General features: G+C 44.6%; 1 pseudogene; it reads left to right on the forward strand.

Annotated features, from left to right (window-relative positions):
- Nucleotides 1-23,993: 23,993 nt before the first annotated feature.
- LOC121568681 lies at nt 23,994-60,118 on the forward strand (annotated as a pseudogene).
- The last annotated feature ends 830 nt before the right edge of the window (nt 60,119-60,948 follow it).

Consider the following 60,948-nt stretch of genomic DNA (forward strand, 5'->3'; position numbering starts at 1 on the left):
GATTTTCGCACCCTGGGGCCGGGGTGTTCTGGAAGGAACGTCAGGAGTCGTTCCTAGAGGAGGGGGTCCTGTCAGCTTCCTGCCTCCTGTTTGTCTCCGGGCCTCTAGAGGTCATCTGTGTTCCCCCTCTGCCTTAGTTCTTCCTCATGTGTCCTAATTAGCTTGATCCAGGTCACCTGTGCCTTGTTTCCCCTTGTGTATTTTAGCTGTGTGTTTTCCCCTTGTTTCTCACTTGGTTATTGCGTCCTGACTATGTGTCTCCTGCTTTGTCCCACCGTGTCAGTCCTAGTAAGTTGTTCTAAGTTATCTTTAGTTTGTTTTTCTCCCCTCGTGGAGTTGTTTTGTTTTGCCTCCTGTTTTGGAACATTAAATCTACTTGCCTGGAGTATTGCCTTGGGTGTTTCATTTGGGTCCTACAACACCTCCTCTGTGGCTAAGGGGTAGTACCCCCAGCTCTCCACATCTGAGACCGGAGTTTCTAGCCCGGCTTGTGACAGAATAACCAAGACCAATCATGGACCCAGAAACACTCAGTTCCCCGGACCTGTTGGCGGTGATCACTCGACATGAGGCTTCTTTCCAGCGCCATGAAGCCGTTTCTCAGCCGACAAGAGGAGCTGATGGCTAGTCATTCTCAACTCCTGGCCGAAATGATGAGTTCCCTCCGCCAGCTCTTTGAACGCCTCCCGGGTCCTCTCCCTTCCCCAGGTCACCCCCCAGTGACGACAGGTCGTCTCGGTTGGCGGAGCCCCGACTACCACCTCCCAAGCCCTTTTCTGGGGATCCAAGCTCTTGCCAGGGTTTCCTCACCCAATGCTCCCTCACCTTCGAGCTCCAACCCTCAAGTTTTCCCACAGACCGTTCCAAGATTGCCTACATCATTACCCTTCTTTCAGACAAGGCGCTCGCCTGGGCTTCTGCGGTGTGGCAGTCCCAGGAGGCCTGTTGTGACTCCCACGCTGCATTTGTAGAAGAGTTCAAGCGGGTGTTCGATCATCCTGTCAGTGGGCGGGAGGCTTCCAAGCGCCTACTGTCTCTCCGTCAGGGGCCCCAAGCACGGCAGATTTTGCCATTGATTTCCGGACCATAGCAGCAAGGAGCGGATGGAATGATGAAGCGCTGAGGGTCTGCTTTCAGGGAGGGTTATCTGAGCCCCTTCAAGATGAGTTAGCCACCCGAGAACCAGCTGGTGATCTCGAGTCCCTCATAGCCTTGGCCATCCGCCTAGACAATCGTCTAAGAGAGCGGAGAACGGCTCGCCGTCAGGTGTCTCATTCCCAAGTTCCTCTGAGCAGCTCTGTTTCTCCTGTTTGGACTCCGTCATTCAGAGCTTCCCCGGCTCCTGAACTGCTCCAGGATTCCCCGGAGAGCATGCAGTTAGGCCGTTCCAGGCTTTCGCCCAACGAAAGGGAACGTCGCATGAGGGAACGTCGGTGCCTCTACTGCGGGGTTGCCGGCCACTTCCGCTCCGCTTGCCCCGAGCTTTCGGGAAACGCCTGTCCCCGCCCAGCTACAGGAGGGCTGTGATGGGGAGAGTTAGAGCGCCTCCTACTAACGCTGTCCTGGCTATTCCAGCCACTCTGTCCTGGGGGGGCCACCAGCATCGGGTCCAGGCTATGATCGATTCCGGTGCCGCAGGTGATTTCCTGGATGTAACCTTGGCTAAGGAACTTAAGATCCCTACCCAACTACTTCCTCAACCCCAGGCAGTTACAGCCTTAGATGGCAGACCTCTGGAACCAGGAAAGGTTACCGAGGCGACTCAGTCCCTGCGACTTACCATCTCTCAACACCAGCAGGAGGAGACCTTCTATCTCATTGACTCTCCCGAGTATCCTATTATCCTGGGTCACCCTTGGCTATGCAGACATAATCCCCAGATCGACTGGCCTACGGGCACCATTCTAAGCTGGGGTCCCGCCTGCCAACTCACCTGCATGCTACAGAGTCCCTCAGCCCCTAGTACCCAGTTTCAAGAGTCTGTTGACGTCTCCCGAGTCCCCAGTGTTTACCATCGGTTCAAGGCAGTGTTCAGCAAGGCCCGGGCTACTTCCTTACCGCCTCATCGCACGTATGACTGTGCCATTGATCTACTCCCTGGGTGCTGCCCTCCTAGAGGTCGGATCTTTTCCTTGTCCTCCCCCGAGCACGCAGCTATGGACACCTACATTAAGGAGTCCTTGGCAGCCGGCCTCATCTATGCCTCTACTTCCCGGCTGGGGGCGGGCTTTTTTTGTTGAAAAGAAAGACGGGGGTCTTAGGCCTTGTATTGATTACCGGGGACTCAACAAGATCACGGTTCGGAATCGATACCCCCTTCCTCTCATGGCCACTGCTTTTGAGCTGCTTCAAGGGGCTTCCATTTTTACTAAGCTGGATCTCCGCAATGCTTACCATCTCGTGCGGATCCGGCAAGGAGACGAATGGAAGACGGCGTTTCAACACGCCCACGGGGCACTATGAATATCGGGTGATGCCGTTCGGGCTCACCAATGCCCCCGCAGTATTCCAAGCCCTGATTAATGATGTTCTCCGGGATATGCTTAATCTGTTCGTCTTCGTGTACCTGGACGATATCCTCATCTTCTCGAGGTCACTGAAGGAGCATGAGGGGCATGTTAGCAGGGTTCTCCAGAGGCTCCTTGACAATCACCTCTACGTTAAGCCTGAGAAGTGTGAATTTCATGTTTCTCAGACTCAGTTTCTCGGGTTTATTGTCACTCCCGGGCACCTAGAGATGGATCCCAAGAAGGTCAAGGCGGTCCACGATTGGCCCACACCTGCCACGGTCAAGGAGGTTCAACGGTTCATTGGCTTTTCTAACTTCTATCGGAAGTTCATTAAGAATTTCAGCTCGGTGGTAGCCCCTTGACGACGCTTACCAAGGGAGGAGGGACCAAGATTCACTGGGGTCCGGAAGCAGCAGGGGCCTTCGAGGATCTCAAGCGCCGCTTCACGTCTGCTCCGATTCTGGTGACCCCTGACCCAGAGAGACCTTTCGTGGTGGAGGTGGACGCCTCAGAGGTGGGGGGTGGGAGCCGTCCTGTCACAGAGGGGTGCGGATGGGAGATTACACCCTTGTGCCTTCATGTCTCGCCGCCTGTCTGAGGCCGAGCGCAACTACCACGTGGGGGATCTAGAGTTGCTTGCGGTAAAACTGGCATTGGAAGAGTGGCGCCATTGGCTTGAGGGGGCTCAGCACCCTTTCCAGGTTCTCACAGACCACAAGAACCTGGAATATCTCCAACAGGCTAAGCGGATGAACCCTCGGCAAGCACGATGGTCCCTTTTCTTTAATCGATTCCAGTTCCTCCTGACTTACCGACCTGGCACCAAGAACGTCAAGCCGGATGCTCTGTCTCGAGTCTATTCTCCCGAGTTACAAGAGAAGCCCTTGGCATCGATTATTCCGAGGTCTAGGATCGTCGCACCTCTTCAGTGGGAACTAGAAAGAGGGGTACGAGAAGCTCTTGTCCAGGAGCCCGATCCAGGCGGTGGTCCTGCCGGTCGCCTGTACGTTCCTCTCTCTGTTCGGGGCCGCGCCTTGCAGTGGGGTCATGAGTCGCCCTTGACATGCCATCCAGGCAGTGCTCGCACACTGGAGTTCCTCCGACGGCGGTTTTGGTGGCCGTCCATCAAGAAGGACGTGCAGGTCTATGTTGAGGCCTGCCCTGTGTGCAACCAGGGAAAGTCGACACGCCAGCGACCCCAGGGACTGCTCCATCCCTTACCTGTTCCTCGAAGGCCATGGTCACACCTTTCTCTGGACTTTGTTACGGGACTTCCTCTATCCCAGGGCAACACCGTCATCCTAGTGGTGGTAGACCGGTTCTCTAAGGCTGCCCGGTTTATTCCCCTGCCCAAGCTGCCCTCGGCTAAGGAGACTGCTGAGCTCCTCATGAACCATGTCTTCCGGATATTTGGTATTCCCCTGGACGTGGTCTCTGACCGAGGTCCCCAATTCTCGTCCCGGTTTTGGGGGGCCTTCTGCAGGCTTGTTGGGGCCACAGCCAGCCTATCGTCGGGGTTCCATCCAGAGTCTAATGGCCAAACGGAACGGATTAATCAGGATCTGGAGACCACCCTGCGGTGTATGGCGGCCAGTAATCCCACGTCTTGGGCCACCTATATCATTTGGGCTGAATATGCCCACAACACCCTCCAGTCCTCAGCCACCGGATTGTCCCCCTTCGAATGCCAGTTCGGTTACAACCCTCCATTGTTTCCAGAGGAGGAGGCGCAAGTTGGTGTTCCCTCGGCCCAGCGCTTTGTCCAACGCTGTAGGCGGACCTGGAAGAAGGCCAGGCGTGCCCTCCTTCGGACCTCCCAGAGATACCAAAGTCAGGCTAATCGCCACCGCCGGACGGCCCCTAGTTTCCGAGCTGGTCAGAGAGTTTGGTTGGCCACTAAGAACCTGCCCCTCCGGGTCGAATCCAGGAAGCTTTCCCAGAGATACATCGGGCCTTTCCGCATTGCTAGAAAGGTTAACCCTGTGTCGTATCGTTTGGTTCTCCCTCGCTCCCTTAGAGTTAACCCCACTTTCCATGTTTCACTCCTTAAACCTGTCTTGTCTTCTCCCTTTGCCCCCCCACGCAGACCCCCGCCACCTCCCAGGATCATTGACGGCCAGCCAGCCTACACAGTCCGCCGGATACTGGACTCCCGGAGGGTCCAGAACTCTCTGCAGTATCTGGTGGACTGGGAGGGCTACGGGCCGGAGGAGCGCTCCTGGGTTCCAGCCAGGGACATCCTGGACCCAGGTTTGATCCGAGATTTTCGCACCCTGGGGCCGGGGTGTTCTGGAAGGAACGTCAGGAGTCGTTCCTAGAGGAGGGGGTCCTGTCAGCTTCCTGCCTCCTGTTTGTCTCCGGGCCTCTAGAGGTCATCTGTGTTCCCCTCTGCCTTAGTTCTTCCTCATGTGTCCTAATTAGCTTGATCCAGGTCACCTGTGCCTTGTTTCCCCTTGTGTATTTTAGCTGTGTGTTTTCCCCTTGTTTCTCACTTGGTTATTGCGTCCTGACTATGTGTCTCCTGCTTTGTCCCACCGTGTCAGTCCTAGTAAGTTGTTCTAAGTTATCTTTAGTTTGTTTTTCTCCCCTCGTGGAGTTGTTTTGTTTTGCCTCCTGTTTTGGAACATTAAATCTACTTGCCTGGAGTATTGCCTTGGGTGTTTCATTTGGGTCCTACAACACCTCCTCTGTGGCTAAGGGGTAGTACCCCCAGCTCTCCACATCTGAGACCGGAGTTTCTAGCCCGGCTTGTGACAACTCCGGGGACGACGAACGGCGAAGCCTGCCCGAGCAAGGAGGAGGAGCAGCCTCGGCTGATTCCGTGAACACACACACACACAGAAATCAGTACCATGGACAGCCACATGATATTTAGCAACATTGATTGGACTAAATTGTTTTTGATATCTTTAAGTTTGTTTTCAGTGTATTGAACTAAGCATACATAGCCTTGTTGATTTGATGATGTTTAAATGTTTAAGTTAAAATGGTGCTGGAATAGCGGAGGCAGTGCTCCTGTTGTCTTTGTGCTGACTTGCGGTAACTCTGTGTTTCTAAATCAGTAGTTGTTTAGTAAACTGTCTAAAATATGTACTTGCTTGACCATGCTGCAGGTCATATAACTGTTTGTTACATGCAATACTTGCTTTGTGGGCTTCACCGGACAGATGTTGCTCTCCGGTTTTGTGATGAAACAAACGTATGTGTAGTTGAATTTATTCCGCAACTGTGTGAATGTTGTCTTTTTGTTGTCACGGCCTTATTGTATATCACGGTAGCGTATGAACAAATGGGTTATAGAGCAAACAACCCAATCATAACATCATAGGTTGTAATATGGCTTTTTTACTTGCTTGGCTTAGTTTCCTCAGTGATTTTACCCACGCACTGCTACTGTCTTTATATCACATATAGTATCACTACATGCAATTATCTTATTTTCTGAGTATTACTAACAGTTAATTTCATATTTGGACCAACTTCTCTGGGACCGTTACAAGCATCAAATGATCCTAGACAGATGGGATTCTTATAGATGGAAGAAACTACTTAATGTTGACAACCTGTATATGAAATAACACATATGGAATCATGTAGTAACCAAAAAAGTGTTAAACTAATCAAAATGTATGTTATATTTGAGATTCTTCAAATAGCCACCCTTTGCCTTGATGACAGCTTTGCACACTCTTGGCATTCTCTCAACCAGCTTCACCTGGAATGCTTTTCCAACAGTCTTGAAGGAGTTCCCACATATGCTGAGCACTTGTTGGCTGCTTTTTCTTCACTCTGCGGTCTGACGCATCCCAAACCATCTCAATTGGGTTGAGATCGGGGGATTGTGGAGGCCAGGTCATCTGATGCAGCACTCCATCACTCTCCTTCTTGGTAAAATAGCCCTTACACAGCCTGGAAGTATGTTGGGTCATTGTCCTGTTGAAAAACAAATGATAGTCCCACTAAGCCCAAACCAGATGGGATGGCGTATTGCTGCAGAATGCTGTGGTAGCCATGCTGGTTAAGTGTGCCTTGAATTCTAAATAAATCACAGACCGTGTCACCAGCAAAGCACCCCCAAACCATAACACCTCCTCCTCCATGCTTTACAGTGGGAACTACACATGCGACGATCATCCGTTCACCACACCGCGTCTCACAAAGACCAAAAATCTCCAATTTGGACTCCAGACCAAAGGACACATTTCCACCGGTCCATTGTTCATGTTTCTTGGCCTAAACAGGTCTCTTCTTCTTATTGGTGTCCTTTAGTAGTGGTTTCTTTGCAGCAATTTGACCATGATGGCCTGATTCACACAGTCCCCTCTGAACAGTTGATGTTGAGATGTGTCTGTGACTGGAACTCTGAAGCATTTATTTGGGCTGCAATTTCTGAGGCTGGTAACTCTAATAAACGTATCCTCTGCAGCAGAGGTAACTCTGGGTCTTCCATTCCTGTGGCGGTCTTTATTAGAGCCAGTTTCATCATAGCGCTTGATGGTTTTTGCGACTGCATTTGAAGAAACTTTCAAAGTTCTTGACATTTTCCGTATTGACTGACGTACCTCTTTGCTTATTTGAGCTGTTCTTGCCATAATATGGACTTGGTCTTTTACCAAATAGGGCTATCTTCTGTATACCCCCCCATACCTTGTCACAACACAAATGATTGGCTCAAACGCATTAAGAAGGAAAGAAATTCCACAAATTAATTTTTAAGAAGGCACACCTGTTAATTGAAATGCATTCCAGGTGACTACCTCATGAAGCTGGTTGAGAGAATGCCAAGAGTGTGCAAAGCTGTCATCAAGGCAAAGGGGTGGCTATTTGAAGAATCTCAAATATGAAATATATTTTGTTTTGTTTAACACTTTTTGGTTACTACATGATTCAATCTGTGTTATTTCATAGTTTTGACGTCTTCACTATTATTCTACAATGTAAAAAAAATTAAAAATAAAGAAAAACCCTTGAGGTGTGTCCAAACTTTTGACTGGTAGTGTATGTATTTAAACAAGCAGCAATGAGCTGTATAGTTCAGTTCAGATGTGTTGATCGTTTAGTCCACCAGGTGGCAAACTATGCATAGTTTACGAGAGTATAGTAAGGTAGGCAGAGTACTGCAGTTATGTATTTGAAGTGCAGAGCTAGGATTTAAACCCAGTCCCAATTTAATTTCTCATCATTTTAAAGTTAATGAGATAAATGCACATAGGATTATCAATTAAGGACATGCATACACCAAGCAGAGTATAGTGCTGCTATTAATTGAGGACAGTAATATATAGTAGTTACCATTCTGCCTGATTTAAAAAAAGATGTGGTTTAAACTATCATTTGAAGAAAAATGCTAAGTGCTTGATAGTTTTTAATAAAACTTGATCTTGAACGTATTGCTATTGACACTTGATAATAAAGATTGTATTTTCAAATGGATGTTTAAAAGTTACAATTGTCCAGTCATCAATGTTGTGAAATGTCTGAAATGGTTGTGGCTAGTACATGCCAGGAATTGCAGACACCCACTCAAACGTTATGGGTAAAGAATGATTTTATTAGGATCCCCATTAGCCAAAGCCAATGACGACAGCTAGTCTTACTGGGGTCCGACACATAACGAAAAAGACATTACAGACCAAATAAAACAATTTACAGACATTTACATGTAGTGTGTGAGTGTGTATCTATCAGTTACACATAGTGCCTTCAGAAAGTATTCACACACCCCTTGACTTATTCCACATTGTTGTGTTACAGCCTGAATTCAAAATTGATGCACACAATACCCCATAATGACAAAGTGAATTTTTGCTGATTTATTCAAAGTCAAATACAGAAATATCAACATTACATAAGTATTCACACCACTGAGACAAAACTTTGTAGAAGCACCTTTGGTGGTGATTACAGCTTTGAGTCGTCTTGGATAGGTGTGTATCAGCTTTGCATCTGGATTTGTGGATTTTCTCCAATTCAGATTTTCTCAAGCTCTGTTAAGTTAGATTGGGAGTGGCGGTGAACAGCAATCTTCTCAGGAGTGGCTTCCGTCTGGCCACCCTCCCATAAAGCCCAGATTGGTGAAGTACTGTAGAGACTCGTCCTTCTGGCAGGTTCTCCCATCTCAGCCAAGGAACTATGTAGTTCCGTCACAATGGTCATTGTCTTCTTGGTCACCTCCCTGACCAAGGTCCTTCTCGTCCATTTGCTCAGTTTGGTTGGACAGCTAGCTCTAGGAAGAGTCTGGGTAGTTCCATATTTTTTCCATTTCCCAATGATGGGACCACTGTGCTCTTGGAAACTTTCAACACTCTAGAAATTGTTGTATTCCTTTCCTCTGATATATGCCTCATCACAATTCTATCTCGAAGCTCTACGAACAGTTCCTTAAAATTCATGTTATAGTTTCTGCTCTGACATGCACTATCAACTATGGGACCTTATATAGACAGGTGTGTTTCTTTCTAAACCATGTCCAAACAATTTAATTGGCCACAGGTGGACTCCAATCAAGTTGTAGCGACATCCCAAGGATGATCAAAGGAAATTGGATGCACCCGAGCTCAATTTGGAGTGGCATAGCAAAGGGGTGTGAATACTTATGTAAATTAGATATTTATTTATTTAATTTTCAATAAATGTGCAAAAATGTCTAAAAACATGTTTTCTCTTTGTCATTATGGGGTGTTGTGTGTAGATGGGTGAAAATCAATTTAATCAATTTTGAATTCAGGCTGTAACACATCAAAATGTGGAATAAGTCAATGTCAGTACATGCACACAACAAGTAGGTCACATGGGGGAGAGGCGTTGTGCCATGAAGTGTTGCTTTATTCGTTTTTTGAAACCAGGTATGCTGTTCACTTGCGCTATATGAGATGGAATGGAGTTCCATGCAATCATGGCTGTCTAATACTGTAAGTTTCCTTGATTTTTTTCTGAACCTGGGGACTGTGAAAAGACCACTGGTGGCATGTCTGGTGGGGTAAATGTGTGTGTCAGTGCTGTGTGTAAGTTGACTGTGCAAACAATTAGAAAACGTATAAAAATCCAATTTAGTTATTTTTCTATTTAAAAAGTGTGATTTTGAGAGCGAAAACCTGAAAAAAGAGGGGGAAACAGAAACCTGGAAAAACTAAACAGAGAACTGAATTTCTGAATAAATAAAAAACCGACATCACCGAAAACATTTCATAGATTTTATAGGGCCCTACACTGGTTATCAGGGAAAAAATTGGCTAGATAGATAACTTGAGTCCTCTTACATGCCGTACTAAAGTTAAAAGGAATGGGATTGGTGTATACATGGGCGAGAGAGAGTTTCCTTCTACCATATGTTTTGCACCAGTCTCTGCACTATTCTTTTTAAATCCAAGTCACATTGAGACTGACTTCTAAGTCCATTTAGTGGCATAATGAATGGAGCAATGTAACATTTTCTTGTGTGTTGTAACTTGGGGGTTACCCCTATAGCCCTCAGGTTTTTTTTATTTAAACCTAACCTGATCTATGACCTGACGCATCACCTTATGTATAACTGCCCTACAGTGGCAAGAAGTGACATCCCAAAAAACACACAAATAACTACACAAAACAAATGGCTCCTAGCCTTCTTCTATCCCTAACACTAAAACTGAAACAAAATATAAAAACGAAATACAAATATTTTTATACAACTCAAACTACAATGAACAAAAATATAAACGCAACATATAAAGTATTGGTCCCATGTTTCATGAGCTGAAATAAAAGATCCCAGAAATTATCCACACGCACAAAAGGCTTATTTGTCTCAAATGTTGTGCACACATTTGTTTACATCCCTGTTTGTGAGCATTCTCCTTTGCCAAGATAATCCATTCACCTGACAGGTGTTGCATACACTACATGACCAAAAGTATGTGGACACCGGCTCGTCGAACATCTCATTCCAAAATCATGGACATTAATATGGAGTTGGTCCCCTCTTTGCTGCTATAACAGCCTCCACTCTTCTGGGAAGGCTTTCCACTAGATGTTGGAAAATTGCTGTGGGGACTTGGTTCCATTCAGCCACAAGGTCGGGCACTTATGTTGGGCGATTAGGCCTGGCTCGCAGTCGGCTTTCCAATTCATCCCAAAGGTGTTTGATGGGGTTGAGGTCAGGGCTCTGTGCAGGCCAGTCAAGTTCTTCCACACCGATCTCAATAAACCATTTCTGTATGGACCTCGCTTTGTGCACGGGGGCATTGTCATGCCGAAACAGGAAAGGGCTTTCCCCAAACTGTTGCCACAAAGTTGGAAACACAGAATCATCTAGAATGTCATTGTATGCTGTAGCATTAAGATTTCCCTTCACTGGAACTAAGGGGCCTAGCCCGAACCATGAAAAACAGCCCAAGACCATTATTCCTCCTCCACCAAATTTTACAATTGGCACTATGCATTCGGGCAGGTAGCGTTCTCCTGGCATCCGCAAATTAATATTTGTCCATCAGACTGCCAGATGGTGAAGCGTGATTCATCACTACAAAGAGCGCGTTTCTACTGCTCCAGAGTCCAATGGCGACGAGCTTTACACCACTCCAGCCGGCGCTTGGCATTGCACATGGTGATCTTAGTCTTGTGTGAGGCTGCTCGGCAATGGAAACCCCATTTCATTAAGCTCCCGAAGAAACAGTTATTGTGCTTGTGTTTTTTTACATGCTACACGCTACAGCACTCGGCGGTCCCGTTCTGTGAGCTTGTATGGCCTACCACTTAGCGGCTGAGCCGTTGTTGCTCCTAGATGTTTCAGTTTCACAATAACAGCACTTACAGCTGACCGGGGCAGCTCTAACAGGGCAGAAATTTGACAAACTGACTTGTAGGAAAGGTGGCAAAAAAATTATAAATGTATGCACTCACTAACTCTATGTCGCTCTGGATAAGAGCGTCTGCTAAATGACTAAAATGTAAAAAATGTGGCATCCTATGACGGTGCCACGTTGAAAGTCACTGAGCTCTTTAGTAAGGCCATTCTACTGCCAATGTTTGTTTATGGAGATTGCATGGATCTGTGCTCGATTTTATACACCTGTCAGCAATGGGTGTGGCTGAAATAGCCGAATCCACTAATTTGAAGGGGTGTTCACATACTTTTGTATATACAGTGCATTCAGAAAGTATTCAGTCCCCTTCCCTTTTTCCACATTTTGTTACGTTACATCCTTATTCTAAAATGGATTTAATTAATTAATTTCCTCATCAATCTACACACAATACCCCATAATGACAAAGCAAAAACTGATTTTTAGAAATTTGTGCAAATGTATTACAAATAAAAAACTGAAATAACTTATTTACATAAGTATTCAGACCCTTTGCTATGAGACTCGAAATTGAGCTCAGATGCATCCTGTTTCCATTGATCATCCTTGAGATGTTTCTACAACTTGATTGGAGTCCACCTGTGAACAATTCAATTGATTGGCTATGATTTGGAAAGGCACACACCTGTCTATATAAGGTCCCACAGTTGACAGTGCATGTCAGAGCAAAATCAAAGGAATTTTCGGTAGAGCTCCGAGACAGGATTGTGTCGAGGCACAGATCTGGGGAAGGGTACCAAAACATTTCTGCAGCATTGAAGGTCCCCAAGAACACAGTGGCCTCCATCATTCTTAAATGGAAGAAGTTTGGAACCACCAAGACTCTTCCTAGAGCTGGCCGCCCGGCCAAAGAGAAGGGCCTTGGTCAGGAAGGTGACTAAGAACCCGATGGTCACTCTGACAGAGCCCTAGAGTTCCTCTGTGGAGATGGGAGAACCTTCCAGAAGGACAACCTTGCAGCATTCCACCAATCAGGCCTTTATGGTAGAGTGGCCAGACGGAAGCCACTCCTCAGTAAAAGGCACATGACAGCCTGCTTGGAGTTTGCCAAAAGGCACCTAAAGACTTTCAGACCATGAGAAACAAGATTGTCTGGTCTGATGAAACAAAGATTGAACTCTTTGGCCTGAATGCCAAGCGTTACGTCTGGAGGAAACCTGGCACCATCCCTATGGTGAAGCATGGTGGTGGCAGCATCATGCTGTGGGGATGTTTTTCAGCGGCAGGGACTGCGAGACTAGTCAAGATCAAGGCAAACATGAACGGATTAAAGTACAGAAAGATCCTTGATGAAATCCTGCTACAGAGCGCTCAGGACCTCAGACTGGTTGTGAAGGTTCACCTTCCAACAGGACAACGACCCTAAGCACACAGCCAAGAACACAGGACTGGCTTCGGGACAAGTCTCTGAATGTCCTTGAGTGGCCCAGCCAGAGCCCGGACATCTCTGGAGAGACCTGGAAATAGCTGTGCAGCAATGCTCCCCATCCAGCCTGACAGAGCTTGAGAGGATCTGCAGAGAAGAATGGGAGAAACTCCTCAAATACAGGTGTGCCAAGCTTGTAGCATCATACCCAAGAAGACTCAAGGCTGTAATCGCTGCCAAAGGTGCTTCAACAAAGTACTGAGTAAAGGGTCTGAATACTTATGTAAATGTGATATTTCAGTTTTGTTTAAATATAAATTAGAACACATTTCTAAAAACCTATTTTGGCTTTGTCATTATGGGGTATTGTGTGTAGATTGATGAGGATATTTTTTTTTTTAATCAATTTTAGAATAAGGCTGCAACCTAACAAAATGTGGAAAAAGTCAAGGGGTCTGAATACTTTCCGAAGGCACTGTATACCGTATGTCCATAAGACCTGGCTTTGAAAAGGAAAATAGCAAATACCCCAAAGATTTAAGCTGGTGAATATAATAATAATATGCCATTTAGCAGACGCTTTTATCCAAAGCGACTTACAGTCATGCGTGCATACATTTTTTTTGTGTATGGGTGGTCCCGGGGATCGAACCCACTACCTTGGCGTTACAAGCGCCGTGCTCTACCAGCTGAGCTACAGAGGACCACATGCACACATGCATGTAACAGAGGTGGTTTGATGACCACACTCACATTATGTGTAACCTTTACTGAGACATGAGGAGTTGCATTGGCTCCCTGAGCTAATGCCTAAGCTTTGGGTTAATGCGCTTTTTTGGCACGCAGGAGACCCAGGATAACACATGATCGGTCATGCGCATACAGACACACATGTGACTTTTCATAAGGCATGGACTTTGACCTATCATAAAGTTTGATCTGTTCTCAGTAAGACAGAGACTGTGTTTACACAAGAAGCCCAATTCTGATATTTCTTCCACTAATTGGTCTTTTGACCAATCAGATCAGCTCTGAAAAATATCTGATATGATTGGTCAAAAGACCAATTAGTGGAAAAAGGGTCAAAATTGGGCTGCCTGTGTAAACACAGCCAGAGTCACTTGTACACATTAACATTGGAATTACATTTGTTTTTTCCCAGAGGCAATTGGGAGAGAAAAAGAAGGAATCCAAACAGAGAATCCAGAAGAGACAGAAAGAGATGCAGGAGGTGAGACAGGCTGTGAAATCACTCAAGGTGAGTGTTGTTGACCATTTACATGTATTTACTTGGCAGATAGTCCTCTCTAAAGTAACTTACTTCTCCTAAAGTAAACTACAGTAAAACTGAAGCCAGTAAGGAACCCAGTGCTGGGTCATGTTCCAATCCCACTGAGCCCCACTGTGGAGAACAGGTTGTCTGGGGTTCTGGTGAGAGCTGAGTGAATGGGCTGGTTGATATGAAACCCCTCCTCTCTTTCTGTGTTTCCTAACAGTGCTCTGCACAAGCAGCAGTGGAGGACAGTGAGAGGATCTTTACTGAGCTGATCCACTCCGTTGACAGAAGGCGCTCTGAGGTGAAAGAGCTGATCAGATCCCAGGAGAAGGCTGAAGTGAGTCGGGCTGAAGGACTGCTGAAGCAACTGGACCAGGAGATGGCTGAGCTGAGGAGGAGAGATACTGAGCTGGAGAAGCTCTCAAACACAGAAGGCAACATCCAATTCCTCCAGGTGATATCAATGGCTCTCTGTCCCCAGCATCAGGTGTTCCTGCTGAAAATGAAATCTTTGTATTTCTCAACAATCATCTTTTCTCTGTTTTTCTGATCTGTCTCTGTAGAGTTTCCAGTCTCTCTATGTCCCTCTGTTACCCAACATCACTGTCAACCAACATGTATACTTTGAGGATATAAAGAAATCAATCTCTGGGCTGAAAAGTAAAGTTGAAAAGATCTGTTCTGGAGAAATGGCCAACATCTCTGTAAAGAGTCGGTAACATATCTGTCATTGATATTACTAAACCAATTACTTAAGCCTCTTTCAACTACTGAGCCCCTTGATTTACTTTAATGTTTTTGTCATGATCAGTATTGAAACAGTGATATTTAATTTCCTGTATCTCCATAATGACAAAAGTCCACATTGTTCCACCTTCTGAGCCCCGTTGTCTTCCCTCATTTGGCACAACTCAGTCTGGACTGTCAGTTGGAGGACTAGCATTACATGGGAAGGACACCACCTTTCAGAAGACGAGGCCTGAATCCAAGACCAGAGAGGAGTTCTTGGAATGTGAGTAAAGGACATACTGTACAATGCACTTTAATATACTACACACACACACACACACACACCTAGATGCACACATACATTTCACTTGTTTTTTTGTCTTCATCCTCAGATTCCTGCCAGCTCACATTGGATCCCAACACAGCACATAAAATGCTGTGTCTGTCTGAGGGGAACAGAAAGGTGACACGGAGTAATAACGACCAGCTTTATCCTGACCATCCAGACAGATTTACCACCTATGTCCAGGTGTTGTGTAGAGAGGGTCTGTCTGGAGCCTGCTACTGGGAGGTAGAGTGGAGCGGGGTGGAGGTTTATATAGCTGTCTCATATAAAGGGATCAGCAGGAGAGGACATACTGAGTGGTTTAGAAGCAGTAATCAGGCCTGGTGTTTGGAGTGTGGTGCCTTTGACTGCTCTTTCTGGTACAATAGTAAACGGACTGCCATTCGTGTCCCCCTTTCCACCAGAGTAGGAGTGTACCTGGACCACAGGGAAGGAACTCTGTCTTTCTACAGTGTCTCTGACACAATAACCCTCCTCCACAGAGTCCAGACCCCATTCACTGAACCCCTCTATCCTGGGTTCGGTGTCGATTATGGATCTGTGAATATACTGACACAGACACAGTGATTCACTTTGATGAGAATACAGACATGCTATATCCTCTTAAGACTACAGTGCTCAATTTCGGGCACTAGATTTGCTGGTAATTACTGATAATATGTTTACATTACTTATTTTATTCATTCCACACCGATTTATAAGTCAGAACAAAACAAACTAGACAGTTAAAGAACACTCAGAGGCAGGTACATCAAAGCTGGGACCGAGAGACTGAAAAACAGCTTCTATCTCCAAGTCATCAGACTGTTAAACAGTCATCACTAGCTGGCCTCCGCCCGGTAACCTGCCCTGAACCTTAGACAATGTCACTAGCCGGCTACCACCCGATACTCTACCCTGCACCTTAGAGATTGAACCCTGTTCACTTGAATAATGTTTATTACTGTTTTACCCACTTGATATGTATTTACTGTATTCTAGTCATGGCTCATCCTATATAACTACTGCTGTACACACCTTTTCTATTCACATACTGTCCATACTGTCTATACACACCATTGACATACATACAGTACAGTACAGTGGAGGCTCCTCAGAGGAGGAAGGGGAGGACCATCCTCCTAAGTGAATTTCATAAAAATAAAAATTGTAAAACATTTAAAAAGTTCTTCTTTTTAGATAAAACTATACTAAATATATTAATGTCACCAAATAATTGATTAAAACACCTCAACAGCACTCTGTAAGGTAGCGCCATGGTGACAGCTAGCTTCTGTCCTCCTCTGGGTACATTAACTTTAATAAAAAACCTAGGAGGCTCATGGTACTCACCCCCTTCCATAGACTTACACAGTAATTATGACAACTTCCGGAGGACATCCTCAACCTATCAGAGCTTTTGCAGCATGAACTGACATGTTGTCCACCCAATCAAAGGATCAGAGAATGAATCTAGTACTGAAAGCATAAGCTACAGCTAGCTAGCACTGCAGTGCATACAATGTGGTGAGTACTGTTAGTTGACTTAAAGAGAGAGAAAGACAATAGTTGAACAGTTTTGAACAAATTAATTTATTCAAAAATGAAGGAGAAGCAACAGAGAGATGGCTATATTTCGTCATTTTTTTTCACTTTCACTTTCTTAGCTAGCAAATGCAGCTAGCTAGTTTAGCCTACACCAAAACCCGGTTCAAACATAAGGATGCTATGTTAGCTAGGTGGCTATGACTATCCAACACAACACTGGAACTCTTCCAAGTCAAGGTAAGCATTTGGTTTTCCTAATGTATTGCCACCGGGGCCTGCCGGTGTAACCGCTAAACTGCTTACTGACTGCACACTGTAACGTTACTTTTGATTGTAGCAGGTTTACTAACACGTTAGTTCTATTAGCTATGTTGACTATGAATTTACTTTAGATAGTATGGTAACAACGATGCAGGCTGTGTGTAGAAGTTATGATATGGTTTGGCTTGGAAAGGTTTTTTCGCCTGGTCACATATAACTGATGTGTTGAGCATTGAAGTCCACAAGCGAAGGGAAAAGGTGAAAGGAGCAGAGCGCATAGATGCGAGAAGGAATACAACATGGCTGCTATGAAAGTGATTCCACCGATTCTGTTAAAAAACGTTTCTTAAACTGAAGCAAACGAAACGTGGATAAACGAACCTGAATTTGTCCAATAGAATCTCTCGTTTGTAACTGTTGGACTAATGATTACATCCTAGATGAGCTAGATGCAGGCAAGAGTGTGGAAGGTGGTATTGAATGTGTCACTATCTGTCCATGTGTCACTGTCTGTTGCCTCAAATTTTTATCTCAACCTGTGTGCATCTACGTTGTAAACTTTAATTCATCGGCAAGGTTGTAGCTACCTCATGATGGGTATAGGGAATTTTTGAATATTATGTAGTAGCCTAAACCTATCGATGTTACATTGAACTGGGTGAATGGAATATGAATGACAGTCATCCAATATGCTGTAATAGAAATAAGGCCATGCTCATGAAAAAATTATCGTCCTCCCTCATCTTAAACGGCACAGACCGCCACTGATAGAGTATATATTTATATTTCTCGTTCTGATATTTCTTAATTACTAGTTTTTTTTCTTGTTTTAATGTGGGTATTGTTATTGTATTGCTAGATATTACTACACAGTTGGAGCTAGAAAGATAAACATTTCACTGCACATGCGATAACATCTGCAAATCTGTGTAAGCAACCAATAAACTTTTATTTAATTCAATTTTGTCTAATACACGTGTCTCTGTCTCCATCCAGTGGTTGGCGGCGTCATTACAATATATTTTGTCACCTCTTTTCTACATTTTACATTTACATTTACGTCATTTAGCAGACGCTCTTATCCAGAGCGACTTACAAATTGGTGCATTCACCTTATAGCCAGTGGGATAACCACTTTACAATGTTTATTTATTTATTTCTTTTTAAATTTTGGGGGGGCGGGGGTGTGTTGGGGAAAGGGGGGGGTAGAAAGATTACTTTATCCTATCCCAGGTATTCCTTAAAGAGGTGGGGTTTCAAATGTCTCCGGAAGGTGGTGAGTGACTCCGCTGTCCTGGCGTCGTGAGGGAGCTTGTTCCACCATTGGGGTGCCAGACCAGCGAACAGTTTGACTGGGCTGAGCGGGAACTATGCTTCCGCAGAGGTAGGGGAGCCAGCAGGCCAGAGGTGGATGAACGCAATGCCCTCGTTTGGGTGTAGGGACTGATCAGAGCCTGAAGGTACGGAGGTGCCGTTCCCCTCACAGCTCCGTAGGCAAGCACCATGGTCTTGTAGCAGATGCGAGCTTCAACTGGAAGCCAGTGGAGTGTGCGGAGGAGCGGGGTGACGTGAGAGAACTTGGGAACGTTGAACACCAGACGGGCTGCGGCATTCTGGATGAGATGTAGGGGTTTAATGGCACAGGCAGGGAGCCCAGTCAACAGCGAGTTGCAGTAATCCAGACGGGAGATGACAAGTGCCTGGATTAGGACCTGTGCCGCTTCCTGTGTAAGGCAGGGTCGTACTCTCCGAATGTTGTAGAGCATGAACCTACAGGATCGGGTCACCGCCTTGATGTTAGCGGAGAACGACAGGGTGTTGTCCAGGGTCACGCCAAGGCTCTTCGCACTCTGGGAGGAGGACACAACGGAGTTGTCAACCGTGATGGCGAGATCATGGAACAGGCAGTCCTTCCCCGGGAGGAAGAGCAGCTCCGTCTTGCCAAGGTTCAGCTTGAGGTGGTGATCTGTCATCCATACTGATATGTTTGCCAGACATGCAGAGATGCGATTCGCCACCTGGTTATCAGAAGGGGGAAAGGAGAAGATTAGTTGTGTGTCGTCTGCATAGCAATGATAGGAGAGGCCATGTGAGGATATGACAGAGCCAAGTGACTTGGTGTATAGCGAGAATAGGAGAGGGCCTAGAACTGAGCCCTGGGGGACACCAGTGGTGAGAGCACATGGTGCGGAGACAGCTTCTCGCCACGCCACTTGGTAGGAGCGACCGGTCAGGTAGGACGCAATCCAAGAGTGAGCCGCGCCGGAGATGCCCAGCTCGGAAAGGGTGGAGAGGAGGATCTGATGGTTCACAGTATCAAAGGCAGCAGACAGGTCTAGAAGGACAAGAGCAGAGGAGAGAGAGTTAGCTTTAGCAGTGCGGAGAGCCTCCGTGACACAGAGAAGAGCAGTCTCAGTTGAATGACCAGTCTTGAAACCTGACTGGTTTGGATCAAGAAGGTCATTCTGAGAGAGATAGCAAGAGAGTTGGCTAAAGACGGCACGCTCAATAGTTTTGGAGAGAAAAGAAAGAAGGGATACTGGTCTGTATTTGTTGACATCAGAGGGATCGAGTGTTGGTTTTTTGAGAAGGGGTGTAACTCTCGCTCTCTTGAAGACGGAAGGGACATAGCCAGCGGTCAAGGATGAGTTGATCAGCGAGGTGAGGTAAGGGAGAAGGTCACCGGAGATGGTCTGGAGAAGAGAGGAGGGGATAGGGTCAAGCGGGCAGGTTGTTGGGCGGCCGGCCGTCACAAGTCGTAAGATTTTATCTGGAGAGAGAGGGGAGAAAGAAGTCAAAGCAAAGGGTAGGGCAGTGTGAGCAGGACCAGCAGTGTCATTTGACTTAACAAACGAGGATCGGATGTCGTCAACCTTCTTTTCAAAATGGTTGATGAAGTCATCCACAGAGAGGGAGGAGGGGGGGGGGGAGGATTCAGCAGAGAGGAGAATGTGGGAAAGAGCTTCCTAGGGTTAGAGGCAGATGCTTGGAATTTAGAGTGGTAGAAAGTGGCCTTAGCAGCAGAAACAGATGAAGAAAATGTAGAGAGGAGGGAGTGAAAAGATGCCAGGTCCGCAGGGAGTCTAGTTTTCTTCCATTTCCGCTCAGCTGCCCGGAGCCCTGTTCTGTGAGCTCGCAATGAGTCATCAAGCCACGGAGCTGGAGGGGAAAAATTGAGAATGTCCACTTGGGAGAGATGAGGATTCCTGTGCCACCACCCCGCTGACCAGATGCTCTCGGGGTATGCGAGAACACATGGTCAGACGAGGAGAGAGCAGTAGGAGTAGCAGTGTTTTCAGTGGTAATCCATGTTTCCGTCAGCGCCAAGAAGTCGAGGGACTGGAGGGTAGCATAGGCTGAGATGAACTCTGCCTTGTTGGCAGCAGAACGGCCACCAGGTTAGAGAGGCAGCAGCCACGCGGTGTGAGGCGTTTGTATAGCCTGTGCGGAGAGGAGAGAACAGGGATAGGCAGAGGCATAGTTGACAGGCTGCAGCAAATGGCTACAATAATGCAGAGGAGATCGGAATGAAATGAACTAAACATCTGGGAAAGGAGAGAGCGGGGCCTCCCTCACCACAACTCCCAAATATAACTCTCCCAACTTCCACCTCAGAAACTATAATTGTTGTAAACTACAGCGGTTCAATGTTTTCTAGGAATAGACTAACTTAGTTTATTCAGCTAGCTAACTAGGTACAGTATTATTCCGTGAAAATAGTCTGGGCACCTAGTCATAAGACGCCACAGCCAGCTAGCATGCCGGACTCCAACAACACATTTTAGTACCAATACTCGGCCACAACAAACCACCAGTGTGTCGACACGCAAGCAGATCATTCATGTCCGTGTCTAACGTTGTGGGTTAGTCCCGACAGCTTGAGCGAGTCCGTCGTCAACTTATTCAGCCAGTTAGTTAGCTAGAATAGTTAGCAAACTAGCTAGCCATTGCTTTCAGACAAAGAAGAAACCCCTCCTTTCACGGCACGAACACACAGAGAGAGCCAAACTAACGTTAACTAGTCACCCATGTCCCGAATTCCTTGAACGACTCGGGCTACCAATATGTAAAAAAACAAAAACACAAATGTAGGTTATGACTTACCCCTAGCAGCTACTGTTAGCTAGCCAAGTGCAAAGCTAGCCACTGAATTGACTCAGCCAGTTCGCGTCTGTTCGCTAGGTCGTTCCAGCTATTGTTTACTAGTAGCTATCCAGGTAGTAACAAGCTAGCTAAATTTCAAGCACAGTAGCCACTTGCTACCTAACGTTAACGGTTCAGAGAATGAGGTTAGAAAACAGCTGAATGGTAGGCAATTATTGTATGTAATTATTGTAGGCAGCCAGCTGGCGTAATTACAGGCACTCTCAGGCGTGAAACAACTATACCGTTGCTAATAGCTACTCGCCAGCTAGTCCAGGTGGTGGGTTAGCTAGCTAGCTTCGTGCTACACCGGGCTCAATCGAATACAATACTAACCTACAGTAATTACATACAACAACCCACGATAACTACCTACAATACCTAACTACAATCTAAATACATAGTTTAAGCCTTACTCGACAAAGCCCAAGCTATGTATAAAGCCAAGCTTACCCGACGCCAAGCTTACCCGACGACCTCCTGGCACGTGAGCTCAGCACATCACGTCAAAGGGGCGGTCCTTAGAAAAGCTGCTGTCTTGCTGGACTCGCTCGCGACACAGACATCTCTGGATTCCTATCGAGCAGGAAGTTCTAAATATACTGAACAAAAATATAAAAGCAACATGTAAAGTGTTGGTCCCATGTTTCATGAGCTGAAATAAAGAATCCCAGAAATGTAGCATGTGCAAAAAAGCTTATTTCTCTCATATTTTGTGCACAAATTTGTTTACATCCCTTTTAGTAAGCATTTCTCCTGACAGGTGTGGCATATCAAGAAGCTGATTAAACAGCATAATCATTACACAGGTGCACCTTGTGCTGGAGACAATAAAAGGCCACTCTAAAATGTGTAGTTTGGCACACAACACAATTCCACAATGTCTCAAGTTTTGAGAGAGCGTGCAGTTGGCATGCTGAATGCAGGAATGTCCACCAAAGCTGTTGCCAGACAATTTAAGGTTCATTTCTCTACCATAAACCGGCTCCAATGTCATTGTAAAAAATGTGTCAGTACGCAAACCAGCCTCACAACACCACGTGTAACCACGACAGCCCAGGACCTCCAAAACCGGCTTCTTCACCTGCAGGATTGTCTGACACTAGCCACCCGGACAGTGGATGAAACTGTGGGTTTGCACAACCGAATAATTTCTGCGAGCTTGTCGTACTCACCAGGGTCATGACCTTACTGCAGTTCGGCGTTGTAACCGACTTCAGTGGGAAAATGCTCACCTTCGATGGCCACTGGCGTGACGAGATTTGAGGCCCATTGTTGTGCCATTCATCTGCTGTCATCACCTCATTTTTCAGCATGAAAATGCACGGCCCCATGTCGCACAGATCTGTACACAATTCCTGGAAGCTGAAAATGTCCATGTTCTTCCATGGTCTGCATACTCACCATACATGTCACCCATTGAGCATGTTTGGGATGCTCTGAATCGACGTGTACGACAGCATGTTCCAGTTCCTGCCAATATCCAGCAACTTCGCACAGCCATTGAATTGGAGTGGGACAACATTCCACAGGCCACAATTAACAGCCTGATCAACTGCGAAGGAGATGTGTCGCGCTGAATGAAGCAAATGGTGGTCACACCAGATATTGACTGGTTTTCTGATCCACGCCCCTACCTTTTATTTAAGGTATCTGTGACCAACAGATGCATATCTGTATTCCCAGTCATATGAAATCCATTGATTAGGGCCTAATGAATTAATTTCAGTTGCCTGATTTCCTTTTCTGAACTGTAATTCAGTAAAATCTTTGACATTTTTGCTTGTTATGTTTATCTTTTTGTTCTGTGTAAAAAATATTTTGGAAGCTATAGAAATGCATTTAATAATGATGATAGTGATGTACTGGGCCGTGCAGTACTTTGGTATGCCAAGCAGTTGCCATACCAAACATTGATGCAGCCAGTCTGGTGCAGCTGTATAACTTTCTGAGGATCTGAGGGCCCATGCCACAGGGGAAAGAGGCATTGGCGTGCCCTCTTCACAACTGTGTTGGTGTATTTGGACCATGATAGGTCCTTAGTGATGTGAACACTGAGGAACTTGAAGCTCTCGACCCGCTCCACTACAGCCCTGTCGATGTAAATGGGGGCATGTGCAGCCCTTCATTTCCTGTAGTCAACGATCAGCTCCTTTATCAGCATGGCGGATGTGTTGTTGCCTCACCTCACCACCTGGGGGTGGCCCGTCAGGAAGTCCAGGATCCAGTTGCAGAGGGAATTGTTCAGTCCCAGGGACCTTAGCTTAGTGATGAGCTTCGATGACACTATGGTGTTGAACTCTGAGCTGTAGTCTATGAACAGCATTCTCATTTAGGTGTTCCTTTTGTCCAAGTGGGAAAGGGTAGTGTGCCGTGCAATAGAGATTGCGTCATCTGTGGATCTGTTGGGTCGGTATGCGGATTGGAGTGGGTGTTTAGCTGAATCTCAGGAGTGAGTCAAAGAACTACACTTCCCAGAGTGCACCAGCAGCAGCAAACCGGCTGCTTGTCACCTGATCAATCATTTTCACTGATTTGGAGCACCTGTGAAGGCATGGAGGGGCTCAGTCATTCAGAAGAACAAACTTCAGAGAGAAGACTCCAAGTTCACTCACAGGTTCAGTCCAAAGACGCCAATGGTAAAAGGCTTAAATGGTTAATTCATTTAAGTTATTTAGAATGTTTATTTAAATGTTTAAACTAATTTAAGTTCATTAGAATGTTTAATTAAAATTGTAACTTTTTGTTCTGTCTTTAAAGGTTTACAACCTAATTTACAACCTAATTTACTGGCTAATTTACTGGACAGACCAATCAACTGAAAGCAAACTAAAAATTAAAAAGATTGAGTTGGAAATTTGAATTGTCCCTGTGTCCTTTGGATGGTGAACAAGAGGAGGACTTGACAGTTGTAAACCACGCGGAGCGGCCTGGCCCTGAGGATAAACGGCTTCAGATCCAGAAATAAGCTGTTGACGCAGAGGAAGTCAAGATGGCGGAAGATGTCCTGGGGAAGTCGGTCCAGCAGCTCAAAAAGGAGAGGACCACTGCAAAAAGCAGCTTCACCAGACAAGCCAACTTCATTTCAAGAGGAGCAAGCAGCATGCTTCAAGTGGAGTTAAAGGAGGAATTCGCTAAGCTTTCAGATTGTTTCAGAAAGATGCTCGATGCCAACGATGACTACAGGATTGGACTGGAGGCTGACATGACTGAGGATAAGGAACCAGGTCTTAATGAACAGCAAGAGGCTGACATTGATAGATCTGTAAATGAAGGTGAAACAAAGTGAACTTCTTGTGGCAATCCTGGAAGCAGAAAAAGCCAATGATAAAGCGGCTGATGTACCTGTGGAAAGTGCCAATTTAGAGGGCTATGAAGTGCACCTCGCTCTCTTGGACAAGAGAATAAAAGAGGTCATCTCAGCAATGTCAACATGGGAGCGATGGATCCCTGTAGAATTAAAGGACGAATTAGATGGAAGAGTCAAGGACGTAAGAGCATTCTACTACAGGCTTGAGTTAAGGAGACCTGAATTTGCCACTGCACGGACGATCAATGAGCAAGGCACAGGAGTGAAACTACTACCCCAACCAGCAACATCCACACCAATAGTGAGAATCAAGCCAATCTCTCTACCTATCTTCAATGGAAGCAAGAGAGAATATCACAGATGGAGGAATGACTGGGAAAGGCTACAAAAGCAGGGAGAGCCATCCAGATCAACTGAAGTTAGGAAAATTCAACTCCTGGAGAGTGTGGATGACAAAATCTCAAAAGACCTCAGACTTTCAACCTACACCACTGCCGATGACATGTTCAGAGTCCTGGAGAACAGGTATGGCAAAAAGTCAACAATTATAGTGGAAATCCTGGAAGAGCTAGAGAAGATGCCACATGTGAAAGGGAACCAACCAAGAAAGGTCATTGATCTCATACAGTCAGTGGAGAAGGCTCTAGCAGATCTCACAGAGTTAGGAAACTCTGGAGCCATAAATAACCCACTGGTAATTAGATCCATTGAAAGCAAGTTGACTCACTTCATTAAAAGAGACTGGGTGATGTTCATGGTTGAACCCAGAAACAATGTCACATCAGACAACCACTTTGTCATGCTCTTGAAGTTCCTGAAAGGTCAAGAAGAAATACTAGAGAGACTCGAACAGCTCAGAACTGTGGAGAAGGTGGAAAAATCAGATCGTTTGGACAAGAAGTATGACAGAAAGATTGCCTCAACAAAAACCACAAAGAAAGAAGAGCTTGATGAGGTATGTGGTGTATGTGGTGATAATGGGCACAACAACAAAATCTTCTTCTGTAGAAAGTTCAAAAGACTTAAGCTACCTGAAAAGAAAACTGTATTGAGAAAGCTAGGAGCATGCAGAAAATGTATTGGATGCCATGATGAAGATGGATACTGCAGAGACACTTTCCTATGCAGAAACAAAGACTGTAAAAGGGAAGGTGGTGCCCCAGACCACCATTTTTTCCTCTGCCCAAACGGAGAAGTCAAAAGAGGGGAGGAGAGAAAGAGTGGAAAAGACGGCAAAGGTGAAAGCAAGCTAACGGAGGAACAAGAGGAGATCTTGTCTGAACTTTCCCAGGAAATGGCAGATCGATGCAGAAAGGCTTTCACCAACACCAACAAAACCGCAGTGACACTCGATGCTTCAGGCCAGTCTGAGCTACCACAGAGAAATGGCCTCTCTGAACTTCCTGTCATCATGATGTTGATGCAAGTCACGGCAAACGCAGGGCAGAAGATTGGGACTTTAATTGACCTTGCTTCAGACACAAACTACATTACCCATAAGGCTGCTGAAAGACTGAGGTTAAGACATGAGAAGATAACTTTAGTTGTGCATGGGGTTGGTGGTATGACCATGGAGGTGAATACACAAAGGTATCTCCTCAAAGTCAGAGTCAAGACACCTAAAGGGACAGAGAGAGCTCATGAAATGGTCTGCTACGGCTTGGATGAGATCGCCAGAGTGCATCAAGTAATTGAACCTGAGAAGTTGAAAAGTTCTTCCCAGAAGTCAAACTTACAGAACTTCTCATTAGCCACCGAGAGGGAAGACTCGCTCCCCAGAGGGTAAAAATCATGGGAGACCTCGTCTTGTGGGAGGGTCCATTGGGGAAAACAGTGGGTGGAGCACATCCCAACTTATTTGAAGAAGTGGAGGTTGTATACGTCCAAAACACACTTCGCTCGCTCCATGAGGACAGCAGCTGTCAAATATCAAGAAATCACAAGTCCAACAACTGACACAGCCCAGCTACAGCAGGAGGATGTGACTCAGACCAAATTTACAGCTGCCGGTAACCGTGAGTTCCTTGAGTGGTGTCACTGGGACAGCATCGGAGCTGCATGTGAGCCAAGATGTGGAGGATGCCGATGTGGAAACTGTCCACCAGGAGGAAAAGAAATGACCCTGGCAGAGGAGAGGGAACTGGAGATCATTAAAGAAGGCCTCACCTACAAGAAGGGGGATGCTCACACACCGGCTACACATTGGGATGCAAAGTATCCTTGGACGGTAGATCCAGCCTCTCTCCCGAACAACAAAAGTGCAGTCCAGGCTTGTTTCTTAAGGATGGAAAAGCAACTAAGCAGAGAGCCAGACTGGAAAGTCGCATATGCTACCCAGATCCATGAAATGGTCGAGTGAGGCGCAGCCATAAAACTCACCAACAAAATCATGGACGAGTGGAACGGACCAGTGTGGTACATAAGCCACCTGGTGGCACCAAACCCTCATTCGGTGACAACACCAGTTCGTATTGTATGGAATAGTAGCCAGAAATACAAAGGCGTGGGTATGAATGATCTTCTTCTGAAGGGACCAGACGTTCTCAACCCTATAAGAGCTGTCTTGCTGAGGTTCAGAGAAGGGACGTATGCATCTCTAGGAGACATCAAAAAGATGCACAACTCTGTATGGCTGGAGGAGCGTGAGATGCATCTTCACAGGTTCCTCTGGAGGGACAGCCCAGATGAAGAGAGAAGTGAATATGCAATAACCAGAGTCAACATTGGGGACAGACCTGCTGGTTGCATTGCTCAGTTAGCTATGAGGGAAACAGCACGCCTGCCCAACTTTCTTCACATGGAGGATGAGCGCAGAGTCATTGAAGAGGACAGTTATGTGGATGACCTCTTAACCTCCCAAAATGACCTGAATAAACTCGACAAAATCACAGCAAATGTCGAAGAGATCTTGAAAGCTGGAGGGTTCTTCCTCAAACCATGGGTCCGGTCAGGGCAAAGTGGGAGGCAAGGAATGGAGATGGAGGTTCTAACAAAGACACAAAGTAAAACCTTAATTCTTCCAAATCAAATGAGGGACGAAGACAACAAAGCCTTGGGTATCGGCTACCAAATGGATGAAGACAAGCTCTACATGTTAACCTCAGTTAACTTTTCCAAAAGGAAAAAGAAGATGAGAGTTGGAAAAAATCTTCAAGGAGGAGGTGAGAACTGAGACACCTAACCCACTGACTAGGAGGGCTCTCTTAAGCCAAGTGGCTGGACTGTACGACCCAATTGGCTTAGTTACACCTGCCAAACAGAAGGGAGCAATTCTTGTTAGAAAAGCATTCCAAGAGGGAGGGGATGGGAAACTAACCCAAGAAACCTGGGACCAACCTCTCTCAGAAAGCCTCAGAGAAGAAGCCATCCAGATTTTTGAAGAATATGTGCAGCTTGGAGAGGTGAAATTCCACAGGAGCCTCACACCAGCTGGCTGGGAAGGGAAACCTTGGGGCATTACATTCTCTGATGGAAGTGACAAAACCTATGGAGCTGTGATGTACTTAAGATGGGAGACAAGTCAAGGCACTAAAGTTCGATTTGTTGAATCAAAAGCCAAGCTGACACCCCTGGATCAGAAGGGAGAAGCTGTAAAAGCTGAGATCTGTGGTGCTGTCAGGATCAGGAAGTGTGTGGAAAAGCATGCTCGAATGAAGATCGAGAGATGGATCCATCTACTTGACAGTCAAACGGTCTTGGGAGCCATTCAAAGAGTCAGTTGTGGCTACAAAACCTTCTTTGCAAATAGAGTGGGTGAAATCCAGAAGGCTGGACAAGTGCAAGACTGGTGGTGGATCCGTGGGGATCTAAACATAGCTGACATCATAACAGGAGGGGGTGCTCCTGAAGATTTGAAGAATAATTCCACATGGCAAAATGGACCAGAGTTCCTAAAGTGGCCAGTGGAGGAGTGGCCTATAAAATCAGCTGGAGAGGTTGCAGCTCATGCCAGGGAGAGTGTAAACAAGCTCTAGAGGAAGGCATTCTCAGGTGCATTAACAAGAGCTCAAGCAAGAAGTAATCAGCAGAAAGAAGACCTACAAGGCACTCAAGAAAGTCCAAAGAGTGAAACTCAAGAGGGAATACCTGTGGTAAACCCAACTCTTCTTAGAAGGAATCCCACTGGCTGGGTTAAAGATATTGTGGAAGTAAGAAGATTCAGTAGCCTGTCCAAACTGGTGAGAGTCGTTGCCTGGGTTTGTCTAGCAGCCAAGCAGTGGCTGAAGAGGAAGGGCCGGGCCCCTAACAGGCAAAGAGGGAGGTAAGATCACCCAAGCAAGCTGTGCTGACTGTCAAAGAACATGAAGATGCACTCAAATACCTTTTCCTTGCAGCTCAAGAAGGTACAGATTTTTCAGACACAACTCTAAGCAGACTGACAGTGTACAAAGATGTGAACTCTGGGCTGCTAGTTTGTGGAGGCAGAATTCAGACGTTCAACGAAGATAAGACAGCAGTGCCAGTTTTACCCTTTGAAGCATGGGTGTCTACACTGCTGGCACAAGAATGGTGGCGGGAACCCTTCTCCGGATGAGGAAGAAAGCCTGGGTAATAAAAGGCCGTAGACTTGCCAAAAAAATGGTTGACAGCTGTGTGGTCTGCAGGAAAAACAAGGCAAAACAGTGTCAACAAATCATGGCTGACCTGCCTCTAGAGTGAACAGGCCCAGCTGCACCTTTTGAATTCACCACCATGGACCTGTTCGGCCCTTATGAAGTGAAAGATGAGGTCAAGAAGAGGACTAGACTCAAAGTATGGGGAATAGTCTTCTGCTGCATGGCTTCCCGAGCCATACACACTGAAGTGGTGAGTGACATGTCATCTGAAGGATTCCTGCTAGCTTATCAAAGGTTCACTTCACTGAGAGGACACACCAGGAAACTCTGGTCAGACCCTGGCACTACCTTTGTGGGAGCCAAACCCGCACTTAAAAATTTCCTTAACCAACTAAACAAGTCTGAACTTGAAGACACAGCTGCCAAGCATGGTACAGAATGGTCATGGAAGATCCACCCTGCAGACTCTCCTCATAGGAATGGTGCCGCAGAGGCAGCTGTCAAAGTAGTGAAGCGGGCGTTGAGCAACCTTGGTGGAGATGGTGTTTTCATGTGGGGAGAATTCCAAACTTTTCTCTTCATGGCAGCCAACCTTGCTAATGAGAGACCCATCGATGCAAGAACTCAAAGCAGAGAAGACTGTGTAGAGTACATCACCCCGAATTCTCTGCTTATAGGATGTACCAATCCAAGGGAGACCCTGGAGATTTCCAGTTTGATGGCTACCCTTACAAAAGACTTAAACATATTCAAGCAGAGTTAAGCCATTTCTGGAAGAAGTGGAGCCAATTGGCTGGACCTAATCTGTTCATAAGGAACAAATGGCACACCAAAGAGCAAAATGTTGCTGTTGGAGATGTGGTCTGGTTGGCTGACCAAAACGCCCTAAGAAGACAGTACAAGCTGGCAAGAGTGGTCGGTGTCAATGCTGACAGCAAAGGCATCGTAAGAGATGTGCTTGTGAAGACTTTTCCCAGCTATCCTGTTCACATCACAAAGTCAAACAGCAAAAAAGGGCCCACAAGAGCAAACGGTGAAAGAACGAAGAGGCTTCAAACCAAAATCCCAGCCACAATTCTTCATAGAGATGTCAGATGCCTTGTCATTCAAATCAAATCAAATCAAATAATATTGGTCACATGCACCGAATACAACAGGTGCAGACATTACAGTGAAATGCTTACTTAAAGCCCTTAACCAACAGTGCATTTATATTTTTAAAAGTAAAAATAAAACAACAAAAAAAAGTTTTGAGAAAAAAAGAGCAGAAGTAAAATAAAATAACAGTAGGGAGGCTATATATACAGGGGGGTACCGGTGCAGAGTCAATGTGCGGGGGCACCGGCTAGTTGAGGTAGTTGAAGTAATATGTACATGTGGGTAGAGTTAAAGTGACTATGCATAAATAATTAACAGAGTAGCAGCAGCGTAAAAAGAATGGGGTGGGGGGGGCAGTGCAAATAGTCCAGGTAGCCATGATTAGCTGTTCAGGAGTCTTATGGCTTGGGGGTAGAGGCTGTTGAGAAGTCTTTTGGACCTAGACTTGGCACTCCGGTACCGCTTGCCGTGCGGTAGCAGAGAGAACAGTCTATGACTAGGGTGGCTGGAGTCTTTGACAATTTTGAGGGCCTTCCTCTGACACCGCCTGGTATAGAGGTCCTGGATGGCAGGAAGCTTGGCCCCAGTGATGTACTGGGCCGTACGCACTACCCTCTGTAGTGCCTTGCGGTCGGAGGCCAAGCAGTTGCCATACCAGGCAGTGATGCAACCAGTCAGGATGCTCTCGATGGTGCAGCTGTATAATTTTTTGAGGATCTGAGGACCCATGCCAAATCTTTTCAGTCTCCTGAGGGGGAATAGGCTTTGTCGTGCCCTCTTCACGACTGTCTTGGTGTGTTTGGACCATGATAGTTCGTTGGTGATGTGGACACCAAGGAACTTGAAGCTCTCAACCTGTTCCACTACAGCCCCGTCGATGAGAATGGGGGCATGCTCAGTCCTCTTTTTTTTTCTGTAGTCCACAATCATCTCCTTTGTCTTGGTCACGTTGAGGGAGAGGTTGTTGTCCTGGCACCACACGGCCAGGTCTCTGACCTCCTCCCTAGGCTGTCTCATCGTTGTCGGGTGATCAGGCCTACCACTGTTGTGTCGTCGGCAAACTTAATGATGGTGTTGGAGTCGTGCCTGGCCATGCAGTCATGGGTGAACAGAGAGTACAGGAGGGGACTGAGCACGCACCCCTGAGGGGCCCCCGTGTTGAGAATCAGTGTGGCAGATGTGTTGTTACCTACCCTTACCACCTGGGGGCGGCCCGTCAGGAAGTCCAGGATCCAGTTTCAGAGGGAGGTGTTTAGTCCCAGGATCCTTAGCTTAGTGATGAGCTTAGAGGGCACTATGGTGTTGAATGCTGAGCTGTAGTCAATGAATAGCATTCTCACGTAGGTGTTCCTCTTGTCCAGGTGGGAAAGGGCAGTGTGGAGTGCAATAGAGATTGCATCATCTGTGGATCTGTTGGGGCGGTATGCAAATTGGAGTGGGTCTAGGGTTTCTGGGATAATGCTGTTGATGTGAGCCATGACCAGCCTTTCAAAGCACTTCATGGCTACAGACGTCAGTGCTACGGGTCGGTAGTAATTTAGGCAGTTATCTTAGAGTCCTTGGGCACGGGGACTATGGTGGTCTGCTTGAAACATGTTGGTATTACAGACTCAGTCAGGGACATGTTGAAAATGTTAGTGAAGACACTTGCCAGTTGGTCAGCACATGCTCAGAGTACACGTCCTGGTAATCCGTCTGGCCCTGCGGCCTTGTGAATGTTGACCTGCTTAAAAGTCTTACTCACATCGGCTACGGAGAGCGTGATCACATAGTCATCCGGAACAGCTGGTGCTCTCATGCATGCTTCAGTGTTGCTTGCCTCGAAGCGAGCATAGAAGTGGTTTAGCTCGTCTGGTAGGCTTGTGTCACTGGGCAGCTTGCGGCTGTGCTTCCCTTTGTAGTCTGTAATAGTTTTCAAGCCCTGCCACATCCGACGAGCGTCAGAGCCAGTGTAGTACGATTCAATCTTAGTCCTGTATTGACTCTTTGCCTGTTTGATGGTTCGTCGGAGGGCATAGCGGGATTTCTTATAAGCGTCCGGGTTAGAGTCCCGTTCCTTGAAAGCGGCAGCTCTACCCTTTAGCTCAGTGCGGATGTTTCCTGTAATCCATGGCTTCTGGGTTGGGGTATGTACGTACGGTCACTGTGGGGACGACATCATCGATGCACTTATTGATGAAGCCAGTGACTGATGTGGTGTACTCCTCAATGCTGTCTGAAGAATCCCGGAACATGTTCCAGTCTGTGCTAGCAAAACAGTCCTGTAGCTTAGCATCTGCGTCATCTGACCACTTTTTTATTAACCGAGTCACTGGTGCTTCCTGCTTTAGTTTTTGCTTATTAGCAGGAATCAGGAGGATAGAGTTATGGTCAGATTTGCCAAATGGAGGGCGAGGGAGAGCTTTGTATGCGTCTCTGTGTGTGGAGTAAAGGTGGTCTAGAGTTTTTTTTCCTCTGGTTGCACATTTAACATGCTGGTAGAAATTAGGTAGAACGGATTTAAGTTTCCCTGCATTAAAGTCCCCGGCCACTAGGAGCTGGATGAGCATTTTCCTGTTGATTTATGGCCTTGTACAACTCATTCAGTGCAATCTTAATGCCAGCATTGGTTTGTGGTGGTAAATAGACAGCTATGAAAAATATAGATGAAAACTCTCTTGGTAAATAGTGTGGTCTACAGCTTATCATAAGATACTCTACCTCAGGCGAGCAAAACCTCGAGACTTCCTCAGTATTTGATTTTGTGCACCAGCTGTTGTTTACAAATATACACAGACCGCCACCCCTTGTCTTACCGGAGTCGGCCGTTCTATCCTGCCGATGTAGCTGGCTGTATGTTATCAATGTCGTCGTTCAGCCACGACTCGGTGAAACATAAGATATTACAGTTTTTAATGTCCCGTTGGTAGGATAACCGTAATCTTAGGTCATCCAATTTGTTATCCAATGATTGAAGATTGGCTAATAGGATTGATGGAAGAGGCAGTTTACTCGCTCGCCGTCGGATCCTTACAAGGCACCCCGATCTACGTCCACGATATCTCTGTCTCTTCCTCACGCGAATGACGGGGATTTGGGCCTTGTCGGGTGTCTGTATGATATCGTTCGCGGCCGCCTCGTTGAAGAAAAAATCTTCGTCCAATACGAGGTGAGTAATCGCTGTCCTGATATCCAGAAGCTCTTTTTGGTTATAAGAGACGATGGCAGAAACATTATGTACAAAATAAATTACAAATAACGCGGAAAAACACACATAATAGTACAAATGGTTAGAGGGCTGTAAAACGGCAGCCATCTTCTCCGGCGCTGTTCATTCTACTTCCCATTGAAGAACAAACAGAGGTGTGAAGGGCTTGTGTGACCTCTCTGGATTTGAAAAAACCAGGAGCTCAAGTGGGAGGTGTTGAGCTGAATCTCAGGAGTGAGTCAAAGAACTACACTTCCCAGAGTGCACCAGCAGCAGCAAACCGGCTGCTTGTCACCTGATCAATCATTTTCACTGATTTGGAGCACCTGTGAAGGCATGGCGGGGCTCAGTCATTCAGAAGAACAAACTTCAGAGAGAAGACTCCAAGTTCACTCACAGGTTCAGTCCAAAGACACCAATGGTAAAAGGCTTAAATGGTTAATTCATTTAAGTTATTTAGAATGTTTATTTAAATGTTTAAACTAATTTAAGTTCATTAGAATGTTTAATTAAAATTGTAACTTTTTGTTCTGTCTTTAAAGGTTTACAACCTAATTTACTGGCTAATTTACTGGACAGACCAATCAACTGAAAGCAAACTAAAAATAAAAAAGATTGAGTTGGAAATTTGAGTTGTCCCTGTGTCCTTTTGGATGGTGAACAAGAGGAGGACTTGACAGTGGGATTTGGTATTTTTGTATTTTATTAGGATCCCCATTAGCTGTTGCAAAAGCAGCAGCTACTCTTCTTGAGGTCCACACAAAACATGAAACATGACATAATACAGAATATTAATAGACAACAGCTCAAGGACAGAACTACATAAATCAAAACAAAATTACAAAAGGCACACGTAGCCTACATATCAATACATACACACAAACTATCTAGCTCAAATAGGGGAGAGTCGTTGTGCCGTGAGGTGTTGCTTTATCTGTTTTTTTAAACCAGGTTTGCTGTTCACTTGAGCAATATGAGATTGAACGGAGTTCCATGCAATAATGGCTCTATATAATACTGTACACTTTCTTGAATTTGTTCTGGATTTGGGGACTGTGAAAAGACCCCTGGTGGCATGTCTGGTGGGGTAAGTGTGTGTGTCAGAGCTGTGTGTAAGTTGACTATGCAAACAATTTGGGATTCAACACATTAACGTTTCTTATAAAAATTAGAAGTGATGCAGTCAGTCTCTCCTCAACTCTTAACCAAGAGAGACTGGCATGCATTGACGTCACCAGACCCGGGCTTTCGGGGCTTTAGCCCCGAATGATTTTCTCTCAGCCCCGAGTATTTTGCCCTGCTGGGATGGTGTAAAACAAGCTAGGCTACACTGCATTACACACTGCAATGAATACTCCAAACATAAGTCCTGGCCTGCTCTGCCTTTTTATTGCTGCCTAATACCAGCATTTCTGTGTACTTTGGCACTTTAGCAGGAGGAGTCAAAGTGGTTTTCCAAAGTCATTTTTGATTCATCAAAAAATATATATTTTGGCGAGCGCGGGTGACTGTTCATTCAGAGAGTGCAAAGATGAGAAGGAGAACTGAAGGTAAACTTTCTTAGCATGCTTTTACCACACCACATTTTGTTAGCCCATGATGTTATTCAGAGTTATTGACCTCACAGTAAGCCAGATTCGGGTAACTTACATTTCAACATGTTGACTCAAAAGCTGCTGTGGTGTCGAGACAATGCTGCAATGCTGTGTTGACAAGGAATCCGCTGACACTGTACTTTGATTATAAAGGTTTTGTGGTAAATTATTCACTTATATTTTAGATGTGCTGTTAGCTTAATAAGAAAGCATTAATGATTCAACATAATAGGTTTGTGCTGTACTGATATAGACTGTTTAACATAACAAGCTGTGATTCATGTGAGGAGCTGTTAGGGAGTAGGGGGAGATAAGGCTTGTGTCTCACATACACACACACTGCCTCTTTGTTGAACCATCCAAGGACGTAGGTACAAAGAGTATAGTTAGGGTGGGAAAGTACAGGGAAACTGTGTCTATGGGTGCTGACTCAGGACAAGTTGTGGAGATAACAATTAATGCCTGGCAACAGTGAAGCGCCAAGGGGCTGGGACCAGCCTGTGCGCCAACAATAGGCTGAGTAAGTCTAAACCACGCTCAGTCTCTACTCTGATAGGCCAGCAGGGAGCGGGAACTATCTCTGTCAGAGTATTTAAAGAAGAACTCATAACAATGGACCAGTTCTCTGACTGCCCTGTGTGGTTTTTCAGTGGACCCGTATATACGAATATCATATTTACCATTGAAGTGTTTTGCATTAATTAAAATACTAGTCCATTTTAGAAGACGTGTATTGACCTCTTTTTGTTCCAATACCAGATTTGAATTGAAGCAACTTATCAGTTTATTATATCAAAAGATTTCAGCGTCAATTTACAGATTTCTGCAGAATCTGGAGAACAACTAACCCAATCTCAAATATGATTATTGTTAAGTTGCGTCAATTCAAATCTGGTATTTGGGACAAAAGAGGTCATTACACAGTATCCAAGTTAGTCTAGTATTTATTAATGCAAATACTTCAATGGTAAATATGATGTTCGTATATACGGGCTCACTGAAATACCACGCACGGCAGACAGAGAACTAATCCATTGTTACAGGTTCTTCTTCAAATACTCTGACAGTTTTTAGTTCCCGCTCTCTGCTGGGCCTATCAGGGTAGAGGTTGGGCGTGGTTTAGACTTGCCCAACCTATCCGTTGGCGCACCGGCTGGTCCCAGCCCCTTGGTGCATCCCTGTTGCCAGGTGTCTAGTTGTTTTGCAATTTATCCAGAAAGTCAGCACTTTTGCAGTACACGTCCTTGGACGGTTCACAGATCACAATAGAGGCAGTGTAGTCTAGTATTTTGAGACACAAGTTCTTATCTCATCCTAGCCCCTAACGTTCCTCACATGAATCACAGCCTGTTATGTGAAACAATTTATATCAGTATAGTACAAACATATGCTTATCATTAATGCATTCCTTCTAAGCTATTCATCACATACAGATCCAATTACGAGAAAATAGAACCCCACATTATTCTCCCCGTCCTTTGTTCAAAACCTGGTATACATCCTATGTAACATAAGATGGGTGTTTTGGATAGACCAATCCCTGGCTTCCACATATCCAAGTGTCCTCTGTTTCAGGGGGCCCCTATAGTAATGCTTTCCAGATGTTTCAGCAAAGCAGAGTAAAGTTAATCTAACACACCATTTGCAAACGTCAGCCAAAATTATAAACTGTTCAGATACTACATATTTCCCCCCTTCGAGACTAATTAAGTCTCGAAAACAAAAAGAATAGTATTATGACAAATAACAATTTTTATTACATCAGGCTTCTTGAGGAACTTTAGCAATAAAACAAAATGTATGAAGTGTGAACACATTTTTATGTAGACACATTTTTATGGAGTGTGAGAGCGAAAAACCTGTCTGGCAGCTTTCATTCCAAATATCCATCAATCAATCAAGACAGGAAAATTCTCTCATGGCCCCTCTGCCCCAGGCGACCACCAGATTAATTTATACATCTTTATCAATGCATTTTACGCTATAATGCAATTGAATACACATGAAAACCTCAGAAAACAAAATACAATCAAAAATGTCCACATTCAGGCTGGTCGACCCATCGGACCCTCCTGTGGATTCTCTCTGTCCCTGCCTATACCCAATATCCCTAAGCATCCACGAAAAAAACAAAAACATCTGAGGTCCCCACATGTACCCAATCACAGAAAACATCATTCTTCAAAAAATGTATACAGAAAGAATATGACACAAATTATGTATTACACATGCAGATATGTATTCATATCAGTGCAAACACTGGAATGTAGTCCACTATACTGCAGCTCCTCAGCAGTGTCGACTTTCAATGCAATGTCGATGATGGAATCTGAACATTTCCACACCTTCCTTGTTCAACTTCCTCCAGTCCATTCATATTGTCCATGTTTGAGTATTTGAATCCCACTCTACACATTCCCCTATGCTTCTGGAAGAAAAGAAAACACCAACCAGTATCTTTTGCAAAGCAACACATGCAAATTAAAACATCAATATCAAAAATAATATATAAAAATGATATATATAAATGATATATACAGTGCCCTCCACTATTATTGGCACCCCTGTTTAAGATGTGGTCGAGGACTTCCAAAAATTCTCCTTTTTTTTAAACAACATAGAACCCAAATGCAAAAAAAAGAGAAAAATCCAACCTTTTATTTAAGTACATTACTTTGGTGGTAAAAAAAAAAATCACCCATTTAGAAAAAAATAAACTTGAAATCATGTGTCCCACAATTATTGGCACCCCTAACAATTCCGCTGAAAATTTTAATTGATTTTTTTTTAAATATATTTTTCTGTAGTTGCTAAAGTTGGTCAGGGTATCTAGGAACTTTTAATTAGTAATTCATGACTTCCTGTTTCCCTGGGGTATAAATATGACGTGACACAGAGGCCTAATTCTCTTACCCATTTGTCAACATGGCAAAGACAAGAGAACACACCATTCAAGTAAGGCAGATTTGTGTCGACCTTCATAAGTCAGGCAATGGCTACAAGAAAATAGCCACTCGCCTTAACTTGCCCGTATCTACAGTCAGAGGAATCATTAAGAAGTTTAAAACAACTGGAACAGTGACAAACAAGGCTGGAAGAGGTCCCAAGTTTATCTTGCCACAACGCACAGTGAGGAGGATGGTAAGAGAAGTAAAAAAATGTCCTAAGCTCACTGTCACAGAATTGCATCAAAGAGTGGCATCTTGGGGTCACAAAGTCTCCAAAACAACCATCAGACGCTCTCTATATGCCAACAAGCTGTTTGGGAGGCATGCAAGGAAAAAGCCTTTTCTCACTAACACTCACAAACGTAAACGTCTGGAGTTTGCTAAGCGGCACTGGGACTTCAACTGGGATCGTGTGCTTTGGTCAGATGAGACTAAGATTGAGCTTTTTGGCAACAAACACTCTAAGTGGGTCTGGCGTAAAACAAAAGATGAGTATGCCGAAAAGCACCTCATGCCCACCGTGAAGTATGGTGGAGGATCTGTAATGCTGTGGGCCTGTTTCTCTTCCAAAGGCCCTGGGAACCTTGTTAGGGTGCATGGCATTATGAACGCTTTGAACTACCAGGACATTTTAAATAAAAACCGGATGGCCTCTGCCAGAAAGCTGAAGATGGGTCGTCATTGGGTCTTTCAGCAGGATAATGATCCAAAACATGTGGCAAAATCTACACAAAAATGGTTCAGCAGTCACAAACTCAAGGTCCTCCCATGGCCATCTCAGTCCCCAGACCTCAACCCAATCGAAAACCTGTGGGGCGAGCTCAAGAGGAGAGTGCATAAGAGAGGACCCAGGACACTGGATGATCTAGAAAGATTGTGCAAAGAAGAATGGTCAAAGATCCCTCTCTCTGTGTTCTCCAATCTTGTGAAATGTTATAGGAGGAGATTAAGTGCTGTCTTGTTGGCAAAAGGGGGTTGTACAAAGTATTAACACCAGGGGTGCCAATAATTGTGGGACACATGATTTCAAGTTAATTTTTTTCTAAATGTGTGATTTTTTTTTTTACACCAAAGTAATGTACTTAAATAAAAGGTTGGATTTTTCTATTTTTTTGCATTTGGGTTCTATGTTGTTTAAAAAAAAAGGATAATTTTTGGAAGTCCTCGACCACATCTTAAACAGGGGTGCCAATAATTGTGGAGGGCACTGTATATAAATGAATCACATTACATTTCCCCCTTTGATTCATAAGAAAATACTAAATATCACAATAATATGCAAAGAAATGTGAAAAATGATCGAACAATCAGATATTCAAAATTTCCTAGAGTTACTTCAACCCTAGTTTTCGTAACATTTTGGTCTGACTTTTTTCCCAGTTTTTGAAAAATCAATTTCACTGATTTATCCACAAAACTCTTTCCCACTATCTGAGGATATTTCGATCGGGAAGTCCCCACCTGCTTATGACTTCTTTACACAAAAACTTGGCAACCCACTTAGCGTCTTTTCACTTAGTCGGACAGGCCTCCGGCCATCGTGAAAATCTATCCACAACCACCAGCATATATATTTTCCCTTCAACTGGTTTTATCATATCAACAAAGTCGATAACCAACTCACGCATAGGACCTCTCGGTGTAGGAATGTGACCAAGAAGAACAGTCACACCCCTGCGAACATTATTTTTCAGACAGATTGTGCACCTGCCTATGACATAGTCAACCTGTTCAAGCAAATATGGTGCCCAAAAACCATACTCCTTTGTGATCTTTCTCCTAACCTCCCCCCTTGCAACATTAGCTAACCCATGTGCTTCCTGAATCATCAGACCTAATAGGTCTAGAGGCGCTACTATCAACCCCTCATGGTTTCTCCAAAGATCCTTCGCATCTTTGACAGCACCTCGGTCTAGCCATAACTGTTTGTCAATCGTAGAAGCAGCTTCGTGCATCAAAATCACATCCTTAAGCGTAATTTTGTCTTCCAAGTCCACTCCATGAGTGACCAGAAAAACCTTGCCCAATTTTTCCGCTCCTGTGACGGCTTTTGCAGCTTCATCAGCAGCTTTGTTCCCTTGTGTGACTTTTGACGCATCTGTTTTATGAGCTGCACACTCTTTAGGCTTCATCATAGCATGCAACAATTTCATTATTTGCGCATGATGTTGTATCGGAGAACCATCCGTTTTCTTAAACCCTCGAACTTTCCACACTGCTACAAACAAATGACATACACTATGTGCATATGCAAAATCAGTATATATCGTCACTCGCTTTCCTTCTGCTAACAAACACACTTCTGTTAGCCCCACAAGTTCAGCAAGTTGTGCGGACGCAGGCTGTGGTATTACTTCAGCCTTTTCAACAACAAATCCAGTTCCTTGGGCTTTAACTACTGCATAGCCAGCACACAATTTATCTCCCACATGATAACAAGACCCATCAGTCCACTCCAGGTCTGCCTCACGTAATGGAAAGGCTTGCAAATCTGATCTAAGTTTCGAGTATTTCTCTGCTTCTTGAACACAATCATGTGGCTCACCATCCTCTGAAGTTGGCAAATTCTCGGCTGGATTTACCGTATCACACCTCACTAGGGTGACATCTTCCTGCTCTAAGAGCCTATGATAGTCTCTGAGCCTAGGCATAGTCAATGTATATTTTCCATAGTTCAGAAGATTTCTGAGACTATGATGGGTAAGAATTGTTACTGGGTAACCCATCGTAACAGATGATGCTTTGTCATACATTGAATATACTCCCACCATTGCTCTGTAGCACAGTGGTAGCCCTAGTTCTACTTCTGAATAGGCAGTAGAGTAGTAGGAAATAGGTTGAGGATTCGTCCCTGTACCTGTCGGCTGACAAAGAACTGCACATGCATATTTACCTCCAGTAGAAGTAGACACATATAGCAAGAAATTCTTATAGTCTGGTAGTGTGAGTGCAGGTGCCTCTTGTAACCTCTGTTTGATCATTTAAAATGCTACAAGGCCTTCCTGTGTCCAGGAAAGATTGCTATGGAGTTGACCATTCCCAGTATCCTCAACCATAGCTCTCAAAGGTAACCGTTTCTTTTGGCAGTTCTACCAGACAGCCGTCTGGCGTACATTTTATTGTACAATTCAATCTACACAATGCATCTCTTCCCAACAATGCAATAGGTGTATGTTCCTATACCAGTATGGGTATTGTAGTTTTCTAATTTTTATAGCAGAGCTCAATTGGTTCCGTAAGAGGAATCAGCTGTTTCACTCCCTCAAATCCGATTGTCCGAATCAGTTGATTGGACATGGGGAGATGTGTAGCATCTTCAGGCCGAACACAGGTGAAAGCAGCTCCGCTATCCGCCATCACTTCCAATGGTCGATTGTTTACTTTCACCTCAATTGTTGGATCTTTTTCCGGTCCTGATGCTACCAGCTGACACCCCCCTTTCGGATCTTCTGGGCACCTCTAGAATCCTTGCTCCGGGCCCCTATAAGGGTTCACCGGTCCTCCAAATGATCTTGACTGGCCCCTGTATCTTCCTCTGAAATTCCCTCTGGTGTTTCCTCCTGGCCCATTACACTCACGGGCAAAGTGACCAACCTGTCCACAATTATAACACACTTCTGAAGATTGCTGGAAGTATGGCTTAAATCTTCCTCCTCTTCCTCTTCCTAAGCCTTCTCATCCTCTTCCTCTCCAATTCTGTGTCTGTCCAGAAACTGGCTGTGGATATGAAACAACTGGTCCCACTAGTGGTGGCTGGTACAATTGCATTTGGACCTGGTTCGGTTGAAGCTGTAGCAGTGATTGTTGATTTGGTGAACACTGATTCTACATAACCAAAGCCTGTTTCTTCTCCTTCTTCTTATTTTCCACCAGTTGTATTTGATTGAGTTTTCTGAGAGTTTCTTGGTCCTGTTCTTTCTGGTTGTGTTCCTTTTTCCGGTACAGATCCACTTAATGGGCTATATGATCTGTATAGACACCTTTTGTCATGCTTCCAAGTCCAACCACCTCTGCCAGTTTGCTCCTCACTGGTGAGGGCAGCCCCATCTGCAGTTTAGCTCGCAAAATTGACTGCTCAATTTGACTCACATCTGGATCATTTCCAGTAATATTTCTCCACACTTGATGAACTCTTGACACATAGGCTCTCGGATTTTCTTGTTGTCCTAGTGGGTCAATCAGAATGTTGTCAGGATGCACATTTGTTGGAAACTTATCTTTCAGTGCTCTCCACAGCCGATTTCTACTTGCAGCTAACAACTCAGGATCATTCACCGCAGTCCCCACATATCGATTAAGTCCAGCTCTCTGAAAAATGTCTTCCATGCCTGGAATCCCAAGGAGATTAGCCAAAAGTCTCTTAATGTCTCCTATGGCAGACTCTGTTCCCACCGTAATTTCTTCCAACTTAGAAATCCAAGGATATGCTCCATCTTGAAGAGTAGGCAGCTTCTCAAGTATATCTGACATATCGGTATTCTGCAAAGGCTTATACTCCAGGTTCTGTCCTCAAATTATCACTGGCATCATCTTCTTACTCGTGCTCCCTTTTCTTGGCCGCAATATATATTTCCTCTCCAATTTTTGAGATTCTTTTTTCAGCAGTTTTTCCTTCTGTATCTTCAACTTCTTGAGTTGTTCTTCCAATTCTCTTACTTCTTCTAAATTATTCGCCTTATCCAAGCATGATATGCATCGATCCATATCTCTTTCTATTTCTTCTGTGCTAGTCATTGTAGAATAAAATCCTCTTGAACATGAAGCACCTTTAATCTCCAAATATTCATCGCTGTCTTCATCTTGACTTTCATCAGAGCTCGGATCTCTTGTATCCTTCTTCTTCCAACTTCCATCACCCCTTCTTTCCGCTCTGGCCAACCTCTGTCTGATCACAGGGTCATATCCACCCATGATCTCCTCTGAATCACTCTGATCATCATCATCATCTTCAAATTCCATCCTACTGAACCTCACTCTACCCTTAGTTTCCAGACATGTCGTTTTCTTCTTACTTTTGGAGTTTGGATTCATCTTTATGGTCGTCTCTGCTTGTCCTCTCTCTATTATTAGTTCATCTTCATCTCTGATGCAATAATCACCCTCCTGAATGATTACTGGAAGCTGAGGATAGACGTCCTTAAACTACTTATTCCTCGTAAGGTGGGGGCCTTTTTGCTGAATCCGTATGTGAGAAAGGTGTATTGACTTCTGCCATTAGTTTTTCTGTTACCTTCGCCTCTTTTGCCATTTTCTCTATACCTCTGTCTCTTTTATCTTTTGTATCTTTTATCCGTTTTTGTCCCTCATTTTCAAACAACTTAAGAACACCCAGCTCTCTTTGTCTCTTTTCTTTACGTTGTTCCCCTTTTTTCCCCTTCTTTTGAACTGCCTTATATGTGGACACAAGCACTTGCATTATTTTAATTACTTCTGGGTTAAGAGTCCCTTCCACTGGCCATGGTTGTTCAATGTCAGGCCAACATTTATTCAATTTTCCAGATAACCTTGCAATACCATTAACTAGAGGATTACTATTTTTTACTACATCAACAGGAGTAATTACTTTCGTAGTTTTGATGTCCTTTTTCCGCATTGTAACAACTCTTTTATATTCCTTTATTGTGAATTATTGTATTATTATTATTATTATTATTATTATTATTATTTTAAACTAATTAATTTGTAAACCAAAAAATACTTTAAGCTATGTAGCTTATCATTCCCTCCAATTCTTTTTTTTTCTACCAAAGTATTGATTAGTGGCAATCTTACCACATCCGATAAAGAAAGGTAAAGGAAACTAGTCAACTTCAGAGCAATCAAAAAAGAAAGACCTGTAATCCAGCAACACTACAGCACCCACAAACCAATTGCTTAATAAGCACCCAATCACTTTAATTTTACAGAATCATCTCAGTGCTGGATTTCCAACACAACTCTAATCAAAACAATCCATGCACAAAAAACTTCAATGTGCAATTCTCAATTACATCAATTGATCAGTCTGTTGCCAAGTCCCTGTCAAATGGTCACAACATGAAATATTCTATGCATACACAATGTATCTATTATATCCTGTAAGGGAAAGTACGTTTGTGGATAGAACAGTACTGGCCTTAATTGGACTGGATCCGGGGCAGCACACGCTGTCGCGTGACGCACTGGTCAACACCTCCTTTCTCTCTGTCTCCTCCTTCTCGTTTCTCACATCACAGGAGAACAAAAGAAACAGACAATAATTTAGTATTTTATGCACTCACTGGGTTATTTCAACCATTCAATACCCTTTTAGACATACGGTGGGGAAAAAAAGTATTTAGTCAGCCACCAATTGTGCAAGTTCTCCCACTTAAAAAGATGAGAGAGGCCTGTAATTTTCATCATAGGTACACGTCAACTATGACAGACAAAATGAGAAAATAAAATCCAGAAAATCACATTGTAGGATTTTTAATGAATTTATTTGCAAATTATGGTGGAAAATAAGTATTTGGTCACCTACAAACAAGCAAGATTTCTGGCTCTCACAGACCTGTAACTTATTCTTTAAGAGGCTCCTCTGTCCTCCACTCGTTACCTGTATTAATGGCACCTGTTTGAACTTGTTATCAGTATAAAAGACACCTGTCCACAACCTCAAACAGTCACACTCCAAACTCCACTATGGCCAAGACCAAAGAGCTGTCAAAGGACACCAGAAACAAAATTGTAGACCTGCACCAGGCTGGGGAAGACTGAATCTGCAATAGGTAAGCAGCTTGGTTTGAAGAAATCAACTGTGGGAGCAATTATTAGGAAATGAAAGACATACAAGACCACTGATAATCTCCCTCGATCTGGGGCTCCACGCAAGATCTCACCCCGTGGGGTCAAAATGATCACAAGAACGGTGAGCAAAAATCCCAGAACCACACGGGGGGACCAAGTGAATGACCTGCAGAGAGCTGGGACCAAAGTAACAAAGCCTACCATCAGTAACACACTACGCCGCCAGGGACTCAAATCCTGCAGTGCCAGACGTGTCCCCCTGCTTAAGCCAGTACATGTCCAGGCCCATATGAAGTTTGCTAGAGTGCATTTGGATGATCCAGAAGAGGATTGGGAGAATGTCATATGGTCAGATGAAACCAAAATAGAACTTTTTGGTAAAAACTCAACTCGTCGTGTTTGGAGGACAAAGAATGCTGAGTTGCATCCAAAGAACACCATACCTACTGTGAAGCATGGGGGTGGAAACATCATGCTTTGGGGCTGTTTTTCTGCAAAGGGACCAGGACGACTGATCCGTGTAAAGGAAAGAATGAATGGGGCCATGTATCGTGAGATTTTGAGTGAAAACCTCCTTCCATCAGCAAGGGCATTGAAGATGAAACGTGGCTGGGTCTTTCAGCATGACAATGATCCCAAACACACCGCCCGGGCAACAAAGGAGTGGCTTCGTAAGAAGCATTTCAAGGTCCTGGAGTGGCCTAGCCAGTCTCCAGATCTCAACCCCATAGAAAATCTTTGGAGGGAGTTGAAAGTCCGTGTTGCCCAGCGACAGCCCCAAAACATCACTGCTCTAGAGGAGATCTGCATGGAGGAATGGGCCAAAATACCAGCAACAGTGTGTGAAAACCTTGTGAAGACTTAAAGAAAACGTTTGACCTGTGTCATTGCCAACAAAGGGTATATAACAAAGTATTGAGAAACTTTTGTTATTGACCAAATACTTATTTTCCACCATAATCTGCAAATAAATTCATAAAACATTTTTTTTATCATTTTGTCTGTCATAGTTGACGTGTACCTATGATGAAAATTACAGGCCTCTCTCATCTTTTTAAGTGGGAGAACATGCACAATTGGTGGCTGACTAAATACTTTTTTTCCCCACTGTACCTATGTTCACATTCGCGCTAAGAAATAAGCAAACAGCTTAACTCAGGAATATTATAAATAGCGCAATAATATTATTATTATTATTTTTTTTATTTATTTTTTATCCGTCAACATAGCTCTCATTTATAAATTCAATGGATCTCAATCAAATAGTTTCATAGTTAAGCAACAGCCACTTAACAAACAGAATACTTTATTCGTGTGTACTCAAAGTCTCCCCCTCCTTCTTTTTCAGCTCTAAGTCTGCGTCTCCCAGCAGCTTAGTGCAGGCAGGGGAGTGGCATATTTGCTCTGTGTAACTCTAAACTCATAAAATCCCACACATGCGCAGCTCATTTACTAGTGCGATTTCAAGGTGAGAGGAGCTCTCCCGCAAGTAACTTTTCTCTAAGTCAAACAGCAGACAGACCAGCTGTCCCTCCGTTTTTTCCAACACAGACAAACAGTAACACTGAACAAAATGCACAAACCAACACAAAACATAGAACACAAATCCTACTTCGAAGTTTCCTAACTTTACTATCTTCGCTTATTCTACTCTAATCTGCAGATTTATAGTTATTTTCTTATACATTACAAATCCTCTCTATACATCATAACGTCCTCCCGGGGGCTCATAGATTTTAACAATGTTGAAAACGAATCCTCTCTATACAATCATAACGTCCTCCGGGGGCTCATAGATTTTAACAATTTTGAAAACGTTCTCTCAAATGGAGACTCATAAGGTTTTAACCGTAATTAACATATTTCCTTACAAAAACTAAAACCCCTGTTCTCAACCAAAACATATATGTATATATCTCTAACATAAATCTTATCATAGCATGAGTCGACACACAATTGAAACACAGCAGAGACCTCTTTATTTCCACAAACACACTCTCTTTCTCTCACACACACATAATCAACAAGAATGCATCCATTCAGACGGTCCTTAAAAGCATGCTTCCGTCGCTCCTATTTCCTTTATATTCCTTCCTAAATTTCTGCTACCTTGAGTTGCAGATATTCAATGAGAGGCTACTTCGGACATATACCTCGTCAACTATATACCGAGAGGTAACTTACAATTGAATGTGTATTCTACAATCTCCAGTCCCTTGGAACTGACCCGAAAGTCCACCTAGTGACTCTTCAGGATTTGTGGCCCATCTAATGATCGCCTCGTTTGAGGGCTTCCGTAGATCAGCGACGTCCTAACAGTATACATTTTTCCTTAGTTCCTTTTCCATTCTATTCCGTTATTTTATTCCTTTTTCCCTTTAATTTTATTCAAGCCAAATATCCCTGGGCCCAGTGTTATCAATTCCTTTTTTCCTTAGATCTTGTATTATATTCTCACTCCCCCCTGTTTGCGTTGTTTTCAACGCAAACAACTAGAAATTTAGAACGGATTCTCATCCCACAGCAAACAGCAAGGCGCACACACAAGTTCTTAACGGTGCATCCCCCAACGCACACACAGTCACACGAACCGACCAGCGCCCAAAGTTGTGAGAAAGCTCACCTTATCTGCCGGCCTCTGTAGCGGGAGTCAGATCGGGGCCCATGATGCAACGCCGAACAGACGCAACTCGTCCCAAAATCCTCATCGCCAATTTCTGTGGTGTCGAGACAATGCTGCAATTCCAATGCTGGAATCCGCTGACACTGTACTTTGATTATAAAGGTTTATTATATCAAAAGATTTCAGTGTCAATTTACAGATTTCTGCAGAATCTGGAGAACTAACCCAATCTCAAATATGATTATTCTCCCCGTCCTTTGTTCAAAACCTGGTATATATCCTATGTAACATAAGATGGGTGTTTTGGATAGACCAATCCCTGGCTTCCACATATCCAAGTGTCCTCTGTTTCAGGGGGCCCCTATAGTAATGCTTTCCAGATGTTTCAGCAATGCAGAGTAAAGTTCATCTAACACACCATTTGCAAACGTCAGCCAAAATTATAAACTGTTCAGATACTACACTGCACTGACAGATAACGTTAAGCTAACTCTACTAACGTGAGGGACTACCCAGTCTAGCTAGCAGTGCTGCTTCATTAGCAACCTAGCCAATGTTATGAGCAGGGTTTTGACAGTACAGTTATTGATTAGCTATCTGGACACTGAATCCAACTGCTGGAGCTCTGTTCACCACCCAAAAAAGTATCACTAACCTACCAATTACTGTCTAATCAAGTACTGTCCAAATATGCTAAAGATTACTAATAAAGATAGCTAGGTATCTTAAGGCTAACATGGCTAACATGACGTTAGCTACTTTTGGTAACGTCAGCTTAATTAGCTAGCTAACGTTATGTTATCTGTTGAAAAAACGAAGCTGGATAGCTGTAAATTTTTTTTCAAATGTATAGAAGATGGACATACGGAATTGAAGATACAGCTCAACAAACACAGAGACGGTTGTTGTATTTGCAGGCGTATGTGAATAGATTGTGTTTGTGTTTACAATACAATTATTCTGCATCTATCTACATAGATGGGTTGGCTGACGTGCACGCTTCCATGTGGCATAAATCAGCCTGTTGTGATTCTGGATGGCCAGATTGCTAGCAAGAATGACACTGTCATGTGTGGGAATCAGAAGTGGCTTATTTCAGCATGTTTCATCATGTTATTGATACCATGTCTTGTTTTGAGGTGTTTTGACTGATTTCATGTCAATGCAAATATGGCTAGAATTCGCTAGCTACCTAACCAACAACTGTAACAATGTATTTGAAACAACAAGTGGTCATTGTGCAAATGTATTTGTTTTCAATAAACATTGGAGACTAAATATAGCTTACATGTTAAAAATATAAGCCAACCTCATCTGTTTTGCCCCATGGTTGCACGCATTTAGATTTTGATGCTAAAGCGACGGAGAGAACACAGGTATTGTGGTTAGTGAAGGGTAAGACAGATTAATGTTAATCAGGTTTAAGATTGAGTGAACTGCTAATATCATTAAGGAACACAGAAATTATCCCAGATTTTAGCTCAATTCAGGTAAACATTACTTGCCTGTTGTTCATATTGTGTGTGTGTGTGTGTGCATGCGTATATTGCTTATGTGTGTGTGCCTGTTCAGAATACTCCATATTGCTACGGCACTGATGCTATGCCGTCTCTGTGATAATATAGGAGATCCAGGAAAGCAGAACTTCAGAAAGCAAGGAAGAGAGGGGAGCAGACAGAACAGAGCGAGAACACAGTAGAACGTAGAGAGGGGAGGCCCACACAAGACAAACATGGCATATTCCTCTCAAGCCAGAGGAAGTAGTACTTGCTAAACATTACCTCTCAAAGAAAGAAAGATGCCACTTCTGACATGTCCTGTGTGTATAAATTGTTAGACCCTGATATGTCCCCATCACTGAAGGCAATCATACAGGCCGCGCTGACCATCCCAGTTAGCAGCTGTGAGAGATCTTTCAGTGCATTAAGACGTCTACATACCTGGCTTAGGAGCCCAATGACCCAAGATAGAATGCATCATGACAATTGGAAAAGACATACATACTAACACGCTTGGGAAAGAGTGAAGTCATAGACAGGTTTGCACCTACAGTTTAATTTCTAATCTTTATGGATGGACTAACATCCTAGTAATGGCTCGATTCGGTCTTATGTAGCAAAATTTGCAATGGTGTTTTTTACATTGGATAAAAGTAGACTCAGAGCTAGAAAATTGTATATCATACACTACAGTTGAGGAACAATGGGAAAGTAATTTTTCTTTGAAAGTTGATAAACTTGTTACCTCACTTTTGAGAAAATGTTCCTTGAATGTTTTGGTACACATACTGGAGAGCTCTTCTTTGTCTACACCCATTCAGCATCGTTCACACCCTCTTAAGCTTTAGCCCCACCATCTCTTTAAGGATTCACACGTGACGCCATGTACTAAACAACCAAAGATTTCAAGACTAAAGGCTGGTTTATACTTTGGGTGTGTTCATGAATTTAATCTGGAGTGCCAGAGTGTGCTCTGGGCGTTCGTAAACTCAGAGGGTTGTCAGATTGTCCGTTCGTAAATTCAGAGCGTTTCGGTCTCGGAGTGTTCAGAGTGCACACTGGACGCTCTGGCCGACGAGCAGGTTTGATCCGAGTGTTCTGACCTAACAACAGCAGTCAAGCACCCAAGCTAAACTGGCTTCCAGACACAAATGAGACAGCTCACTCTGACAATTTTACTCGCCCTAGCAGAGCTGGTTAGGCTGTTTTTATGCTATCCAGAGCATTGGTGGCTGCAACTGTGCTGCTGGCAACAATTTAATGACGATTTTTTTGCCAACGTTTACTGACACCGGCCATATTCAACGGGTGTTCAGCGTTCGTAAATTTGTCAGTTATTCTGCACTCTGGCACACTCAGACGAGAGTGCTCTGAAATCAGAATAGATCACATTTACATTTACATAATTTAGCAGACGCTCTTATCCAGAGCGACTTACAAATTGGTGCATTCAACTTATGATAGCCAGTGGGCCAACCACTTTTCTTCTTTTTTTTATGGGGGGGTGGGGGAGGGGGGTGGGTAGAAGGATTACTTTATACTATTCCAGGTATTCCTTAAAGAGGTAGGGTTTCAAGTGTCTCCCCCCAAAAGTCAATACTTTATAGAGCCACCTTTTGCAGCAATTACAGCTGCTAGTCTCTTGGGGTATGTCTCCATAGGCTTGGCACATCTAGCCACTGGGATTTGTGCCCATTCTTCAAGGCAAAACTGCTCCAGCTCCTTCAAGTTGGATGGGTTCTGCTGGTGTACAGCAATCTTTAAGTCATACCACAGATTCTCAATTGGATTGAGGTCTGGGCTTTGACTAGGCCATTCCAAGACATTTAAATGTTTCCCCTTAAACCACTTGAGTGTTGCTTTAGCAGTATGCTTAGGGTCATTGTCCTACTGGAAGGTGAACCTCCGTCCCAGTCTCAAATCTCTGGAAGACTGAAACAGGTTTCCCTCAAGAATTTCCCTGTATTTAGCGCCATCCATCATTCATTCAATTCTGACCAGTTTCCCAGTCTCTGTCGATGAAAAACATCCCCACAGCATGATGCTGCCACCCCCATGCTTCACTGTGGGGATGGTGTTCTCAGGGTGATGAGAGGTGTTGGGTTTGCACCAGACATAGCGTTTTCCTTGATGGCCAAAAAGCTCAATTTTAGTATCATTTGACCAGAGTACCTTCTTCCATATGTTTGGGGAGTCTCCCACATGCCTTTTGGCGAACACCAAACGTGTTTGCATATTTTTTCTTTAAGCAATTGCTTTTTTCTGGCCACTCTTCCGTAAAGCCCAGCTCTGTGGAGTGTACGGCTTAAAGTGGTCCTATGGACAGATACTCCAATCTCCGCTGTGGAGATTTGCAGCTCCTTCAGGGTTATCTTTGGTCTCTTTGTTGCCTCTCTGATTAATGCCCTCCTTGCCTGGGCCGTAAGTTTTGGTGGGCGGCCCTCTCTTGGCAGGTTTGTTGTGGTGCCATAATCTTTCCATTTTTTAATAATGGATTTAATGGTGCTCCGTGGGACGTTCAAAGTTTCAGATATTTTTCTATAACCCAACCCTGATCTGTACTTCTCCACAACTTTGTCCCTGAACTGTTTGGAGAGCTCCTTGGTCTTCATGGTGCCGCTTGCTTGGTGGTGCCCCTTGCTTAGTGGTGTTGCAGACTCTGGGGCCTTTCAGAACAGGTGTATATATACTGAGATCATGTGACACAGGTGGACTTTATTTAACTAAATCTGTTACTTCTGAAGGTAATTGGTTGCACCAGATCTTATTTAGGGGCTTCATAGCAAAGGGGGTGAATACATATGCACTCACCACTTTCCTGTTATTTATTATTTTGAATTTCTTCACCAATTTGGACAATTTTTTGTATGTCCATTACATCAAATAAAAATGACAAAAAATGCCAAGGGGGATGAATACATTTGCAAGGCACTGTAGGTCTGCTGTTAGAACCAGTAAAGGCTGCTTTACCACTCTTGGGTAGCGGAATTACTTTGGCTTCCCTCCAGGCCTGAGGACAAAGACTTTCCTCTAGGCTCAGATTAAAGATATGACAGATAGGAATGGCTGTAGAGTCAGCTACCATCCTCAGTAGCTTTCATCTAAGTTGTCAATGCCAGGAGGTTTGTCATTATTGATTGATAACAATATTTCCACCTCTCCCACACTAACTTTACAAAATTCTAAATTGCAATGCTTTTCTTTCATTATTTGTTTATTTATGCATGAATACGATGGTCACTGTTCTTTGTTGGCATTTCCTGCTTAGGTTTGCCCACTTTGCCAATGAAGTAATCATTAAAATAATTGGCAACATCAAATGGTTTTGTAATGAATAAACCATCTGATTCGATGAAAGATGGAGTTGAATGTCTTTCTGCCCATAATTTCATTTAAAATACTCAAGTTTTTTCCCATCATTCTTTATATAATTGATTTTGGCTTCATAATATAGTTCATTCTTCTTTTTGTTGAGTTTAGTCATGTAATTTCTCAATTTACAGTAAGTCAGCCAGTCAGTTGTGCAGCCACTTATTAGCCACTCCTTTTGCCCCATCTCTTCCAACCATACAGGTTTTCAATTCCTCATCAATCCATGGAGCCTTTGCCATGGTAGCTAGCAATGTAGGTTATGCTGTTACTCCTCGCAGTTCCAGACAGGGCAGGTCACAGGGAAGATTTAAAACAACAAACAGCAGGGATCTAGACAGCCACAAACCCGGGACAATCCGCGGTCCCAGCCACAATGGCTAACCGCGTCGTGGGCTGCGTTCAATCCCTCAATAAACTCTGCTAGGCTAGCTGCTACACCAAATAGCTCCTCAGACCCGGCCTTGGTCGGCAGGATCACTGGACAGAGAGTAGCCGTCCCAGCAACTGATGCCAACTGCGTCGCGGGATCCAAACAAAACAAGTTAGCTAGCTACTGAGAAACTTTCCAATACACTTTTAAAACAACAAACTTTCCAAAACAACAAACAGAGCTCTCCCTTGTTCCGTGTTCAACCGGAAGTGACAGGAAGTGGGTCCAGGGTGTCTGGGATGATGAAGTTGATATGAGCCATGACCAGTCTTTCAAAGCATTTCATGGCTACAGATGTGAGTGCTACAGGGTGATAGTCATTTAAACAGGTTACCTTGGCGTTCTTGGGAACAGGGACTATGGTGGTCTGCCTGAAACATGTAGGTATTACAGACTGGGTCAGGGAGAGTTTGAAAATGTCAGAGAAGACACTTGCCAGCTGGTCAGCGCATGCTCGGAGTACCTGGTAATCTGTCTGGCCCTGCGGTCTTGTAAATGTTAACCTGTTTAAAGGTCTTACTCACATCGGCTATGGAGAGCGGTGATGACAGAATCGTCAGGAAAAGCTGGTGCTCTCACACATGGTTCAGTGTTGCTTGCCTTGAAGCGAACATAGAAGGCATTTCGTTCCTCTGGTAGGCTCGTGTCACTGGGGAGCTCGTTTGCAAGCCCTGCCACATCCGATGAGCGTCAGAGCTGGTATAGTAGGATTCGATCTTAGTCCTGTATTGATTCTTTGCCTGTTTGATGGTTCGTCAGAGGGCGTAGCGGGAATTCTTATAAGCATTTCTTATACATCCCTGCATCAAGTGGTAAGGAAATAGTCCCAACTATAAATAAATGTGTACATGAATGATCTAGTGATGGGTAGGGTTATTTGAATATTTGAATATCTGAACGGACGTTACTATTCGATTACTTGGCTGAGTAGTCATTTCTGAGCGAAACATCTTTTTTTTTTTAAGTCTAAAAGTTAATAAAATGATCTATGTGACATTGCTACATAGCCTACAAGGATAGACCATTACATTCGAAATGTTAATAAAACAATAGTGCGCCACATAAAAAAGAGCTACCATTTCACAGGTGTAGCTTGTTGTTATTGTCGGTCAATCAACGCAGCGCTACAGTCAGAGGCTCCATGTGTAGCAAGTAAAGTGGAAACATTCTATTCAATGTAAAATGGGATAAAAATTACAGAATTAATTTGGCTAAAGAGAAGGAGTAGGCTACAATGATCAACCAACAGGTAGGCTGTTGTTTCATATGAATGGAGTTGTTGTAGATGTAAAAAATTGCAATTTCAGAATGTGGGGGCCCGTCCCCAGTGAAAGTTGCGCCCCTGATCAATCCTGTGTTAAAACACAGATATAGAGTTTATATTGTCACTAACATTATAATATTATGGTCTTCTACCAGTATATTGTGATACGTATGCATTTCATGCATTTATGAACATTTTCTCTGTTGATTTGTGAATGCTGTACATGCAAGGTTGTTACTGTACTTTTCTCTGTTGGCTATTCATGTCCCCTGTTGTTAATTTGTACTTTAGAGAGGAGTTGATGCATAAGGGCAAGTATGTCATGTGTTTATGTTTGTTATGATATTTTGACGATATTTTACTGTTCGTTTGCAAGTGCACGTCATGTATCCAGTTAGCAAAATTTATCTGGGCCGGACCTGGCCCACAACGGCCACTTTTGTGTGGCCCACATGTGTTTTGGATTTAGGGCCCTGCAGTGGCCCAGATGCGGCAGTCGTAACTCGGCCAGAATTGACCCACCTTGTAACTGCATTTTAGCCAACAACTCAGTAAAGGCTCCCTTATTCTAGCCGGAACAAAGCCGTACTGCCATAATGAAACCGGAGGTCTGCCATAAGAAATCCTAATTTGGGCCACAAATTCCAAGAGACACTTTCTCTGGGCTAGATGCCCTTGTGAAAACATTCTACAACAATAGAGACAGGGTTGGAGTGTGATTTCTACATCTTATTCACAAGCAAAAGATAATACATACAGTTGAAGTCGGAAGTTTACATACACTTAGGTTGGAGTCATTAAAACTAGTTTTTCAACCAATCCACACATTTCTTGTTAACAAACTAAAGTTTTGGCAAGTTGGTTAGGACATCTACTTCCCTGATGTCCTTACACAGCTCTCTGGTCTTGGCCATTGTGGAGAGGTTGGAGTCTGTTTGATTGAGTGTGTGGACAGGTGTCTTTTATACAGGTAATGAGTGGAGAACAGGAGGGCTTCTTAAAGAATAACTAACAGGTCTGTGAGAGCCGGAATTCTTACTGGTTGGTAGGTGATCAAATACTTATGTCATGCAATAAAATGCAAATTAATTACTTAAAAATCATACAATGTGATTTTCTGGATTTTTGTTTTAGATTCCGTCTCTCACAGTTGAAGTGTACCTATGATAAAAATGACAGACCTCTACATGCTTTGTAAGTAGGAAAACCTGCAAAATCGGCAGTGTATCAAATACTTGTTCTCCCCACTGTATATACCCCTGGCCCAGAGACTAGGTGACGTATGTCTCCATAGCCTCCGTTTCAGCCTGCGACAGGGGATACACATGACTCCTGGGAGGTACAGCGTCTACCCGAAGGTCTATCGCGTAATCCCCCTCCCGATGAGGTGGTAATTTAGTCTCTGCGTCTTGGAAAACGCGAGCGCCAGATCATGGTATTCGGGGGGAATGCGCACGGTGGGGGTACCGTCTGGACTTTCCACCGTGGTTGCACCAACGGAAACACCTAGACACCTACCCGGACACTCTCGCGACCACCCCGTAAGAACCCTCTGCGGCCATGAGAAATTGGGGTTGTGAAGGGCTAACCACAGGATACCTAATACTACAGGGTAAGCAGGAGATTCAATAATCAAAAAGGTGATCTGCTCTAAATGAGTCTCCTGGGTGATCATGGTGACTGGTACAGTAACCTCCTTAACTAACCCGGACCCTAATGGTTGACTATCAAGGACTCTGATGGGGAGTGGAATGGATAGGGGAACCAATTAAATGCCTTGACGGCGTGCAAATGCCCTGTCCATAAGGTTCCCAGCTGCGTCTGAATCAACTAGCCCCTTACACTGGGGAACTACCATGTGATCGGGAAAGGAGATAGATAGGGTACAGTGCGCCGCAAAGGGCTCTGAACAAGTGTGGGTGTTCAATACCTGGGGTGATGCGTGAGTGCCCTGCCTACCGCCTCCAGACCCAAAAGGACGTTGACTGCGACGTGAGGTGTATTATCCCTTCGTGCCACCAGTGGCACTGTCGCTGTCCTCCTCCGCTCTCTCGACTGGCGGCTCCACCCAGCTCCATCTGCTCGGGATCCGAGTCGTCCGGGGTGGGAACGGGCAGACCCCTACCAGGACATCCTCTGGCTGCCAGCAGATTGTCCAGCTGGATGGCCATGTCCACCAGTTGGGAGAACGATAGCATGGCATCCCGGCAGGCTAGCTCCCGTCGGACGTCCTCCCGTAGGTGGTACCGGAAATGGTCGATCAGGGCCCGCTTGTTCCACCCAGACCCTGCTGCCAGTGTCCGGAACTCCAGCGTGTAGTCCTGTGCGGTCCTCGTCCCCTGCCTCAGCTGGACCAGCCGCTTGCCCGCCTCTCGACCCTTGGGTGGGTGATCTAAAACCACCCGAAAGAGGCGAGCGAACTCCCTGTAGTCCTCCAACGCGGCTCCTCCTTCTTTCCACACCACGCTGACCCACTCCAGGGCTTTCCCACAGAGGCAGGAAATGAGGACGGATACCTTCTCCCGCTCCAATGGCGCCGGCCTTATGCTGGAGAAATACAGCTCCAGTTGGAGAAGGAATCCTTTACAGCGCGCTGCCGTCCCATCAAACGCCGGTGGCCGGGGTATCTGGATCCCTCCGGGTGCTGGGGTGTAGGTGGCTGGATCCGGTTGGCCAGCTGGTCTCAACAGATCGGGTCCTCTCCTCTCCAGGCATTGGACGACCTGAAGAACACGATCCATCGCTTCCCCCAAGCTGGCCAGCATCGTGGAATGCTCCTGGACCCTTGCCACGACTCCAGGCATGCGGTCTTCTCCTGCTGACTCCATATCAGCGGGTGAATGATTCTGTGGTGAATGATGGACGGAGTCAGGCGCAGGAGTAAAATACCCGGATGCAGATGTATTCCTTCCAGACATACAATGCACCTACAACGGCAATCGAAACAGGTACAGGGGAAACAATCCTCCCTGACCAAACACAGTCTCAGAAAATACAATAAATGTAATGACACAGGGGAAAATCAACCCTGGCAAAATAAATGAGAGAGTATCTCAACCGAGCTACTCTCCTCCCACATAGAACAATCACTCACAAAGACAAGGGGGCAGAGGGAACACTTATACACAGACTAATTAGGGGATGGTGTGTGTGATTGACAAGACAAGACAAGTGGAGTGATGAGAATGGGAGCGGCAGTAGCTAGTAAGCCGGTGACGACGAATGCCGAAACCTGCCCGAACAAGGAGGGGAGGCAGCCTCGGCGGAAGTCGTGACAATATCGCAAGCTACAATCGGCCCAAATTTGGCCTGCCATAATGAATACAGAATCGTTTGCCGTATTTTGCCCACTGTTGGCCCACATAGGACTGGCAGCTGCCGAGGCAAAGCCAGCAGTGCCAAACAGTTGCCGCAAGTGGCCCGGAATCGTCTGCCCTCTGGGTCCTAACTGTACGTAACGCCTGGCTGTTATTTTTGAAAGTTGGCTAGCCCAGGCCCATAGGCTACATTGTACATTAGTTACATTTTATACTGTACATTGCATTATATTGTATCGTTGTCAAACAAGATTAGTGTTATTCGTAGCCCGTTCTACTGTCTCTATGTGGAAGAGATGAGTTGGTGCGTAAGGGAAGCACAACATTTAATTTATGGATGTTGTTTGTTTCTTTGTCAGAGAATAAAAGATCAACACCAACCCTGATCCTATGGTCATATGTAAGCCAATCAACAGACAACGCACCGGTCACATAGACATTGGTCGGAGAGCGCACCAAAATAGCCTCAATTAGAGAGAGAGAGAGAGAGAGAGAGAGATAGAAAGAGAGAGAAAGAAGTCAAACCGACTCGCGCTATTTAGACAAACTTGTTGCTGCCATAGATAATCCATCATACCATCTGGTAGCACCTGTCTTGACTGCATTACATTTTTGTAAAGAAGCTAGCTAGCTACACTGTGTCTCCCTCCGTGCCACACACATAGACTGTCACACACATCAGCCCCTGCAGAGCGCAGCGCACCGGCTGAAATAATTTCAAATGCCCATCCCTAGAATGATCCCGAGAGTCTTGTCCTTGTACATTCTTATTAAAAGATGGCAAAAAATAGTGTTGCATGGCACATGTACCATAAATGGAACATCCACATGCACCAACCACTCACATCCTGGTCTCTGTCCAACACCACACCCTGTACAGAAAAAGAGTACACAAACACAACTAGGAAATGTTATCACTTAGAGAGGAGAATTCTGGGGTTCTGGTGAGAGCTGAATGGATTGGTTGAAATGGAACCCCTCCTCTCTTTGTTTCCTAACAGCACTCTGCACAAGCAGCAGTGGGGAACAGTGAAGGGATCTTTACTGAGCTGAGCTGATCCGTTCTATTGAGAGAAGGCGCTCTGAGGTGAAGGAGCTGATCAGTGCCCAGGAGAATGCTGGAGTGAGTCGGGCTGAAGGACTGCTGAAGCAACTGGACCAGGAGATGGCTGAGCTGAAGAGGAGAGACGCCAAGCTGGAGCAGCTCTCACACACAGAAGATAACATCCAATTCCTCCAGGTGATATCAATGGTTCTCTGTCCACAGCAGCAGGTGTTACTGCTGAAAGTGAAATGTTTGTCCTTCTCATCTTTTTCTGATCTGTCTCTGTAGAGTTTCCAGTGTCTCTATGTCCCTCTGTTACCCAGCATCACTGTCAATCAACACATCTACTTTGAGGATATAAAGAAATCAGTCTCTGAGCTGAAAAGTCAAGTTAAAAAGATCTGCTCTGGGAGTATTGCCAAGATCGTGGTCCTCTGTAGCTCAATGTGGTCCTCTGTAGCTCAATTGGTAGAGCACGGCGCTTGTAACGCCAGGGTAGTGGGTTCGATCCCAGGGACCACCCATACGTTAAAAAAAATTATGCACACATGACTGTAAGTCGCTTTGGATAAAAGCGTCTGCTAAATGGCATATTATTATATATATATTGTGACGTCACGAGAGGCTACACAGCTTTCAGCGGGATTGCTCAAGTAGTGCAAGGAGACAAGGTTCAAACAAAACAAGGATTTTATTATAGGTCTTGGGAAATTAACGAAAATATAACAAAATTCTGTTCTCTTGTGGCTCTTTAAGGGTTAACAGTTCAGGGATGTCTCTTCCACATCCAAAATCATAATTCTCACTCGCTCAGATAACTTTTCCCCAGCCTTACTGTAGTCCACGTTGCAGCTAGTGGCCAACCCAGCAAAAAGTCCTTCCAAATGTCTCTCACGTATTTCCACAGGTGCATATATCCAAAGGTGAGTATTTCCCAAAGGTAAGTATCTCCAAATCCTTATATTCCTCATGGAAGTGGACGTGCAGCACTCTTGTCCTCCAGAGAGCCCAGGTTGGAGACTGTGTCTCTTCACCCCCCCCACACACTCCCCTCAGTGTGTCTCTTCCCCTTCCCAAACCTTCAGCTCATCAGCCCCTCATTTGTTTCAGCTGCGTGGGAAGATTGGCCATAGAGGGGGTGGAGTTCCCGACCATACCAGCAGATGGAGCCATAGCTGTCTGGGTTTGCAGCCACCTCAGGGGGATGTAACGTCCCTCCAGGACACAGCCTCTCGTGACATCACAATATATATATCTCTGAAAAAGGAGGTAACATATCTGGTCATTGATATTACTAAACCAATTACCTAAACCTCTTTCAACTACTGAGCCATAGTCACAAAAGTCCACATTGTTCCACCTTCTGAGCCCCGTTGTCTTCCCTTATTTGGCACAACTCAGTCAGGACTGTCAGTTGGAGAATGACACCACCTTTCAGAAGACGAGGGCTGAATCCAAGACCAGAGAGGAGTTCTTGGAATGTGAGTAAAGGACATACTGTACAATGCACTTGAATATACTACACACACACACACACACACACCTAAATGAACACATACATTTCACCTGTTGTTGTGTCTTCATCCTCAGATTCCTGCCAGCTCACATTGGATCCCAACACAGCACATAAAATGCTGTGTCTGTCTGAGGGGAACAGAAATGTGACACGGAGTAATTACGACCAGCTTTATCCTGACCATCCAGACAGATTTACCAACTACGTCCAGGTGTTGTGTCGAGAGGGTCTGTCTGGATCCTACTACTGGGAGGTAGAGTGGAGCGGAAGGGTTTATATAGCTGTCTCATATAAAGGGATCAGCAGGAGAGGACCTGATGAGTGGTTTGGAGGCAGTAATCAGGCCTGGTGTTTGGAGTGTGGTGCCTCTCGCTGCACTTTCTACTACAATGGTGAACGGACTGCCATTCATGTCCCCCTTTCCACCAGAGTAGGAGTGTACCTGGACCACAGGAAAGGAACTCTGTCTTTCTACAGTGTCTCTGACACAAAGACCCTCCTCCACAGAGTCTAGACCACATTCACTGAACCCCTCTATTCTGGGTTCTTTGTTGATAGATCTGTGAAGATAATGACACCGACACAGTGATTAAGGCCAGGATTCAATCTGAGCACTCTAGTCAACAATGCGGCCTCTGGGTCAATCATTCTAGTAAGTTATTTCCATTGATAGGTCAATTCCCTTCCCAAGATTTTACTGTAGTCACATAGTGTTACCTCACTGTGATTCAGTTAGGGTTTTATTAATCATGGATGGATCGATAGATCCAAATTTATATTTTCACAATTCTGTTTTTAAACAAGAAGCAATGAATCTGAGCTGTATAGTTCAGTTCAGATTTGTGTTGATTATTTAGTCCACCAGGTGGCAAACTATGCATAGTTTACGAGAATATAGTAAGGTGGGCAGAGCACTGCAGTTACAACGTCTTTGAAGTGCAGATCTAGGATTTAAACCTAATCCCAATCTCATCATTTTAAAGGTAATGAGATAATTTAGGATGATCATTTAGACATGCATACAACATGCAGAGTAGAGTGCTGCTATGAATTGATGGTAATTAGATACAGTAGTTACCATTCTGCCTGGTAAAAAAAAAAAGATACGTGGTTTAAACTATGATTAGGAATTATAGGCCTAATTGATTGTTTGAAAAAAAGACTTTGTGTTGGATAGCTAGGTTTTCAATTACACTTGATCTTCAACCTATTACTATTGACACTTGATAATAAAGATTGTGTTTTCAAATGTATGTTTAGAAATGGCAATTGTCCAGTCATCAATGTTATGAAATGTCTTTCCAATCTACAGATGGCTGAAAACTGTAACGATGGCTGCGGCCAGTTATGCCGGGAATTGCAGACACACACTCAAACTTTATGAGTTCAAACTATATACAACATACTTCTGTGTTACAA

Source organism: Coregonus clupeaformis, chromosome 7 (genome assembly GCF_020615455.1).
Source record: "Coregonus clupeaformis isolate EN_2021a chromosome 7, ASM2061545v1, whole genome shotgun sequence".
In the NCBI taxonomy this organism is placed as follows: Eukaryota; Metazoa; Chordata; class Actinopteri; order Salmoniformes; family Salmonidae; genus Coregonus; species Coregonus clupeaformis.